Genomic DNA, 72,089 nt, shown 5'->3' with positions numbered 1-72,089 from the left:
GGCATTTGGATTGTAAGGGAGTCTGCTCTCCTGATAAACGTATTGGAACTTTGGGCCATTCACCTGTCATTTTAGCACTTCACATCTCAGCTAACAGGCCTCTCAGTTCGAGCTCAGACGAACAAGGTAATAGATATCATGTACATAAATCATCAAGGAGGGACCCGCAGCACAGCAGTCATGGCAAAATCGACGAAGATCACCTTCCAGGTATAGACCACTAGATAGCTGATTTTCTGCACAGGGAGACATTTGATCATGAAGAATAAAAACTACACCCTAACATGTTTCAAGCACCTTGCCAAAAATGGGGTCGCCGGGACTCTGATCTGATGGCGTTTAGAATCAACTGCAAGCTCCAAGCCTTTGTGTCCCGATTTCAGGATCCCCAGGCTCGAGGAGTGGATGCGCTCGTGATTCCCTGGACTGACTTCTTGTTCCCTTGCATCTTCTTTCTTTTCCCACTCATTCCACGGCTCTTCAAGAAGATCAAAGTAGAAGACTTCCCAGTGATCCTCATTGCTTTAGACTGGCCTCGACGAGTGTGGTACGTGGATTTCGTTGATCTGCTCATCCACACTTCATGGCACCTTCCTCTTCAGGAAGATCTTCTCTTACAGGGATCTCTCTTCCACTTCAGTTTGTCCATGCTTCATTTAACAGCATGGTGATTGAAGCCGCAGTCCTGAAAGCCTGTGGATTTGTGGAACCCATCATTCAGACTATGCTGAAGGCTAGGAAAACACCCTCCTATTGAATTTATGGTTCGAAAATACTTTATTAGCTGCATCGGATGTAACAGTACAGTTGCAGAAATAATCAGGACCAAGCCACATTCCCTCATTCTTGCATATTCCGCAACTATCCAACATCCCATACAGATTTTTAGGAAAACATAACATAAGAAAACATAGCCATAATCCCCCTTACATCTATCGCCGAACATTACATTGTTTGGGGGCTTGAGAAAGAAAATAAAAATATCAAGAATCATTATTTGGGGGCTTGAGAAAGAAAAAAAATATCAAGACCTAAGTTAGAAATATAAAAAGATGCAAAAGACCCTGAAAAGAAAGATAGAAAGGGAAGGGTAAGGAAATTAGGGGAGTCTGTCCAGTCTGGGAACACCCCGGAGGCAATCTCATCAGGTTAGAGTACATTGTCCATAGTAAAAGGTGTGTCAGAGCTGTATAGGGTGTGACAGCGCCACCACACAACCATGCACCTGTTAAGGACTGCTCCCGGTCACATAACCTTTCAGGTCTTGAGTTCCAAATTCTATAGTACCTGGGTGCACCTTAGAAACCAAGAACTAGACACTGAGACAGTTATTAGTTTCCTCAGATACGTAGAGAGGAGCCACGGCAGGTAAAAGGTGACTCTCTCTGTAAGGAAGCGCGCCGTACTCTGAGCTTTATTCACCTTTGTATAGTTTTTTTTTTATACAGGAAAGGAATGGGTCATTAGTCACAGCGTTAATCTCATTGGGTTAGACAAACATTATGAATCATGCATTGTTCAGCAATCGCATAGCGTGAGAATCTATGCAAATGTCCTTCAAATATCTGTGGTCTGGTTTTTCCCTTGTGATTTAGACGGGTCGTAGTATCTTGTCAGCACAGTCAGTTCTTTGTCCAAGCCTCCGAATGGAGGCGTGGGAGAGCTTCTTCTGATAACAGTTGCGTCCAGACTTGGTTCTCAAAAAGAACAGAAACAGATCATTAGACACTGTACCAAATCATCCTACCATAAGCTTAACAGCTGCTTTGAATTATTGTTCTACTACACACAAGCCTATTCACATCTTATAATGCTCCCTTTTGTATCTAGCGGCCATTTTGAGACAGATTCTTTCATGTTATGAGCCTGTACTTTCTCAATCCCCCCTAGAAACTGTCTCAAAATAAACAATACCTTTATAACTTCTACAAGACGGGGTAAGGTTTGCTTTCCCTATTTCTAGCTTATGATCTATGCCCTACCTATCATTGTTGGTCAGCTGTTCAAGGGCTAATCCCTTCCCCGACAACTAATCCTAACTGACTAAACGCGAAGACCTAATGGACACAGAAGGGATCTACAACACACATGCTATTCTTATTCTAATGGCTGGAAAACTAGAGTGGTCACCCCTGTTTCTGCTGAGACAATTCCATAAGGGGGTAAATCACCCTGTTGTATTATTATAGGCATATAGCCATTGCCTGGGGTCTGGCCTTGAACTCATCTGGCACCCCTCTTGGCACTCCTAATGCATCTATATTTACATGTGGATCAAACCTGCCACCTGGATCATCAATTTCTCTCTCAGTAAGGTGTGGTGTTGGATTCTCACCCTCAGTGTAGTCTTATTGCACATTTGATTGTATTAATTTGTTCTGATCCCTGAAACAGGGGGCTAGTGTACAGTAGTCAAAGGTGTGTGTTAGAGGAATTGTACCACAATATAGCATGTAAAGGATATGCAGGATCATGAGTTCTGTGCTCCGGGACCCAGGGCCTTTTTGCAGTGCGAAGTGTGGATCCAAGTGGGCTTTCCTTCGAGCTTGACTGCAGTTGGGGTGGTGAGCAACACCTGGTAAGGATCTTCAAACCGGGTTTCTCTCTCAAACTTTTTCACATAGACCTATTCACCTGGTTTCAGATTGTGACACTCGTCTGTAGGACCTGGGAGAGAAGCAGAGCCTGCAGAATGCATTATTGACAATTCCTTGGAGAGGCCTATGACAAAATTAACAAGAGAATCATTCCCCAAACTCAGCTACTGTGGTATGTACCCTCCTGAGTAAAACTAATGGAAGGCACTGAATTCAAGATTTGCCCGTTTCCTTCATTGCATTTTGTATCTACTTTCCCACTACTCCATGGATGGTAGAGTGTGAAAGGCCTGGGATACACCCAAAGCAGACATGATGTGTTGCATTATTTCACTTGTGAAGTGTGTACCTTTGTCAGACTCAATCACTTCCGGTGCCCCATACCTGCAGATTACCTCATTCATGAGCTTCTGTGCGGTTACCTGCTTATTTACTTTGATAACAGGGTAGGCCTCCAACCTGAAAAGACATCAACAACAACAACAAGCACATATTCATACTTCCCAACAATGGGAGCTGAATGTAGTCAATTTGCAATCCCTGAAATGGGTAGAGTGGCCCCGGCAAGTGTTATGTGGCAAATTTTACTTCTGCCCTGTGTTGCCTACGGCATAGATCATACAAAATTGGACAAATGATGCAACAGCTACAGAGAACCCAGGAGCCACCCGTCCTCGTTCAAGCACCGACATCATTGCTGCTTCGAGAGGTGTGTCTTTCCGTGCATCAGCTGAGCCATCATGGGGCACAGGGACCGTGTTAGGCAAGTTCTGTTGACTGTCCCCCATACGCCGCCCTGTACTGTTGCTCCCATATTTAGTCCATTTGTCTTTTTTCTTCCTTGCTGGCTTGTAACTGTAAAGTCCTTAGCATTTCAAAGTCCAAAGTTTTTATCAAAGTCCAAAGTTTTTATCAAAAGTCCAAAGTTTTGTCAATGTCCAAAATGTAGTCAAATTCTTCTTTTCTTCTTTTCTTCCACGGCTTGAGGGCCACTGCCTTTGCTGTGTGGTCTGTGATGGCATTGCCTCTTGCTTCTCCAGTGTAGGAATTGGTGTGAGCTTTCCACTTTGTCAGGTAGAAGTAGGGCCTCCATGAGACTCTGCACCGCTGCACCATTCTTAATTGGCTGTCCTGTTGAGGTAAAAAAACTGTCTGGCCTTCCATATTGGGCCGAAATCATGAGCTATGACAAATGCATACCGGGAATCAGTGTAATTATTGAAAGAATGACCAAATATGGGATTGACAAGGCAACTGTTAGGTGGATTCACAACTGGCTGAGTGATTGTACCCAAAGAGTGGTCATAAATGGCTGCACATCAAGTGGGGTACCACAAGGCTCTGTCCTAGGCCCAACATTTTTATAAATTATCTAGATAAGGGAATTAAGAATGAAACTGACCGCATTTGCCAATGACACAAAGCTAACATTACAGAACAGAGAGAGAGAGAGAGAGAGAATTCAAAAAGATCTAGACAAGCTTGAACAGTGGGCAGCGACTAACAGAATGGTATTTAACAAGGAGAAATGCAAAGTCCTACATCCTGGCAAGAAAAATGAAAAAAGCACATACAGAATGGGAAGAATTGGGCTATGCAGCAGTTGAGCACTGCACCTCATCGGCTGTCTTCACAGTGTTTGACTCCTGGCAGCTGAAAACTGACCACACAGAAGCCTGTAGAACCTCAATTGCTTCTCCTTGTTGGTAACATATTTAGACGTTTTAGCAGCCCTGTTCCAAACGAATCCCCATGAATTATCTGGCAGAGTTTTTCCCTGAAACGCCACTCAGTAGGCCGAGTGTCCACGGGCGATTTGTCATAGCGTGATCTGCAGCGATAAATTGCACACGGAGCACGCATGACACACTTTCCATAGGATAACTGGAAAGCGCAGCCCAATGTACACAAGTGGAAAATTGCTCACATCTAAAACTCATGGCATGCTGTGTTTCTTCGCGATGAACCTATCATTAAGATAGATTCACCGCGCAAAATCATGGTGACTTTAGTGCTCCCCTGCAGCGGAATATCGTTCGCGATATTCCGTCCCACCCGTGGACACTCAGCCTTAAATCATATAAGAGTACTGGGTTAGCTGGCCTGATGGAGGATGAGGGGCTGGGATATCTGACCCCCGATCATGCAATCGGTGCTATCCAATGTATAGTGCCGATCACATGAAAGTAAATAAAAAGTGAAAAATGTTCGAGTTTCAGCTCCCCTCACGGATCGCATCCATAAGGGGGGCTGAAGCTACTCCCCCGATCCTCCACGATGTCCCGAAAAGGACCTTCAGCCATCTTCTGCGCATTAGGAAGAATGGCGGCGATGCGCAGAAGACTAGATCGGCGCAGGGTATTTTGAGTTTCTTGGCTCCCAGGCTCTCAGCATGGAAGCAGTTAAATGGTTGTGAGCAGAGGTTTCTCCACTCCAGGCTGCTACAGTAGGAGCTCAGTTGTCAGTAGACAGTCTAGCGGCCAATCTGATCCTGCTAGATTGCAGGAGCTTTAGGCCTCGTTCACACGGGCTACAAAATCATCGCTATGTTTTGTAGCCTGAAAGAACCTATTGGAAACCATGGGCTTCACATACATACGTTTTTAGCGAGATTTTATAGCCCGTGTGAATGAGGTCTACGACCCATAAATTTACTATAGCATGGGTTTCAGGCTGCTTTCACGCAGGCTACAAAATCACACGATTTTGTAGCGAGGCAGCAGCACTACAAAATGCATGTATGTGAAGTCCATGCTTTCCAATGGGTTCCTTCACATTAGCGATATTTTGTAGGCTGCTACATTGCGAGAATACAAAATCGCAGCATGCTGTATTCAGATGTGATTTGCGATTTTTTTCTGTAGCCCATGTTTTCCTATGGAGCCTCCTTGTTTATCGCATCACTTAGCACAAACTTGCGATTATCGCACGATGTATGCGATTTTAACCTTAGAAACTCCTATGAACTTTCTCCTGACAAAATTGCGGGTAGCAAAGAAACAATGCTACATTTTTCGCAAGAAAAAAGCATCACTGACGCTACAAAATCACGTGGAAAAAGCAGCGATTTTGTAGCAGTGATATCGCTGTCGCCCGTGGGAAAGAGGCCTCAAGCCAGTACCAAGCACTATATATATTTATATGCTCCATATCACTATATACAGGAGATGTATAACCTTTTCAAGCTGTGCATATATAATTATGAACAGAAGATATCCAGGTTATACCAGCATGGTCCATATAACTATATATAGGCGATGTACATCCCTTTGTATCCCTGATATAGTGATATGGAGCATGCTGGTGTAACCTGGGTGTCTCCTGTATATAATTATATATGTACAGCTGGTATAAGTTATCAATCGATCCATCCATTTAGTGGTGTCCAACTCTTAGTGACTTTTTAGGTGAACATTCTCTGCTTCCCCGTCAAGCACAGCTTCTTTTAACTGCTTGATGCACATATTGGTATCCCTTTTGATGGTGTGGAGACAGCGTGGTGCTTGTCATCCCTTTCTTCTGGTTCCACTGGTCATTCCCAACATTATTGACTTCTCTAGCTAGTTTGCATGCATGACGTGGTCAAAGTAAGTCAGTCGCAGTCTAGTGACTTTAGCTTTGAGCGATGTTCCTTGTTTTATGCAATCCAACACTTCTGTGTTTGTTACTCTGGCTGTCCATGGTATTCTTAACCCTTTCCAATCCAATGTCGGGCCTGCCCCGACATCATAATTTCCTTCCACAGCTCCGATATCGGGGCAGGCCCGACACTGCAGTGCAGGAGTGCATCTGCACCCGATCGTCAGACATATGGGGTGCAGATACACTCCTGCACTGGTTCTCATTGAGGACCCCTGAGGAGAAGGCAGAAAGGGTTTTTAGCCCTTTCAGCCATCTCCTTTACACATTACATAGCGCTCAATTAGCGCTATGTAATGCACGGAGATTCCGGCCGGCGATCATGTGACCCCCAGTGATCACATGAACGCCGAGCCGGGAGCGTGCACCGTGGAGGGGCCTGCTTACCTGTCCGGCGTCTTCCACATTCTTTCTTCTGCTTCCTGGCCCGGCGATCATGTGACTGCTGGGTGCCACCTGACCCCAGCGGTCGCATGATCGCCGGATCGGGAGGCAGAAGGGAGAATGCTGAAGATGCCGGACAGGTAAGCAGATCCCTCCACGGTGCAGTGAGCACCTGCACCCTCCTGAACTCTGTCAGTTCAGGAGGGTGCAGGGAAAATGTATTTTTTTCTCATCCATTCTCACCAGCTCCAATTTATTTGGAGCTGGGGAGAATGGCTGAGAAAAAATAATTGGATTGGAAAGGGTTAATACTTTCCACCAGCAACACGCTTTGAATGCATCGGTTTTCCTTCTGTCTGCCTTTCTTAGTGTCCAAGTCTTTGACCCATAGATCATTATAGGAAAGATAATGGCTCTAACTAGTCTGCTTTTGGTAGTTAGAGTGATGTCTCTTCCAGATCCTATTCATGTCAACCGTTGCAGAGCAGCCCAATGCGATCCTACATTTGATTTCTTGGGGGTAGGAACCATTGCGGTCAATTTTTGATCCAAGGAAGATTAATTCCTGATCTGATTCAGTTTTTTCGTTGTTAATTTTAAGCTACAATTTTCCATTAGCTGCTATTGTCATGATCTTTGTTTTCAGATGTTAAGGTGCAGCCCCATTTTTTCTCTTTCTTCCTTAAGTTTCAAAATCATGTTTATCAGGTCCTCTTCTCTTTCAGTACTGCACATGTCTCTTAGCAATTTCAATGATTGCAACTCAGATTTCTTTCTGGGACAAGTAGGTCAAACCTGTTCTTAACTTTCACAGCATACATTACTAACAGGTCACTAACAGTTGATGTCTGTGCTGCAGTCGGCACAAGGGAACATCATCGTGGTGGCAATTCAGCTTTTGAACATTTCCAGTGTTGTTGGCACAGAATGAAGTCAATCTGGTTCTAATGTCTGGTTGCTTACTTCAAAAAGAAAATTGACAACATCCGGCAGGAAATAACCTCTTAATCCGAGAGTAGCCCTGACCCTAGTCTCATCAGTAATGCATCTAGCTTCTGCTCACTCTCTGTACTCAGACCAACAACAGAGGAAGAAGTCTCCAGACTGCTTTCCTCTGCTCGCCCGACCACCGGCACTAGTGACCCTCTTCCCTCACACCTCCTTCAGTCCCTCTCCCTGGTGGTCATCTCCTACCTCACCACTATATTCAATCTTTCTTTGACCTTTGGCATCTTTCACTCCTCATTCAAACACGCTATCATATCCACAATGCTAAAGAAATCGACTCTTGACTCGACCAACTGTGCCAACTACTGACCCATCTCCAACCTTCCCTTCTTCTCCAAACTACTAGAACACCGGGTTTACTCCCGCCTTATAAGCTATATCTCAGAAAACTCTCTTCTTGACCCCCTACAGTCCGACTTCTGCCCCCTACATTCGACAGAAACCGCCCAGACTAAAGTGTCAAACGATCTCCTGATGGCCCAATCGAGGGGCGATTACTCCCTACTGATGCTCCTTGATCTCACTGCAGCATGTGACACTGTTGACCACAAACTCCTCCTCAGTATGCTTCGCTCCATTGGACTAAAGTACACTGCCCTCTCCTGGTTCTCCTTCTACCTATCCAACTGCTCCTTCAGTGTCTCCTTCTCCGGCTCCACCTCCCCTCCTCTTCCCATTGCTGTTACGGTCCCCCAGGACTCAGTTCTTGGTCCCCTCCTCTTCTCCATCTACACAGCCCCCATTGGACAGACTATCAGGAGATTTCGCTTTCAGTACCATCTCTATGCTGATGATACCCAGTTATACACCTCTTCCTGTGACATCGCAGGAACATTCCTCCAGAATGCCACCAACTGTCTGTCCGCTGTCTCTAATACTATGTCCTCTCTCTACCTAAAACCTCTCAAAAACTGACCTTCTCCTGTTTCCACCCTCTACTAACCGACCTCATTCTGACATCTCCATCCCAGTGTGTTGCACCACCATATCTTCCAGACAGCACGCCCGCTGTCTTGGGGTTATATTCGACTCTGATCTCTCCTTCACCCCCTACATCCAATCTCTTGCCTGAACATGTCAGCTGCACCTCAAGAACATCGCAAAAATAAGCCCTTTTCTCACCGTGGACATGCTAAAAATGCTCACTGTTGCCCTTATCCACTCTCGGCTGGATTATTGAAACTCACTGCTGACCCTCTCCAATCCATCCTGAATGTGGCAGCCAGGCTTATCTTCCTGTCCAGCAGCTACTCGGATGCCTCTGCCCTATGCTAGTCACTGCACTGGCTGCCCGTCAAATGCAGAATACAATTTAAACTCACTACCCTCATCCACAGCACTGTGCCACCCTACATTGCTTCCCTCATCTCAATTAACCACCCAGCCCATGCCCTCTGCTCTGCTAACAAAATCAGACTGTGTCCCTTTAATTCCAACTTCTCATTCTCGCCTCCAGGACTTCTCCAGAGCAGCACCAGTCCTCTGGACCGCACTACCAAAAGCTATCTGGGCAAACACAGTAAACTTTAGGCGTGCTCTAAAAGCGCACCTCTTCAGGGAGGCATACCATATCCCCTAAACCAAACCCCTCTGTACTCCGCCTGATAACATGCTCCATGTCCTACCGACTGCAGTTCCTCCTAGCCGTAATCAAACAGCACCTGCAGTCATACCGATTCAGCCACTATACAGCCTGACCATTGTCTGTGTGTATAGCATCCCTCACTCTCCATCTCGCCATACCGTATATATCTCCAGCCTCTTTACCTTCTGTATCACCCCATTATTTGTAATATGTAAGTTCGTTGGAGCAGGACCCACACCCTTACTCATTCCATCAATTGATTACTTCATGTAACTGTGGTCTGGTTTTTATATTTATTTCCCCTTTCTTGTAAGCGCTGCAGAATATGTTGGCGCTATATAAATAAAGATTATTATTATTAATGTTGTCCATTTGGCAAGGTCTATGTGTACAAGCGTCTCTTGGGCTGAATGAACCAAGTGTTGGCAATCCTGAAGCGATTCTCCTGAGAAAATTGCACCAAATAATCCCCAGTTTCATTTCTTTCACCCAACCCAAACTTGCCTACAATACCTACATTTTTACCTTCACCTACTTTTGCATTGAAATCGCCCATAATGTACAGAAGGTCCTTCTTTGGTATTTGGTTCAGCACATCTTATAAGTTATACATCTTCTGTATATAGTGATACTAGGAATTATTAGGAAATTATAGTACCACTGTTTCTGGTGGCGCATCACATACAGTAGCTTGATTACCACACAAGACAAACACAGTTTGGCTCCTCCCACAGCAGTGACATCACCACAGGTCCTTTAACCCTCCAGATCTCTGTGGTGGTAGGTCAGTGTGTTCTGCCAGGGCTACTGAGTTGTGTAGGAAATTATAGCACCATTGTTTCTGGTGGCGCAATGCGCCACACAGCTCTGCTACATGGTACATGCATTATGATCCCGAACACATCACACACAGCTCTACAACACCCCACACATCACACACACAGCAGCTTGGTTACCACACAAGACTAGCATAGCTTGGCTCTTCCCACAGCAGTGGCATCACCACAAGTCCTTTAGACCCCTGGATCTCTGTGGTGGAGGTAGGTCAGTGTTTTCTGTCAGGACTGCTGAGTTGTGTCTGACATAATAGCAGTTTAGTTGTATTCTCATTTTGTTATTTTTGTCCTCCCTTCCAAGAGTCCTAACTGTGTTGTTCTTCTGTCCATCAGACTCGGTGTTTTATATATGTTGTAGCAGCTTCCATGATGTCACCAGGGGCGGAGCGATGACATCACCAGGGGTGGAGCAAAATAATCACACATGCATACATACTCACAGACAAGTGGTCGTTAGTAGTTTGATGGAGCATGCTGGTATAACCTGGGTATCTCCTGTATATAATTATATTTGTACAGCTGGTATAAGTTATACATCTCCTGTATATAGTGTTTAGAGCATTCTGGTATAACCTGGGTATCTCCAGGAAATGAGTCATGTTTGGAAAACCTATGCCAAGGTGCTAGATCATGTATGTAAATTTGATTAGCAGCTGTATACAGCACAGTTTAGGTTTGGGTATTGGTACAGGTGGGGGGGGGGCGAGATGAACTTCCGCACTCGGGCTCCTGAGCCTTTAGTTATGCCCCTGCCCCATAGATGTTCAGTGCGGCCAGACCCAGTGAAACTGCAAGCATGTGGGAGGAGAGGGAGTCAAGCTTCCCACTTGAACTAAGTGAGTGGTGTAGATAATAACACCTGACCACATGACAATGGAAGACAAACACCTACAGCAAAAGAGTGGTGAAAGTGAAAGACAAGTAAAGAACAGAGTATTTGCTTAGTGGCTTCCCATAAGTGGAACGAGGAACTGAGATTTGGGTACAGTTTGCTGCCATGCAAAGTAGGCAAGAGCCTGTCTGCAATCACGCAGTAAGGGCTTATTGCCACAAGCGTGGGCACAACTATGCTCGGCGGCATGGAGTATAGTTGCGCCTGTACGAGGGGAATTCCTTTGCCGGAGTTTGAAAAAAAGTGCGGGAAGATAGTGTCGGCCAGTCTTCCCGGAACGTGGTATTCACTACATGTGGGAAAGATAGTACAGGTCTTATCTTTTCCTGGCCATACAAATCATGACTGGGAAAATAGGTGGTGAAAACGAAACCAACTCCTATTGAGATCAGTTGTTTTCTTGTGTCCCATTATACGGCCGTGATTATGACAGCTTTGTAAGGGGAGAAAAGCACACTCATCTGTGTTGTTTAGCATATTTATAAACTGAAGAACCTGGAGGTTCACTCGGGACTATATTGCACCTTGTAGAATGTTCAGTGTTTCAGTCAGTATATAAAATCATCCTATGTGGCTGTAAGGCCTATTCAGGACTGTCTGCAATAATACAAGTAGAGTGTCATCATATGGAGTGATAAAGTATGCATGGTGTACATAGTAAAAAATTTTACTTTGCTGCGCCTTATTGCCTCCGCCAGCTTACTGCTGCATCCTCACATAACACCCCACCAGTATTGAAGGCCTCATGCTATAGCTCTTCAGTTTTTCTAGTTGGCCAGTCCAACCCCATTGTCAGCCTGTTATATATTGACCAGTGAGGTGTAAGGTTTAGATCCAAAGTGTATATATTATCATGATTTTATTTTATGGATGTAATTCTCTGGAGTCCTAGTAGTCCTGGTCCTTTAGTCAGTGGTGTACACAATGGAGAGGGGGGTCTATAGCAATGCTCAAATGGACTAGGACAGACAGGCCTGCTCTTTTTTTCTCCTTCCTTTCTTTCTCCCTTTCTATATAGGTTCACACCCAATAACACAGATATATGTATAAAAGATTACGATTACTTGATGGTCAGAGAAAACAGAGGACAATGTAGTAGAAATCATTTATTGCATGAAGTTATGTATTAGACATGAGGTTACAAGTGTGCCATATAAGAGATCATTACATGAATTGTGTTACATCCTAAAGACAGACAAGACCCCTTTACCTCATAAACACTTCTGTAATTGTGATGCCCTTTGTTAATATACAGCCTATTTCTGGTAACATTCATGGACATCACCAAAAAATGGACTCGGTGGTGGTCCGAGATCAAAGACTTCACTGATATGATCTGTGTCTATGATAAATGGAAAAAAATTACACTGTCACTGACTTGATTCCAGAGGGTTATATCAACATGAGCAATAAAAATAGGATATATCTTAAACTGGCCGGAACTTCATTTCCGTTATTTTATAGGAATAATTGTGTCCTTTTCCAGTTTTCCAATTAACTCCATCTGCATAGCTGCTGTGTGTTCCTCCCAGATACTGTCCATTCAGATTGGAGTGATGGCAGTTTCCATACCACCAAGCCGCTTTAAAAATTATTGCGCAATTGTTTGCATCAACATCATTGTCTCTGTCTTTGGTTGAGAAAGGGCGATTGTTGTGATACTCAAGAGAGTCACCTATAATAAAAGAAGGAACAATTATCAAAATTTCCCTCTAAGGGTGGCTTCACACGAGCATGTTTTTGTGCGTGCATACACGCGCACAAAAATATGCGTCTATTAGCCCTAATGCATTCTCTATGGTGTGTGCAGATGTCCGTTCTTTACAGGCTTGTGCGTGCAAAGATAGGACATGCGTGCACCATAGTGAATGCACGCATTGTTTTCAATGGAGCCGTGGCTGCTGCCGGCGGCTCCATTGAAGACAGTGGTCTGCCGCACCCCTGCATTGTTTTTTATGGAATGGCTTTACATATAAACCCTTTGCTGAAAAACAAGAATTTTAGTGTAAAAAATAAATAAAAAACTTACCTGTCCGCTGCTGCCGTGTCCTCCGTGGCTATGAAGAACACATCTGCCGCATGCAGCAAAGGTTTCCTTCGTTATCACTAGTAAAAAAAAATTCCCTGCTGCTACATCTGCCACATCTGTGACAGATGCAGCAAAGGAACTCTTCAATTCCCTACCGCAGCTGTCGCACATGTCAGCTGTGGTAGAGGATTCCGCTGCCGACACCCCGTCATTGGATTTCAGGGAAGGGCTTTAAATATAAGCCCTTCCCTGAAAAACAAGTAAAAGTAGTGTAAAAAAATTAAAAAATAGATACTCACCTTCCTTCAGCTGCCGGGGCTCAGCCACGTCTTCTCTGCGCTGTCCCCGGCTCTGTAGTGCTGTTCTTTAAGCAGGCGGTGATTTAAAATCCCCGCCTGCTGAAAGAGCTGATTGTGATTGGCTGAGGTGCTCAGCCAATCACAGGCAGCTCTCACCAAATGAATGACAGCAAAACATAAAATATATTTTTAAATATGATATATATATATATATATTTTTTTTTTTTTTTTTTAAATTAAGCAATGACAGAACTGTGTTTTGTAAGTGACCTTCCCAAAAAAGTGACAAGAAGTGGTCAAAAAGTCTTATGCACCCTATAATGGTAGATATAATCTCCAGCTTGCTCTGCAAAAAACAAAATCATCACACGGTGCATCAAATAAAAGTAAGTATGTTAAAATATGACAACAGAAAGCAATATATATTTTTTTTCTTAAGAAAAAAGTTTTTTGCTTTTTAAAGGATAAAAACTATATAGATTTGGTATTGCCATAATTGTACTTATTTGCAGAATAAAATCAACATGCCATTTTTACTATACCATAAATTACATAAACAAAAGCCAAAAATTGGGACAATTGTGTTTTGTTCTATTTCACCCCCCTTAAAATTTTGTAAAAGTGTTTAAATATATAATATGGTACATTAACCCCTTCAGTGGCGGGTTTCTTACCACCCCGTCAGACCCACCAGGGCAGGTTTTTTAAATGGGCCAATTATTTAATTTCAACTAATTTTCCAGTCGCGTTCCAAGAGCCATAACTTTTTCATAGCCCATATGAGGGCTTGTTTTTTGCTTGTTTTTTGATGGCATCATTTTTGGGTATATATAATGTATTGTATAACTTTTGTAAAACAATTTGTAGAGAGATTGGGGAAAAAATAGAAATTCTGCCATTTGTTTTTTGTATTTCATTTTTACGGCGTTCAGTGTGCAGAATAATGAATGTGATAACATTATTCTCTGAGTCAGAATGATTCCGGCGATACCAAGTTTATACAGTTTTTTTATGTTTTGCTGTTTTTGTACATTTAAAACGTTATTTTTTCTTAAAGGTTTGCTTTTGTGTCGCCACATTCCAAGAGCCGAATTCATTTTATTTCTCCATTGCCAGAACTCTATAAGGGCTTGTTTTTTGTGGGATTAACTCTAGTCTTTATTTATCTATTTTTTAGGAACATGTAAAATTTGATTGCTTTTGATTGCTTTTTTTTCTACGGCAAGATTAACAAAATCTGTAATTCTGGCATGTTTTTTATTTTTATTTTTCACTGCATTCTCTGAGCAGTATAAATTAATATATTAAAGTAATTCTACAGGCTGGTAGGATTATGCCAATACCAAATTGTAATAGCTTTTTTCTTTTTCGCTACTTTTTCACAGTTGAAAAAACAATAGTACTAAAAGTTTAAATCACCCTCCTTTTGCCTTATCTGTAATAAAAAAATCTAAATCAGAAAAGAAAAATACATATTTGGTATCACCTCGTCCGTAAAAGTCCAATCTATCAAAGTAGTGCATTATTTACCCCGCACGGTAACCATAGTCCGAAAAAAAAATAAAGAACTCCACAAATGCACTTTTTTAGTCACTCTGTCTCTAAGAAAAATGCATTAAAAAACAATCAAAAAGATATATGTATTCCGAATTGGTACTAACATAAACTACAGGACATCCCGCAAAAAATGAGCCTCCGCTCAACTACGTCGACGGAAAAATAAAAAAGTTATTGCGCGCAGAAGATGCATCAGAAAATAATTTTAAAAAATTAAATGTCTTTGAAAAAACATACAAGTACTACAGCAAAAAAAAACCTATACAAGTTTGGTATCATAGTAATTGTGACCCATAGAATAAAGCCATCATGTCATTTTTGTTGCCGTTTGTGTGCCGTAGAAACAAAGCACACTGAAAGATGGTGGAATGTCCTTTTTTTTCATTTTATTCCACTTGGAATTTTGTAAAAGCTTTTCAGTACATTATATGGTACTTTAAATAGCACCATTGAAAAATACAACTCGTCCCGCAAAAAACAAGCCCTCATACTGCGACATCGATGAATAAATAAAGGAGTTATGATTTTTTAAATGGGGAAGGAAAAAACGAAAAGGGGCAAAAAAGGGGGCCGTGTCATTAAAGGGTTAAATAATGTACTAACTTTCTTCTCTGGGTCATTACGCACACAGGAATACCACATGTTTAATTTTATTTTTAATTTTTTACAAAGTAAAGGGAGAAAGGTGTTTTTTTTCATAATTTTTTTGTATATATTCTTTATTTTTGATTGTTTGATTGAAGAAGAAATGGGGAGGATTTACAGAAAGAAAAATCAGGGGAAAACAATGAATGATCACAAATAAAATAATCAATCAGATACAAACATGAAACAGTGACAGCTCTGTTGAAAGTACAGCGAGTAATAGCCTATGAGAAGCGGGAGCCGGGTGGGGCCTCAGCAATAGTGTATAATGGACTAAAGCGTAGTTAAATAGGGACCTCGTTGGTCAAGGGGTAGCAGAGGGTTGCGGGGATGGGCTATGTATAAAGGAGAGCCAGATCTTCCAGAGGTTATCAAATCTCACTGGGTCCCCAACTCGTTTGGCCTTGACTCTCTCAAAGGAACAGATCGTGTTCACCTCTTTGTACCATTCCGATATGGAGGGGGTGGTGCTGTCTCTCCAATATCTAGGGATTAGGATCTTAGCCTCATTTATGAAGAATGGGAGAATGGGTTTGTATTCAGATGTGAGGCCTGACGTATCTAGGTTTAGGAGAACAGACTCAGGGGTAAGAGAAATGTTGGATTTGAAGATAGCGCTTAGCAGCTTCTGAATCTCTGCCCAGAAGGGTTGTAGAAGTGGGCATGAGAACCATATGTGGGAGTATGATCCGATGCCATCCAAGCATCTCCAGCATAGCGGAGAATAATCAGGCTCTATTTTGTTTAGTAGAGCTGGGTTTTGTACCATCTGGATACTATTTTATAATTAAGTTCTTGGAACCTAGTAGAGGAAGAAACCGAATGAGACCTGGAAATGATATTGCTAATCTCGTCTGTGGTGAAGATCGTATTTAATTCAGATTCCCAGCGAGCTATATAACAGGGCTTATGTTTGTCTTGTGTTAAGGTCCTATAAATTTTAGAGATTGAACTCTTGATGGGCTGGAGGCTCCAAAATAATTTATGGAAAAGTAAGTTTTTACCAGTATCTATGATATCTGGGGGGCACAGCACCACTGAATCTCTAATGATATGTAGGTCTTCGGATCTTAGTGAAGCATCCCCCAGGTGGTTTAAGAACTGTATATCTTGGGGTACAGATTTGTCCCTGATAAGGCCACTACATTGCAGCGTCTTAACGTGGGGGTCGCTCATAATTTTTTGTTTGAGTGCTCTGAATTTGTTGGGTATTATTGCGGGCAGCGGGGTATAGCCGCTAATCTGAGGTATTAGTTTATGTTTCTTGTTTGATTTTTCATAATTGTTTTACTATTTATTTATTTTTTACTTTTTTAAAATTTTTGTCCCTTTAGAGGACTTCCACAGAGACCCATCAGGGTTCGATGGTGCAAACCCTTCACATGCCGCGGTCTATCTGACCGCAGCATGTAAAGGGTTAGCACAGCAGTGATCAGAGGTTTTCTCCATTCTCTACTGTGTAGGAGCTGGTGCTATCCTCTGACAGAGGGAGCTCCCTCCCTCTGTCAGCCTTTTACATGCTGCGGTTGCATAGACCGCGGCATGTAAAGGGTTGTCTGCTATATCCTCTGACAGCCAAGCACCAGCTCTCCGTGCCACAGAGACCATCGGCCGGCTTCTGACAAGCCGATGGTCTCTGTGGCAACCTGTAAACAAAGCAGTGCAGGAGTTTAAAAAAAGAAGCGGGAGATTGCTGGCAGATCGGTAATATCTTCCTGCTTCTTTTTTTAAAGTCCTCCACTGTTCTATGAGGGACTGTGCAGGCAGATAACAACGCCACAGCTTATGGCATTGCGCTCTGTAGGTCCCATAGTGAAACATAGCCCAGAAATCTTCCGGGCTATATCGCTATGGGCGGTGGAGCTCCTCCCGGAAAATTTCCGGGCGTGCCACTCAAAGGCTTAATGGATGGAGTGCAATGCCTCATGTCTCCTGTCACTAGCTGGCACTGGCAATAGCAGCTAATTATGAGGGCTTCTTGTGCTGGGGAACAGTCCTATTTTCTAGAACATTGATCTGCACACTGTGGTTCTCCAGATATAGCAAAACTACAGGTCCCAGCATGCCCTGGCAGCCTCACTGCTCTAGAAACCATTAAATATTAGGCCCCATGATAGAATATTACATGAAAAGCTCTATTACCAGAGTAGACATTACCTGCACTGCCTCCAGTGAATTCGCCAATGTGCAGCTTATAATTGTCAGCTTCTCCTGATAGGGAAAATGAAGCATAAGCAGCAAAACTGTGTTGATTGTCAAAATCCATCAGATCGACTCGAAGCTTATGGGTTCCTAGAAGGTTAAACATGTACAAAGTCAGCACATGAAGGAAGATGCCATAATCCAGGCTGTAGAGTTCTACAAGCTCATACATAGTCTGGTAGTAGGGTTGCCACCTTTGTCACCAAACAAAAATGTCCAATGTAAAAGGGGATGTGAATAGGGGTGTGGCTTATAACTATATAATTTTACCTCCCTGTGGTCCAAGTAGTAATAACACGGTGGCTCAGTAGCCCCAGTAGTCATAGCACCCCCCTTCACTGGACCTTATGGTCAATCCCCAATTTCAAAACGTTGTGATGCTGTGTAAAATTTAAATTAAAGAAAAAAAATACAATGATTTGGGAATCTCATGGAACCATATTTTATTCACAGTAGGACACAGAACATATTAGAAGGTGAAAGTGAGACATTTTTCCATTTCATTTTTAAAAATGTACTCATTTAGAAGTTCATGGCAGCAACACATCTCAAAAAAGTTGGGACTGGCCCATGTCTACCGTAGTGTAGCATCCCCTCTTCTTTTTACAACAGTCTGTAAATATCTGGGAAGTGAGGAGACCAGTTGCTGGAGTTCTGGAAGAGGAATGCTGTCCCATTCCTGTATAATGTAGGATTCCAGCTGCTCAACAGTCCTGGGTCGTCTTTGCTGGATTTTTTGTTTCATAATGTGCCAAATATTTTCTATTGGTGAAAGGTCTGGACTGCAGGTGGCCTGTTCAGCAGCCAGACTCTTCTTCTGGAAAGCCATGCTGTTGAGATGGATGCAGTATGTGGTTTAGCATTGTCTTGCTGAAATATACAAGGACTTTCCTGAAAGAGACCTTGTCTGGATGGGAGCATATGATGTTCTAAAACCTCAATATATTGCTCAGCACTGATAGTTCCTTTCAAAATGATTAAGCTGTTCATGCCATAAGTTTTCATACCATCAGAGATGCAGGCTTTTGAACTATGTGCTGATAACAGTCATGTCTGGAAGTATTCCTGAGCTTGTACAGTGATTTGGATTACAGAATCATGCAGCAGCCGAGCTGTGGACCGGCCTTTGTGGGTAAGACCATGGGGTTCTTAAGGTTGTTGTCCCGGGTGACTCTGTGATCTCTCTCCAGCAATGGCAGAAACATGGCCAGCTCAGTCGCATGCAATGGAAAATAGAACAGTCAAATGGTAATCGATGACAATAAGTCCCAAACGGTGTTGTCACGCGACGCCAGTACCTTTGTTCCAGCAACTGAATACTTGTCATTAAATATGAGAGTCCACAAACCAAAAAGATAATTTTCAAACCGGAGGTAGATGATTTCACTTTACTCACTGAATCCAACTTTGATTTTTCCAGAAACAGCACAAGTTAACAGTCTTAGACATGGCACTCCTGACAGCCTTCTTCTCTACTTCCATTCAGTTACTCACACACATGTTCTCCTAGGAGACACTTTTCCTTCCTGTACGATCCCAGGGGGGTATTCTCCTGACACGGTGGAGCAACACACAACTCTTGCCTCTTTTCCTTGCGTCTAGTTTCTACTCGTGACTTGTCATAGCAGGGGTTGCTACCCTTTGCTTTGGTTCCCGGCCGGAAGACTATCTCACGGAAAATGAGGCAGAATCAAAAGTGAGCTTCAGCCTCCCACTGACACGTCCTCCTCCACTGACTACATCTCTGCATATTCCTCAACTCACACTACTCTAACAGTGAGGGGAGTCAGAGGTTCCTGATCGGCAGACTGTTACTACCCGCCAACAACTTCCATTTGTTCCCAACCCCCGTTAAGCCTCTTTTTTTTTTTTTAAAGACTTCAAAGTCAGCCCATTTTCATAGTTCAACACATGCTTTTGCTTTTTACATTGAAAAGTTTTGTAAAGTTATGCAACGTTATAATGTTTAAGTAATGTGCAGGAGGATGTTTAATATAGCACTTATTGTTTGCTTCACTTGCTCATGCCTAATTTGAAATAATATTCTCCCATAAATGTAATATGCTAATTTAGAAATGTGTAGCTTACATATGCTACCGTGTGTGCAAAACTGTGTGCATGGTATGTATGATTTATGTGTATGACTGGAGGTTTCTTGTGACCCCATGTCGCGTCTCAGTGTTTGCAACCCGTCCAGTCTGTCCAAGTGGGCGGGGCCTTTGTTTCACCTAGTCCTACTTTTTCAGAGAAAGTCATGGTCATTCCACTCGTCTCTTGTTTATCCTGCCAGTCGCCCTTTCTAATTTTTGTGGTGGTCACAGTGCGTTTCATCCTCAATAGAGAAAGTGATGGTCATTCCACTTATCTCAGTTGTTTAGTCTTTGGAGAGGAAAGTTAGTAATTTCTAAATGTACTTGCAAGTCCTATTCTTTACACGCTGTCATAAACAAAAAGTCATACACAGAAAAGACATTTCTTGTAGTCTCAGTACACCTGGAGTAGGTTAATCCTTCAAATAGGTAACCAGGGATAGGAGATGCGTTTATAAGTTTCTCCTTGCACACTCTGTGACTGCGCAGAGGCCTCTTAGGTGAATTGGAAGTCATACCCTGAAAATGACTCTATTCCGGATTCATACACTCTGCTTTGGAGGTGCCGGGGTCGGCTTATTTTTAACTAGGGGGGAACTGTAGTGGCCCAGTACATGCTTTCCTGGCCCCCTCCATAATATCACACATGTACGTCTTATATACCGTAGATGCTTTGTGCAAAACTGTCTTGTCATTCTGTTAGGTGTATTGCGCAGCTGCAGCAAATGAGAGCTTAATGTCTGCAAAGTGTGAGTTGACTGTCTGTAAATGTATCAATTTATGTCCTGTCACGTGGTATGAGTGAGGATATAAATGTGAGTGATTAAAAGCGGGAGGAGAGAAAGTATAGAGCTGAATGGGGATACATTCAACCTTCATGTAGTGAAGATGGAAGAGGAGGAGAGGTTCCACCGATTGTGTGTTCCCATGATGAAGAGAAAGTGAAGCCCCGAAGAGAGAGGGAGTGAGCAGTAAGTGAGCGCATTCTTCCAAGGCCTAGTGCAGAGGTACTCATTCATAATTGTTTGTCACCCAGGCGTCCTGTAGTCTGGGACTGCCAGGTGGAGGTACTCTTCTTTTATTGTTTACACTCCAGCGTCCTGAAGTCTGGGTCCTGCTACATGGAGGTACGCGTCTTTATTTAGTCCCACACCGGCATCCTGAAGTCTGGGTCTGCCGTGTGGAGGTACACTAGCTTATCTAATTCCTGCACTTCTCAAATCTGTAATCTGTGCCTTGTGTACTGCTGAAGTTACGTTAAGTAAAGTTGCTCCAGGCCCTGACCATTCCTGGGTCCTGAAGTACTCTATCATTGTCTGTGGCCTAATTATTTTCCCACCAATGTTCATCCCGGTGGGTACCAGAACGATGGCATCACCCGTGACAACCCTTAGCACCTGTTCTCCCATTTATTGGGCATCCCCATGCCGGGAGCGTCCAGAAGAAGCCCAGTGCTGCACTGGCCTTGGCTGGTGCGTCCCTCTGGGAGGGAGCGTGGCAAGTGCCGCCGTAACAAGCCAGCATCTTGCCCTCCCAGCTTCTCAGCGTATGCCATGTGTCCGGGGTCCCTCTACAGGACGCTGCACATGGGGCCATCCTTTTCAGGATGCTAACTGTGTGTTTAGGCAGGGGTTACCCTCTTCCTGGCTGGTAAGGTATAAGTTGCTTCCATCTTGTATAGTCTGGTGTTGTGTAGTATTAATCAGCATTATTCTATGTGTGCTTCTACAGTTCTGTATAAACACTGCCTTGCGTTCATGCTGAGCATGGTGTTCTAGCACCATGCAAACACAACACCTCTAGTTCCTAAATGAGTTAATTTTTAAAAAAATCAAATGGAAAAAAATCTCACTTTAAACTTCGGATATGTGTTCTGTGTAGCATTGTCAATAAAATATTGTTATATGAGATTTCCAAATCATTGCATACTTTTTCTCTTACAATTATTTACATTTTACTCAAAGCGTTTTAAATGCGACAATAATGTACAAACTCAACACAAAATGTAGGAATAGTCAAATGAACTCCTACCACCCTTTGCCTTGGAGAGCCCACCTGGGTCAAAGAGCCAGCCTCAGCCTTCTCCTCTCTGCTTTAGTTGCCTTTTCATCCATCTGCCTCCCTGTTCCTGCAGTAGCCTCTGAGCGCAGAGAGGCAGTTTTCTATTTAGGCAGTAGCACACCTACTTCAAGCCTCTCATCCAAAATTGATGACCGGGCTGCAGGCTTCAGAACCAGGAGTCGGAGGCGGAAGTTGAGCCGCCATCATTACCACCACCTTCACCGACATCTATCCCATATTTCAGTATGTCCCAGGTCAAAGGCCAGCCCTCCACCCCCCCGCTATGGGAACATAAAAAACAAAAAAATATCACCCTAACCTTGCATGAGCACAAAGCCTGAACGCAAGCATTTCACATCTGCTTTCAATGCAAGTCCTGCCCTTCAGGCTAGTGGACACAGATGCCTTCCACAATATGATGCTCCACGCTAACCCACAGTACCAGCTGCCCAGCTGCCATTCCATTGTCCAAAAAGCCATCCCTGCCCAGCACTGCCATGTGAGTGATAACGTGTCCCTGGTGTCATAGAAGGCTGTCAGTGGCAGAGTGCACTTGACCATTGACATGTCGTCCGGCAAGCATGGCCAGGGGCATTATATATTCTTAACATCACATTGGGTCAATGTCCTGCAGGTGGGGCTTGAGTCCGATAGGGGTGGCTCACATTTCATTGTATCCCCAAGAGTTATGTCCTTCTATGACATAATCACTGACTGAGTTGATCAGGGAAATGTGGTAGATATAGTATATCTTGACTTTAGCAAAGCATTTGACAAAGTATCTCATATTGAAAAAATGACCAAATATGGGATCGACAAGGCAACTGTTAGGTGGATTCAAAACTGGCTGAGTGATCGTACTCAAAGAATGGTCATAAATGGCTGCACATCCAAGTGGAAGAATGTATCAAGTGGGGTACCACAAGGCTCTGTCCTAGGCCCAGTGTTGTTCAACATTTTTATAATTCATCTGGAGGAGAGAATTGATGGGAAATTGATCATATTTGCCGACAACACAAAGCTAGGAGGGATAGCTAACACTAGGGAAAAGAGGGAGAGTATTCAAAAAGATCTAGAAATGCTTGAACAGTGGGCAGCGACTAACAGAATGGTATTTAACAAGGAGAAATGCAAAGTCCTACATCTGGGCAAGAAAAATGAAAAAAGCACATACAGAATGGGAGGAATTGGGCTAAGCAGCCACACATGTGAAAAAAGACTTGGGTATACTAATAGATCATAGACTGAACATGAGTCAACAAAGTGATACAGCAGCCAAAAAGCAAACACAATTCTGGGATGTATTAAGAGAGACGTATAGAGTCTAGATCACGTGAGGTAATTATTCCCCTCTACTCTTCCTTAGTCAGACTTCATCTGAAATACTGTGTCCAGTTCCCGGCACCCCACTTTAAGAAGAGACATCGACAAACTGGAGCAAGTTCAGAGAATAGTTACCAAGATGGTGAGCAGTCTGCAAATCATGTCTTATGAGGAACAGAGCTGCTGCTGCTCTCCTTCTCCTGCTTCCACAATGTTTCCTCTTCTTCCTTCTTCCAAAACAAAACTTTTCTAAAGCACAAGAAACAGCTGTAGCTCTAAAGCTTTTCCTTACTTGGCTGTTTTGTTTACCTGGTAGAATTTGCCGTTTGCAAACTTCATGACATTACTTGTAACACAAGCACCACATCTGCTGTCTCCCTTAGCATAATTTTTGGTAATTCTACTGCTTTTCCTTGGAGCTGGTGGTGGAGTAGAGGACCTGTGCTTGAGTGTTGTGTTCACCCCACAGAAATTCTCCTTGTAAAATGTATAACATTGCTTTGAAAGCAAGCAACACACCTACTGTCTTCCTTGGTGCAGTTGTTGATCTAGGAGACCCTATGTGGGCCTTTATTTGTTTTCAGTGACACCTGTGTGCTACGATTGACCCCCTACAACACTGTACACTATTTTGACCAATTTTTTGAAGGAGCATTATGTTCCCCAGATGTGTGGCTGTATTCCTCCGCAATTTGGGTGGCTGCATTGGGGACCTTCTGGAAGGCAAATCAGTAAACACGATTTTTACTTCTATTAACTTTAATGGGAGTCAGAATTGACCGTTCTGATTCACAATGATTTTTATAAAATCGGCCTGATACCAACACAAGCCAATTATTCCACTAATCACTCATCACAAACTGTAGTAGTGCGATCCACAATAGTGCCAATAGTAATAGTTCTCCTGATAGTGACCCCAAAGGTAATAGTGCCCCTGATAGTGCACCCTCAATAGTGGCCCCAATAGTAATGGTGTGATAAGAGTGCACCCCCTTAGTGCTCTCCTTGCCCCTGAGCAACAACCATGATCACAAATAGTTTACTTACTGAAGCATCTCTGGTCTAGCTACCATGGCTGCTGTATGCAGTGACTCTGATTCCTCCCCTGGGTTCTGTACTGTGTCCTGTATATACACGACCACAAACACTGGGAGGAGAAGCAGGGTCTATGCAGATAGCAGAGGAGAAAGCAGGCTCTCTGCATACAGCAGCGGTGACAGAATGCAGATGCCAGCGGGGCAAAGCAGGGTCTCTGCAGCTATGGGACTGGAGGTGCTTCCTTAAGGGCTCCTGTCCACTGGCAATAGTGCATCGCGTTACTCGTGGCGATAATCCAGCTGCGGGTTACGCAGTGTACACTTTCTATAGCATTGTTTTGGAAAGTGCAGTGTCGGCGTCCACGAGCATAGAATCATAGTGATTCTCCGCTCACAGGATTCAAATCGCAGCATGGTGCGATTGGCCATGATTCTCCGTGGTGAGCCTATCTGTCACATAGGCCCACCTCAGAGAACTGACAGTTCTCTCCCCTGTTCCACAGCGGCGGAATATCGCTAGCGATATTCCGCCTCGCCTGTGGACAGGGGGCTTAAGTAAACTATTTGCAGTCATGGTGGCTGTTTGGGAGCAAATATTTTTTTATTGGCCATTAATATGGCTGGTACAAATTAAATAGCAGCACCATCCTTGAAACTTAATTTCTGTCTGGGTTTGATGGTTCAGCAGCTGGCTGGCAACCCTACTTGATAGGTATCTATTAAGAGAGGGGAATGCAGTGATCTACTGTTCCACAGTAACAACTTGTAGTACATCACAATATGAGCAGATGTGTCCACAGTAATTCTGGTGGATGCAATAGTTACCTGAAGATGTGAGATGGTGAATATTATCATTTCCCAGCCAGAACTCACTCAGTTGGTTACCAAACCCTCGCTTGTAATCATTCCACTCTCTAAAAAAGTTGATATTTCCATCATACCGCCTTTGAAAAACCTGTTGACAGGGACAAAGTAAATATTATATTGGAGGTAGAGCGGGAGCTTTTTTTTAGAGGGTCACTTTAAGGAAAAGCTAAATCTATTTTATTACATACAATCCATCCTCCTCCATCTGTATCCATGTCACACAAGACTGTAAGTGGATTTTCTCCGGCTGGATATATTTTGTACAAGCCACTGAGAACTGTGCCTTGGTCCAGCAGTTCCTTGCAGTTTCGAGGTGCTGGAAGAAATAGAAGGTTTGTTGGTGTGTACCAGTGGAAATATAATGAATAAAATAATATTAGTAGATTTTTACGGTCAAGAAGTGGGTTCTATGTCAACTTTAGAGCAAACCAGTAGTTACATGTTATAAACTGCTACTTTCTGTAGGTAATGTAACCACCAAATTACAATCACAGAACAGAAGTTAAGCAATGACCATGAAACAGAAAATAAAAATCCAAAAACATTAGTTGTCATCATTTTACAAAAGAAGGAACAAACAAGGGTCGGAAGCGGTGTTGTTATAGGCCTCTCACTAGCTAAGAAAGAAACCTACTTCACACTGATAAGGAGCTAAAACCCCGAAACAGCTGTCTGTGTATGGTTTTCTGGCTTAGTTTCCTATTCCCAATCAGTATTTTAAAGATATAATTACTAGAGATGAGCGAACGTACTCGTCCGAGCTTGATACTCGTTCGAGTATTAGCGTGTTCGAGATGCTCGTTACTCGTAACGAGTACCACACGATGTTCGGGTTACTCTCACTTTCATCTCTGAGACGTTAGTGCGCTTTTCTGGCCAATTGAAAGACAGGGAAGGCATTACAACTTTCCCCTGCGACGTTCAAGCCCTATACCACCCCCCTGCAGTGAGTGGCTGGCGAGATCAGGTGTCACCCGAGTATAAAAATCGGCCCCTCCCGCGGCTCGCCTCAGATGCGTTGTGTGACATAGCTGAGGGACAGTGCTATCGTGTTGGAGCTGCTGTAGGGAGAGTGTTAGGAGTTAGTGTAGGCTTCAAGAATCCCAACGGTCCTTCTTAGGGCCACATCTAACCGTGTGCAGTACTGTGGAGGCTGCTTTTTGCAGTGTTGCACTTTTTTTTTTTTTTGGTATATCGGCCATGCAGAGCATTGCGCCCTGCAGTAATACTACAGGGACAGAATTGTGTAGGCAGGGCCAGAAGACATATATTATTGACTGAATATACGCAGTGGTCCTTTTCAAAAAAATATTGGGCAAAAAATGTATTTGGCCTGCCTGTCACTGTGCTCAGTGTTCTGGGTCCGTGTGTGCTGGGGGTAGTAGTTCTACAAATAAATACGCAGGCAGCTAAGTGTTATAGCAGGCGTGCGCCAAATTATTTCCTGGCTCAGAAATCACCGCTCTGTTGCAGTTAATAACAGTGCGACACTCTTTAGTTCTGTCACACACTCCAGGGCCAGAAGACATATATTATATTGACTGAATATACGCAGTTGGCCTTTTCAAAAAAATATTGGGCAAAAAATCTATTTGGCCTGCCTGTCACTGTGCTCAGTGTTCTGGGTCCGTGTGTGCTGGGGGTAGTAGTTCTACAAATAAATATACAGGCAGCTAAGTGTTATACCAGGCGTGCGCCAAATTATTTCCTGGCGTTCCGTAAGCGAAGTCAGCCTCCAACCACAGGCCAATAAGCGGCACATTTAATTACAGCGTTCTGTTTCTGCATTACTGGTAATACAGCATGCAGAGGGGTAGGGGTAGGCCTAGAGGACGTGGGCGCGGCCGAGGACGCAGAGGCCCTAGTCCGGATGTGGGCACAGGCCGAGCTCCTGATCCAGGTGTATCGCAGCCGACTGCTGCGGGATTAGGAGAGAGGCACGTTTCTGGCGTCCCCACATTCATAGCACATTTAATGGGTCCACGCGGTAGACCTTTATTAGAAAATGAGCAGTGTGAGCAGGTCCTGTCGTGGATGGCAGAAAGTGCTTCCAGCAACCTATCGTCCACCCACAGTTCTGCGCCGTCCACTGCTGCAACTCAGAATCCTCTGGCTGCTGCTCCTCCTTCCTCCCAGCCTCCTCACTCCATGAAAAAGAGACATTCTGAGGAGCGGGCAGACTCCCAGGAACTGTTCTCGGGCCCCTGCTCAGATTGGGCAGCAGTGGTTCCTCTCCCACCAGAGGAGTTTATCGTGACTGATGCCCAACCATTGGAAAGTTCCCGGGGTCCGGGGGATGAGGCTGGGGACTTCCGGCAACTGTCTCAAGACCTTTCAGTGGGTGAGGAGGCCGATGACGATGAGACACAGTTGTCTATCAGTGAGGTAGTAGTAAGGGCATTAAGTCCAAGGGAGGAGCGCACTGAGGATTCTGAGGAAGAGCAGCAGGACAATGAGGTAACTGACCCCACCTGGTTTGCTACGCCTACTGAGGACAGGTCTTCAGAGGGGGAGGCAAGGGCAGCAGCAGGGCAGGTTGCAAGAGGCAGTGCGGTGGCCAGGGGTAGAGGCAGGGCCAGACCGAATAATCCACCAACTGTTTCCCAAAGCGCCCCCTCTCGCCATGCCACCCTGCAGAGGCCGAGGTGCTCAAAGGTCTGGCAGTTTTTCACTGAGAGTGCAGACGACCGACGAACAGTAGTGTGCAACCTTTGTCGTGCCAAGATCAGCCGGGGAGCCACCACCACCAGCCTCACCACCACCAGCATGCGCAGACATATGATGGCCAAGCACCCCACAAGGTGGGACGAAGGCTGTTCACCGCCTCCGGTTTGCACCGCTGCCTCTCCCCCTGTGCCCCAACCTGCACAGGTGGGCAGGGCCACTATATCTCCCTGACGGCACATTGGGTGAATTTAGTGGAGGCTGGGACAGAGTCAGAGCCTGGGACCGCTCACGTCCTACCCACCCCCAGAATTGCGGGCCCCAGCTCGGTGGTGGTATCTGCGGCGGTGTATGCTTCCTCCAGTAAACCACCCTCCTCCTCCTCCTCCTCCAACGCAACCTCTGTCTCGCAATCAAGATGTGTCAGCAGCAGCAGCACGACGCCAGCAGTCGGTGTCGCGCGTCGTGGCAGCACAGCGGTGAGCAAGTGTCAGCAGGCCATGCTGAAACTACTCAGCTTAGGAGATAAGAGGCACACGGCCCACGAACTGCTGCAGGGTCTGACAGAGCAGACCGACCGCTGGCTTTCGCCGCTGAGCCTCCAACCGGGCATGGTCGTGTGTGACAACGGCCGTAACCTGGTGGCGGCTCTGCAGCTCGGCAGCCTCACGCACGTGCCATGCCTGGCCCACGTCTTTAATTTGGTGGTTCAGCGCTTTCTGAAAAGCTACCCACGCTTGTCAGATCTGCTCGGAAAGGTGCGCCGGCTCTGCGCACATTTCCGCAAGTCCCACACGGACGCTGCCACCCTGCGCACCCTGCAACATCGGTTTAATCTGCCAGTGCACCGACTGCTGTGCGACGTGCCCACACGGTGGAACTCTATGCTCCACATGTTGGCCAGGCTCTATGAGCAGCGTAGAGCTATAGTGGAATACCAACTCCAACATGGGCGGCGCAGTGGGAGTCAGCCTCCTCAATTATTTTCCGAAGAGTGGGCCTGGTTGGCAGACATCTGCCAGGTCCTTGGAAAGTTTGAGGAGTCTACGCAGGTGGTGAGCGGCAATGCTGCAATCATTAGCGTCACCATTCCTCTGCTATGCCTCTTGAGAAGTTCCCTGCAAAGCATAAAGGCAGACGCTTTACGCTCGGAAACAGAGCCGGGGGAAGACAGTATGTCGCTGGATAGTCAGAGCACCCTCCTGTCTATATCTCAGCGCGGTGAGGAGGAAGAGGAGGAGGAAGATGAGGAGGAGGGGGAAGAGACAGCTTGGCCCACTGGTGAGGGTACACATGCTGCTGGTCTGTCATCCTTTCAGCGTGTATGGCCTGAGGAGGAGGAGGAGGAGGAGGAGGAGGAGGAGCAGGAGGATCCCGAAAGTGATCTTCCTAGTGAGGACAGTCATGTGTTGCGTACAGGTACCCTGGCACACATGGCTGACTTCATGTTAGGATGCCTTTCTCGTGACCCTCGCGTTACACGCATTCTGGCTACTACGGATTACTGGGTGTACACACTGCTCGACCCACAGTATAAGGAGAACCTTTCCACTCTCATACCCGAAGAGGAAAGGGGTTCGAGAGTGTTGCTATACCACAGGACCCTGGCGGACAAACTGATGGTAAAATTCCCATACGACAGCGCTAGTGGCCGAAGGCGCAGTTCCGAGGGCCAGGTAGCAGGGGAGGCGCGGAGATCAGGCAGCATGTACAGCACAGGCAGGGCAACACTCTTTAAGGCCCTTGACTGCTTTATGGCTCCCCAGCAAGACTGTGTCACCGCTCCCCAGTCACGGCTGAGTCGGCGGGAGCACTGTAAAAGGATGGTGAGGGAGTACGTAGCCGATCGCACGACCGTCCTCCGTGACGCCTCTGCCCCCTACAACTACTGGGTGTCGAAGCTGGACACGTGGCCTGAACTCGCGCTGTATGCCCTGGAGGTGCTTGCTTGTCCTGCGGCTAGCGTCTTGTCAGAGAGGGTGTTTAGTGCGGCTGGGGGAATCATCACAGATAAGCGTACCCGCCTGTCAACCGACAGTGCCGACAGGCTAACACTCATCAAGATGAACAAAGCCTGGATTTCCCCAGACTTCTCTTCTCTACCAGCGGACAGCAGCGATACCTAAGCAATACGTAGGCTGCACCCGCGGATGGAAGCATCGTTCTGTATCCCCATCAAAAACGGGGACCTTTTCGCTTCATCAATCTGTGTATAATATTCATCCTCCTCCTCCTGCTCCTCCTCCTGAAACCTCACATAATGACGCCGAACGGGCAATTTTTCTTAGGCCCACAAGGCTCAGTCATATAATTTTTCTAAACAATTTTTATACGTTTCAATGCTTATTAAAGCGTTGAAACTTTCACCTCAACGAATTTTTATTTTAACTGGGCTGCCTCCAGGCCTAGTTACCAATTAAGCCACATTAACCAAAGCGATTAATGGGTTTCACCTGCCCTCTTTGTTGGGCATGGGCAATTTTTCTGATGTACATTAGTACTGTTGATACAGCAATTTTTGTGGGCCCTCGCCTACAGTGTAATCAAATTAATTTTTAGCCCACCTGCATTACAGCTGACGTTACATCAGCTGTGTTGGGCACTGCAATGGGATGTATTTATGTACCGCCGGTGGGTTCCAGGGAGCCACCCATGCTGTGGGTCCACAGGGAGTTGTAAATGCATCTGTTTCCACTTCTAAAGAACCCCAGTCTGACTGGGGTATGCAGTGTGGGCCGAAGCCCACCTGCATTAAGCACGACATTACATCAGCTGTGATGGGCACTGCAATGGGATATATTTATGTACCGCCGGTGGCTTCCTGGCACCCACCCATGCTGTGGGTCCACAGGGAGTTGTAAATGCATCTGTTTCCACTTCTAAAGAACCCCAGTCTGACTGGGGCATGCAGTGTGGGCCGAAGCCCACCTGCATTAAGCACGACATTACATCAGCTGTGATGGGCACTGCAATGGGATATATTTATGTACTGCCGGTGGGTTCCAGGGAGCCACCCATGCTGTGGGTGCACACGGTATTCCCATTGCGGAGTTGTACCTGCCTGTGACTATATATAAAAAAACGCGGTCTGACTGGGGCATGCAGACACCTTGACAGAATGAATAGTGTGTGGCACATAGGTTCCCCATTGCTATGCCCACGTGTGCAGCTCCAGATGGAGGTGGCACAGGATTGGATTTCTCATTGCTTCTGTACAGCATTGTGGGCTATCGCCCAGCCCCTTTTAAAGAGGGTCGCTGCCTAGCCGTGCCAACCCTCTGCAGTGTGTGCCTGCTTTTCCTGTGGCAGACGCACTTATAAATAGACATGAGGGTGGTGTGGCATGAGGGCAGCTGAAGGCTGGGCAGGGACAGTTTGGTGTGCGCTGTGGACACTGGGTCGTGGGGGGGGGATTTGGCAGCATGTAACCCAGGAGAAGTGGCAGCGGAGTGTCATGCAGGCAGTGATTGTGCTTTGTTGGAGGTAGTGTGGTGCTTAGCTAAGGTATGCATTGCTAATGAGGGCTTTTCAGATGTAAAAGTTGTTGGGGGGGGCCCACTCTTGCTGCTATTGTGGCTTAATAGTGGGACCTGGGAACTTCATATGCAGCCCAACATGTAGCCCCTCGCCTGCCCTATCCGAGGCTGTGTCGTTTCCATCACTTTCTTGGGTTTTGCAGATTTTCACAAATGAAAACCTTAGCGAGCATCGGCGATATACAAAAATGCTCGAGTCGCCCATTGACTTCAATGGGGTTCGTTACTCGAAACGAACCCTCGAGCATCGCGAAAATTTCGTCTCGAGTAACGAGCACCCGAGCATTTTGGTGCTCGCTCATCTCTAATAATTACCAAACATGAACCAGGTGTTTTTGATAGTCCTAACACCATTGTTTGATTATGTAAACTTGGACGTTCTTCCTACAAACTCAGTCCCCATTGTCTTCCAATTCTATACTTGTCCCCTTGTTATTGGCTGGTTTGTAGGTATAAAAAGATGGGAACAAGGTAGAGGTTAGAGGGAGCTCAGATTGAACTCCTAGGTCCTTTGTGCAAGCACGCAGTACACTTTCTCTGTTGAACTCGTGCTTTCCCGTGGATCTGCGGCATGTCTGCAGTGTCAACTGCGTGTGTGCCGTGGATCGGACGGCGTCCATTGACTACAATAGCAGTTATCAGTGCGGGAACGCATAGAAATGGGGCATGCTGTGATTTGTTTTCCAGACCCGAAGCTCCACAAATCAAATCCATATGCTTTAATTAATTTGCGGACGCCCATGCATCCCTATGGGCGGCTTGATTTGCGGATTTCCTGTGTGGATGCCCCTTATGGATTTCGCAGATCAAATCCGCCTGTGGACATGAGGCCTTAGTTATTGTGTTTACATTTTTTATTTATTACAATCTCTGAATCCACTTTATACAATACAGTAAATTTACTGTATATTATCCAAGTGTAATACTTTGGAGACTCACCATATGCTGGAGCAGAGATGCCAGAGTCGCCTTTCTCTCCTAGATAAAAATGTAATGATAAATGAATGGAACAATGAATGAATGTGACAAATAAATAAGCACTTTCTTTGGTTTCATTAAAAAGGAGGAAAAACAATAGAACAGAAGACAGTGGAGGAGATGTATCGAAACTGGGGAAAAAGAGAAGTGATGCAGTTATAACAACCAATCAGATTCCAGCTCTCATTTTTTTCACCAATAGCTACAACTGGACTGGTTTCTTCCCTTATTTCTACACTATGTTCCAAATTATTATGCACACACCATTTTTGTTAGTTTTTCCAGAACGGACATTATGTGCACAGGTATTTATATCCTTAACAGTTATATTATAATGTGGATGTTATTACAAGTGGAAGGACTGATAATGGTAATGGATTTATTTCTATTATGAAATAAACACAAAATCTGTTGTCTCAAAATATTATGCAGAATTCATGTCATGGTCTGTTGTCCGTGACAGGGTCGTGGCACGTTCGTCTCAACGCATAGACGGACTGGTTGCACTGTTCAAGTCTATCTAACAGGTTGATGTTTTTGTGGCTTATTTCTTTAGGTGTTACTTTGGTCATATCTGTATTCTCTCAGTGTTTCCCCTGTCGTTGATTAGATAATTCCTCTATAGGAACCCCACAAAGGAAAATGAAAGGCTGATTATTCTTTCCTGTTTGCCATGCCCAGGATGAACATAAGGTTGTGTTCACAGAGGGAGCAGACTGCAAAACGGAGTGAAATATCATATAATCTAAACAAAAAGAAGTTCACCTTGACAAGTAGGACAAGATCCACCCTGCCTAAAAGTGAGGCTATTGCCTTGATAAAGGCGACCCCATGTCTCATGCCTTGACCACTAACTTAAGCAACTAAAAGAAGGATGTCATTTTGACACCCTCAGGGCACCTGAAGGGACCTACCATCTCACTTCTCAATTTTCCATTCCAAAACATCACTCCGCCAGCTCCTTACTGACGTCTCAGTCTTGTAGGAACAGGTTGGTCATTCACTGACCAACCAGAACTAAATCCATCAGGACCATTCAATGTAGCTCAACATTCATCAATGAATAAAACTTGAAAATTAGTCTTCATGTGTTTCTGAACCCACAGCAAATGCTTCTCTTTGTGAGCTTTGGTTAGGGATGGCCAAACTACAGCTTTAGGCCTCATGTCCACGGGGAAAATCAGGCCCGCTACGGATTCTCCATGGAGAATCCGTAGCGGGTCCCTCCTGCCCTGCGAACATGAACCCTGTAAATAAGAATAAACTTACCCGCATGGGTCCGTGCAGATCTTCTTCTCTTCATGGCCGGATCTTCTTTCTTCGGCCAGCGGATGTGCTCGGCACGTTGGCGGTGTGCCGCGCGCATGCGCCGGGCACATCAGCCGGGCCGAAGAAAGAAGATCCGGCCGCGATGAAGGGAAGATCTGCACGGTCCGCTGCGGGTAAGTTTATTCTTATTTTAGGTCTCTCGCGGATCAGGATGGCTTCCATAGGCTTCAACAGAAGCCTGCGGGAGCCGTCCCCGCGGGAGACCCGCACCTAAATGGAGCATGTCCATTTTTTTTCATGCTCCATGTTTTTTTAATTCACTTTTATTGACCATCCGCGGGTATTTATCTACCCACGGTTGGTCAATGCATCCCTATGGGGTACGGATCCGCGTGCGGGAAAAGAGTTAAAATCCGCTGCGGATTTTAATTCTTCTTTTCCCCGTGGACATGAGGCCTTATGCATAACTGCCAGCTTCTGAAGGATCCGGCATCTAGAGGTTTGTGACACTACAGAGACTCTAGCACCTTCAAATATCTGTATGCTGCTAATCAGGGGAATTTTCATAGCTGCCCTTTTAATAAGATTAATTTGTCTGGCAGAAAGCTTTCACACAGGACAGAATATTCTGCAGCAGTGTTGTAGAATATGCCGTCCATGAATTCCGAAGATTTTCATGCAGAATTGCTGGCAAATTTAATAGTACTTATTTGGTGCCGAATATTCCCTGGGAGGTCATATTCCGCTCGCTGTTGCAGAACATTATGTTCTATGTGAAAGGTCCCTTGGATTGCATTTACAGGTTTTATTCAGTTTTTTAAAATTAATTCATTTGGGTTTTTTTACGTGTCACAAACAAAGCTTGATTTCCAAAAGGTAAATCCAAGGGTGATATAACCCAAATATCTCAAAAATAAACAAAAATGGGTTAGCATTAGAGATGAGCGAATATACTCGTTTCGAGTAATTACTCGATCGAGCACCGCGATTTTCGAGTACTTCCGTACTCGGGTGAAAAGATTCGGGGGCGCCGGGGGGCGGGGGGAGGCGTGGCGGAGCGGGGGTAGCAGCGGGGAACAGGGGGGAGCCCTCTCTCTCTCCCTCTCCCCCCCCCCCCACTCCCCGCTGCAACCCCCCACTCACCCACGGCGCCCCCCAAATCTTTTTGCCCGAGTACGGAAGTACTCGAAAATTGCGTCGCTGGGGCGAAAAAGGGGCGTGGCCGAGTAGGTTCGCTCATCTCTAGTTAGCATTATAACAAAGTGATAAATCATTATAAACAACCAAACTAGGAGCAGATCCAAAATAGACAATTATCTGCCCTTTATTCTTTCTCGTCTTTTAAGACCCTCACCTGGTTTTGATTTTAAAAAACTGCATCAAAAACCCTGAACAGAACTTACATGTGTGAACACACACTTATTAAGATTAGATTTGTCTCTGCTGTGAATCACTCACACGTTTTCATATTTTAATAATTCCTCTTCAGTTTTTTTTATGAAATATCAATTGTTTTCATGCCTTCTGCAAGAAATTGGACTATTTCACACTTTTCATCTTCAGAAAGGGTTTTCTCCCTCTGGATCAACATGGTGGGGGGAGGGGGGGGGGCGGAAATAGGCTGAACTGGATAGACATTTGCCTTTTTCAGCTTAACATACTATGTTATTATGTATGTGTGTTTTTCTCCCCATACTGCATGAGAGCTGTGACCTGCTTAATAATATGGAACATTCTCTTAAGTAACTTTCCCTCTAAAAAAGATCACCTTGCAACCTAATTACCAAACCTGCCTGAGATTAATACCACACATGTAAAAAGGATATGAGAAATAAAACCACACTTTATTTTAAAAACGTAAAACAAGGACCTTTCACACAGGAGGGAATTGTTCCACGCGGGCATTTCTACAGCACACTGTTATTCCTATGACGCTTGAATTCAGCACCTGATAAAATCTATGTGTTTTTACTTCAAAACCACAAGATTAAATTCTGCTGCAGAATTAGGGACGTCTTCCAGAATTGTTGTTGTGGATTTCTAACATACAGAAGATGTAATTTCACAATTCTAGTATGTGGAAAAAAACAAATTCCACAAAATGTTATGCAGAACACATTCAGCAGTGGAAAAAGGCTACAAAATTGCACTAATTGACAAACTCCGCATCTGTGCTGCATCCTGCGGACAATTTTGTGATTAAATGCTCATTTTACTGAATTCCTATTAATATTGCACTTGCATAATAGTTGGAACACAGTGTAGTGAAAATACTTTTACTTTAAATGATGTCAAATCTATCAGCCTTCATGTCTTAATTAGATTTCTTGACCCACTGAGTCCATATGAAGATGTTCTGTAGAATTCAGTGTATTCTGAGCCTCTCACCTTTTTGTCCTGTTAGTCCAGGAGAACCTGCAGATCCTGTAGTAATGAATATAAAGCAATGAATACAAGTAAGTAGTCAAATGTACACTTTGGATTGTTCAAGTGTTATGTTTCACACTGGCCTAAACCTTTTGCACAGTAGTATATGGAGTATAGAGAGGAATTCTCCAGTTTTGGATAATGCATTGAAAAATACTCCTGCTAACAATTATGTGCTGAAGGGCAATTTAATAGCTGAGCAAGCAATGCCTTAGAATATTATACAACCTGCTGTAAATAGTGCCAGTATTCTACCAATGGCAGCTGCGGGACAAAAGCAAACATTATGGAGTTCTCTGGTAGCCGTAGAAGATTATCATGTGCAGTAATTCTTGGAATAGGCACATTATATTACAGGACTTTCAATTATGTAATATCCTAATATAATCTTTAAAAAACAAATCACAAACTTACAGCTACTTAAGATCATGTAAAGTCTATAAAGTCAAGGTAGTGTGAGTGCGGTCAGTGTACGGAAGTGTCTTTGTGGATATACATAATTTATTGGTACAGAATCCATCATATAGTTTCTCATTTACTACAGAAACCCCTGTTATCTGAAAGCAAACCTGGCTGCCCTGGGGGTCCGGCCTTCCCGGGGGGTCCTGTAGATCCTGAAACAAAAAGAGCAATTGATCCATCATCTCAATAATAACCCCACATACAAGGTTAGCGAAATTAAACTTCCCCAACTCAGAGGTCTAAGGAGGGCATTCTGCTTCTCCAAATGAGATGAAATTCAGACAGTGCCTACTTCAGATGATGCACTCGCCATTTATTAAAAAAGGAATTTGTAAAAAGTCACGGATAGGTGGTGCTGTAGCAGACCAGGTCTACCTTGATAGACTTGCATCAGTGTCCAGTCTAAAGGACAGCATTTGTTGGCATGTTGCAGCGATTATAGCTGACTCGCTACATTCAGCGGTGGAAAACATGGTTTTGTGATTGGAGAGTTTGGTTGAAAACTAAAGGGGACGTGTTGAACTTTTGTAGTGTGATTTGCATAGCTACAGTGCCGTGCCACCTATTGGCGACTGTTTTAAAAAAATGTTTTCAGAAATTGCAAGGGCATCGTCTGAAGAGCCCGTTTTCTGAATTTCATCTGAGCTGGAGAAGCATAATGCCCTCCAGAGACCTCTGAGTTGGAAAAGTTCAATTTTGCTAACTGCAAGATTAAATTCCGCAGCAGAAAATCTTTTTGCTGCAAAATTAAGGACTTCTTCCAGTATTGTTGTGGATTTCTAACATACAGAAGATGTAATTCCACAATTATAGTCTGCAGAAAAAAAACAAATTCCACAAGAATTCTACAAAATATATTCAGCAGTGAAAAACCCAACAAAATCTGCACTAACAAAATTCCGCAAATCCTGCAAATGCTGATTTTACTGAAATCCTATTAATATTGAACTGGCATAATTGGAACACGGTGTAGTGCGAATATTTTGACTTTAAATAATATCACATTTTCTTGAACCACTGAGTCCACATGAAGATGTTTTATAGAATTTAGTGTATTCTCATCCCCTTACCTTTTTGTCCTGTGGATCCAAGAGCAGGATTTCCTGTAGTAATAAATATTAAAGCAATGAATACAGGTGAGTAGTCAAATGTACAATGTGGATTTTTCACGTGTTAGGTAGATGTTGTTATAAGAAACATCATATTTCTTTTGGATTGTACAATACTGTTTTAAAGGCAAAGGGCCGTCACACCAAATACTGACGTGACTTAAATTTCTCTCTTGTTCATTTACTTTGTGTATTGTTAATTGACAAAAATAAACTATGAACCCTCCTACTTTTTTTTAAGACATTCACATCTGCGTCAGAGCCTTCAATTGGATGTTCCATTGCAGATCCAGCTTAAAATACAAGAAGTAAAAGTGCAGCATGCAGTACTATTTCTATCCGTCCAAAAGCCAGGCAGCTGGGCAGAAAGTGGACAGACCCCTTTATAGTCAATAGGGTCCGCTCGGCGCTGTTTGATTCCATCCAGAGACAAAGCCATTTGGCCAGGGTTGCAGTTGTGAAACCATCCTTACTTTGCAGCATTTTTCCACACCAACCTAAACTTTTTCACAGTGTTGTATATAGCAGTGCTGGTGAAACTATGGCACACATGCCAGAGAAAGCAAGCAGCGCCCTCTCTGTTGGCACACGCGCTGACGGCTGCTCACCACAATAGAAATTAACGGCCAGGTTGCCGCGGCTCCACATATTGTCGGCAGTGTCTTCCTCCCCTGACCATTCCTCCTTGGTTCCGCAGGAGGTGAACAGAAGAGAGAAGTTCAGGCACACACATTTCCGCCCGCAGCAGCACCAAGAAAAGTAGCAGTAGCACTCCGACGACAAGGAGAAAGTAAGTATATAATTCTCATGGGGACACTATTACTATTGGAGTCAATATAGGGGTCACTATTACTACTGGGGCTACTGTGGGGGAGGAGTGTCACTATTACTACAGGGGCTACTGTGAGGGTCACTACTACTACTGGGGCTACTGTGAGGGTCACTACTACTACTGGGGCAACTCTGGGGGTCACTACTACTGAGCCTACTGTGGGGGTCACTATTACTACTGAAGCCAATATAGCGGAAACTATTACTTTTGGGGCCAATATAGGGGACACTATTACTACTAGGGCTACTGTGTGGGTCACTATTACTACTGGGGCCAATATAGGGGACACTATTACTACTGGGGCTAATATATCTTGCTGGAAAATATTCCTGCTAACAGTTATGTGCTGATGGACACTTTAATAGCTGAGCAAGCAATGCATTAGCACATAATATAACCTGCTGTAAATAGTGCCAGTATTCTACCAACTGTGGGGCAATAGCAAACATTATGGAGTTCTCTGGTTGCCAAGGAAGATTATCATGGGCTCTTGTGCAGTAATTTTGGGAATACGCACATTATATTATAAGGCTGTCAATTATGTAACACTTTAATATATTTATCAAAAAACAAATCACAAATTTACAGCTACTTAAAGCTAATTTTCAGCGTCTAATCGCCGGATTAGACGCGCTTGCGCAGTCCGGTCTTCTTCTTTTCTGAATGGGGCCGCTCGTGCCGGAGAGCGGCTCCGTGTAGCTCCGCCCCGTCACGTGCCAATTCCAGCCAATCAGGAGGCTGGAATCGGCAATGGACCGCACAGAAGCCCTGCGGTCCACCGAGGGAGAAGATCCCGGCGGCCATCTTCACCAGGTAAGTAAGAAGTCACCGGAGCGCGGGGATTCAGGTAAGCGCTGTGCGGTTTGTTTTTTTTAAGTCCCTGCATCGGGTTTGTCTCGCGCCAAACGGGGGGGGGGGGGGGGCTGTTGAAAAAAAATAAAAAACCCGTTTCTGCGCGGGACAACCCCTTTAAGATCAAATAAAGTTTATAAAGCCCTCGTAGTGTTAGCAATACAGAATCCACCATATAGTTTCTCGTTTACTACAGAAAATCCTGTTATCTGAATGCAAACCTGGCTGCCCTGCAGGTCCGGCCTTCCCGGGGGGTCCTGTAGATCCTGAAACAAAAAGAGCAATTTAGCCATCATCTCAATAATAACCCTACATATAGGACTAGTGAAATTAAACTTCCTCAACTCGGAGGTCTCTGCAGGGCGTTCTGATTCTTCAAATAAGATGAAATTAAGACAATGGCCACTTCAGATGATGCACTTGCCATTTATGAAAATCTATCTTGACATGTTGTAGCAATTATAGCTGACTCACTCACTGCATTCAGCAATGGAAAACATAGTTTTGTGAATGGAGAGAATCGTAGAAAACTAAGAGGGCATTGTTGAACATTTGTAGCGTGATTCATATAACTACAGTGTCATTATCAGTGACTTTTTTACTAATGTTTTTTTTCTTTTCATCAATAGAATGGGCATCATCTGACGTGGCAGTTGTCTAAATTTCGTCTCATTTGGAGACTTAGAACGCCCTCCAAATACATCTGAGTTGGGAAGTTTCATTTTGCTAACCTTGTATGTCCTGACTGCAGTTGTTTCAACCCAATAGATCATTCTTTCCCAAACCCCAGTCCTCCTGACCCCCAAAGGGGATGATTTGACAACATCCTATATAAAGAACACCTGTGGAAATGTCTGAAGTGCCGACAATAATTACATCACCCCTGCAATGAGGAAATCCTGAAAACATGAACTGTTAGGGACCTTTCACAAGGGACGAAATATACTGCAAGAGAGTTGCGGATTATGCCCTCCTGCAGAATATTCAGCACCACGTTCAGATTTTGATGCAGAAGTGAAAATAGCAGAATTCAACTGGCAATTCTGCATCAAAATCCGCAGTTGGCCGTGCGGTATTTGGTGCAGAATTCTCAGACAGACAGCGCATTTTGTAACACTGTTGCAGAATATTCTGTCCTGTGGGAGGGGAGTTCCCAGGGGAGTTTGGGAAACACTGCAATAGGTTAATAAGTTACATGTAGAAGTGCACGTTAAGCTGCCATAAATATTTACCTTTCTCTCCTACGAGACCGGATTCACCTTTTTGTCCAGGAGGGCCAGTCAGACTCGGACATCCTCGGAGGATAGTCAACTTGTCAGTTTCTCCAATTGCCACATATTTTATTTCTGTAAGCAAGATGATGAAGGATGAGATGATGTACGGTGCATCTCGGATAAAACATAGAATATTACCACTAAGGGCTCCTTCACACAAGTGTAAGCGTATTTGTGCGCATTTTTATCCTGCGTTTTTGCAGAATGAAGGTTGGGTATTTACGATGTGTACCCCCCTGTATACTGTATAGATTGATGTGTGCCCCTCCTATACACTGTATATAGTGATTTGTGTTCCCCCTATACACTGTATGGAGTGATGTGTCCCCCCCTGTAGACTGTATAGTGTGATGTGTGCCCCCCTGTACACTGTAGAGTGGTGTGCCCCCTAAACACTGTATATGATTTGTGTCCCCCTATACACTGTATATAGTGATGTGTGTGTCCTCGATACACTAAATATAGTGATGTGTGTCCACCCTATACACTGTAGATAGTGATGTGTGTCCACCCTATACACTGTAGATAGTGATGTGTGTCTTCCCTGTACACTGTATATGGTGATGTGTCCCCCCCCCCTGTATACTGTATAGAGTGATGTGTCCCCCCTGTACACTGTATAGAGTGATGTGCATCCCCCCTGTACATTTTATAGTGATGTGTTTTCCCCCTATATACGGTATATAGTGATGTGCCCCCCCCCTTACACTGTATAGAGTGATGTGCGTCCCCCCTGTACACTTTATAAAGTGATGTCTTTTCCACCTATACACTGTATATAGTGATGTGTGTCTTCCCTGTACGCTATACATTGTGATGTGTGCCCCCCCCTATACACTGTATATAGTGATGTTTGTCCCCCTTGTACACTGTGTAGAGTGATATGTGTGTCCCCTGTATACAGTATAGAGTGATGCGTGTCTCCCTGTACGCTGTATATATTGATGTGGGTCCCCACTATACACTGTAGTGATGTGTGCCCCCCTATACACTGTATATAATGATGTGTGTCTCCCCTATACACTGTATATAGTGATGTGTGTGGGGCCGCTGTGGTGGGCAATGTCACTGCTGGGGGGCCGCTGTGGGGGGCACGGTCACTGCTGGGGGGCCGCTGTGGGGGGCACAGTCACTGCTGGGCGGCTGCTGTGAGGGGCGCTGTCACTGCTGGGGGGGTTGCTGTGGGGTGCACTGTCGCTGCTGGGGGGCGCTATCACTGCTGGGGGCTGCTTTGGAGGGCACTGTCACTGCTGTGGGGCCGCTGTTGCTGCTGGGGGGTCCGCTGTGGGGTACACTGTCACTGCTGGAGGGCCGCTGTGGGGGGCACGGTCACTGCTGGGGGGGCCGCTGGGGGGGGCACTATCACTACTGGGGGGCCGCTGTCGCTGCTGGGCGGCCGCTGTGGGGGGGACGCTGACGCTGCTAGGGGCCGCTGTCACTGCTGCGGGGGTTGCTTAGGGCGGCGCTGTCGCTGCTGGGGGGCGCTGTCACTGCTGGGGGCTGCTGTGGGGGGCGCTGTCACTGATGTGTATAGTGATGTGTGTGTGTCCTGTGCACTGTGTATGGTGATGTGCGTCCCCCCTGTATACTGTGTATAGTGATGTGTGTCCCACCTGTACACTGTGTATAGTGATGTGTGTGTCCCCTGTACACTGTGTATGGTGATGTGCGTCCCCCCTGTATACTGTGTATAGTGATGTGCGTCCCCCCTATATACTGTGTATAGTGATGTGTGTGTCCCCTGTACACTGTGTATGGTGATGTGCGTCCCCCCTGTATACTGTGTATAGTGATGTGTGTCCCACCTGTACACTGTGTATAGTGATGTGTGTGTCCCCTGTACACTGTGTATGGTGATGTGCGTCCCCCCTGTATACTGTGTATAGTGATGTGCGTCCCCCCTATATACTGTGTATAGTGATGTGTGTGTCCCCTGTACACTGTGTATGGTGATGTGCGTCCCCCCTGTATACTGTGTATAGTGATGTGCGTCCCCCCTATATACTGTGTATAGTGATGTGTGTGTCCCCTGTACACTGTGTATGGTGATGTGTGTGTGTCCTGTACACTGTGTATAGTGATGTGTGTGTCCCCTGTACACTGTGTATAGTGATGTGCGTCCCCCCTATACACTGTGTATAATGATGGTAAAGACAAAGACACTTAATTCCCTAAAATCTCCGGAAAGAGGAAAAATGTGCCAGATACGACGCAATATGTGTTTCACAGGAATACTGATAATAGGGGCGGTATCTCCAGTCACCAAACCTCCTGATTCTGGATATAAAGGAGAACTGGACTGTATCTGGGCATTACTTTGTTTTGCTCTGAATAAATGAGTTATACAGTTTCACTGTTCCCCTCATTTCCTGGAGCTCCTTGCCACTAGGAACATCTGGACTACCCTATACTACACTGCCCTCCAGGAGCAGGGACTACTACCACCATCATCTTTATTTGTAGCATAATAGAAAAAAAATGGAGGAGCAACCTCGATGGAAAAGAAACGGGATGATAATGGAAGTAGGGAGTTTAGTTGCTGCAGTGAGGTGGAAGAGTCTTCTGTTGATGAAAGGTGCAGCCCACCCTAAATGATGTTATACCCGATGAGTTAACATACAGAACAACAAGTGAGGGGTGAATTTGGCGCAACCTTCAGACGTGGTATAAACACTTAAGATTGAGAGTTTTGACAAATATCTCCGTTTATTATTAAAACCAGCTTGTATACATGTTTCGATCTTTGAGAACCTCTTCCTCAGTACTCTTGGGGTTATACATTTAAAGGAGCTGACGTGTATCTGACAGAGTGTTCTTTTGGCAAAAATACTTATCACTGGATTGCTGGCTTCTCGCTCAGCACTTCACCTTCTAAGTGAAGAGCTGAGCGGGCAGCATTTGTACATGGAATGAGAAGCCAGCGATAGTTTTTATGCTGACTGAAAGTCAGTGATAACGACAAGTAAATGAAGAGTGAGCAATTTTTTTGCATTTACACGTAACGATCATCGCTCAAATTCATTAGTTTGAACACATTTTGAGTGATAATTGTTTTGTGTAAACGGCCCATTTGTAATGAAGCCTGATTGTGCCTTAATGATCAACTAATTTTTCAGTTTTTTGTAGCTGCCACAATGGAGAGCTCCATGTATACAGATCTATAGAGTTAATTAATTCATTATAGAGTTAAGTAGATATGTTGCCATCTCCTCCTAGTGATGGCTGTCGGTGGACTTGGTGGGTTCTTGACTTCTCTATCGAGAGTCCATGAGTTCGCTCTGTATTGGGCGAGTACACAAGTACAGTGGGATATATACTGACATTCTGCTAACTTATACAAACTAAATATAACTGAAAATTGGGGACAATTTAAAATGCTATTAATGAATCTACTTGTCATTTTAAAGGAACCGAGGCTGTGTTCACATCTACGTTGGAACCTCCGGTTTGAGATTCCATCGCAGATACGGCTGCATGTAGCGTTTTTTTCTACTGTTAAAATGCCAGACAGCTGAGCAGAAACCGAACAGACCCCATTATAGACAATGGGGTTTGTACAGCACTGTTCGGTTCTGTCATAAGACGGACCAATTCAGCAGTGGATTCCCCTATCCTGCTCTCCGAATGGAGCAGGAAAATGTGAAGGCAGTCATAGTTCGTCTTTCTTAGATTTTTGTGAGCCATCCTTACTAGGAAGTTGTAATCAATATTAGTTGAATGATATGCTGCTACCAGTAACAATATAATAGTGTTATTGGCTTTTGAACTTTTGACCAGCAAAACTCCTCTTCAGTACAATGTCTGTATAGATATTTTAGATCTTCCTAGTATCTACTGATGAGACATTACTCACCTGGACATGACTGTTCAGCACTATCAATGCAGGTTACCAGACACAGCACAGTGGCCACCGAAGTCCACATTGTGACTGCACTCACCATCTGACCTTCAGCTGCTGGAGTGTAATGAGTCTTAAGTCTTCTAAAAAAAAACAACTGTATATTTCCTCTTAAATATAAACTCCTCCTAAAGATCTTTCTTCCGTAATTCAAAAATAAGCTCCTGTTTGTTGATCTTATTCATTTCCTTTTATAGCTGTGTAGATATTTTAATAAGAATTCTTTTTTCATAGTCCAATAAATACTGGATCATGCATAAGAAGTGCCATGTGTTACTCATTGGATCCACTGATAAAATTCCTTTATTAAGCTAAAAGAAATGGGCATGTTACACTAATATATTGTACCAACAATGCTGCAGGGGGCACAGACCCTAATATAGTAATTTCTAGGGGTATTCCACAGTACTGCGCATCCTCTAATCTTAACTGTTTCTCATGTAGAACAGCTCAATGTAGATTAAGCCTGCGGAGTAATTCTGATGTTTCAGACAGACACCTAGATGGGTCTCCATAATTAGTACAATATAATATATCATTTTGAATACCTTTTAGTCCAAGCGTACATTTCATTACTAGTTAGTAGGCTATGCATCTATTTATATTGAGCGACTCCTACGGCATACTAGTATGTACTATGCCCTTCTGTCACAGGGCCTCAGTACACTAGACTGGCCACAAAAGACGCTTTTAAGTGATTATGGCGGTACTGTATAAGAAGGAAAAGTCTTATCAATAGCTCTACAATTCATAGAAGTGACTGAATTGCGTTTCCAACAACTGGTTTACAATGAATGCTGAATAAGAAAATCCCTCATTCAGGCCCAGAGGGCTCTTACTCCTAAAGGTGAAAAACCCAGCACGCCTCCTCATGTGGCAATTTTTTGTCCAGATTCCCCTGACAGGGACCAAGTTCTATCTGACAAATGCCCTAGAATATTAGTTGAGTATGATTGCTTCCACGACATCCATTAACATGCCTTGCAATGGCATTGTTTTATGTGCATGTAGACCTCAGTTGTTTGGAAATGCTCTTCCTATACTCCTGAACCGCCTTACCAATATATATCATAGGGCAGGGGCATCTTACTCCATATATAACGCCTGTGCTGCGACATGTTATTTCATGCTTTATTTGATAGATTTTGCTGTCCACTGGAGCGTCGGGGCATTTACGTCCTGGAGCATCGGGGTATGTATGCATAGAGGTCGCCGATCGTGGCTATTAACCCTTTAAATTTCGCTAAAGCCCCCGAACGCTGTTCAGGGTCCCGTACCGCCCCCCCCCCCCCCCCGCAGTGAGATCGGGGGAGCCGTGCAGGTGTCATGGCTGCCGGGGGGCCTTCTGAAAGGCCCCAGGGCTGCCTTGAGGGACTGCCTATCAAGCCATCCCCGTGGGGTGGCTTGATAGGCTGCCTGTCAGAATATAGTATGATGTAATGCCATAGCATTATGTCATACTGCAGGAGCGATCAAAGCATTGCTGGTTGTAGTCCCCCAGGGGGACTTAAAAGTAAAGTTAAAAAAAGAGCAATAAAGTTTTTTTAATTGTAATTTTAAAAAAAAGTAATAAAAATTTAAATCACCCCCCTTTCACTATATCTATAATTAAAAGTCTAAATGATAAAATAAAAATACATATTTGGTATCGCTGCATCCGTAAAAGTCCGATCTATCAAAGTAGCACATTATTTACCCCACACAGTGAACGTTGTCCGAAAAAAAAAAATAGAGAACACCAGAAATGCACTTTTTCAGTCACCCTGTATCCCAGAGAAAATGCAATAAAAAGTGATCAAAAAGTCGTATGTATTCCGAATCAGTACTAACGGAAACTACAAGACATTCCACAAAAAATGAGCCCTCGCTTAACTACGTCGACGGAAAAATAAAAAAGTTATTGCGCGCACAAGATGACGGCAGAAAATAATTGAACAAAATCAAATGTCTTTGAAAAAAAAGAGTAGTATATTTAAAAAAAAAACAAACTATACAAGTTTGGTATCGTAGTAATCGTACTGACACATAGAATAAAGTTATCATGTCATTTTTGTTGCAGTTTGTGCACCGTAGAAGCAGGACGCACTGAAAGATGGTGGAATGTCGTTTTTTTTCATTTTACTCCACTTAGAATTAAACATTAAATAACATCATTAAAAAATATAACTCGTCCCGCAAAAAAACAAGCCCTCATACAGCGACGTCAACTGATAAATAAAGGAGTTATGATGGGGGAGGAAAAAACGAAAATGGGAAAAAAAGGGGCGTGTCATGAAGGGGTTAAAATTTTGCTGGGTTACTCCTGGTCATAAGTAACTCATTGAATGATCCTAAGTTTTAGTTCTTTTATATGTTTCCCTTAAACATGTAACTGGAGAGCCCCTCTTGCAAAACCGCATGAACAATTGATCGCATTCTCTTTGGAAGGATATTTCTTATACACAGTTTTTGCTTGCTCTTTAATATTGCCCCACTGGAAAGCCCCTCTGGAGTGATAGGGATGCCAACTATTCCTGTGAAGCAGATTGTATGTTGCTGTGGGCTTTCTATAGCATCCATTCTCATCCAGTGAGATATCCAAATCTAAAAAGTGAATATGCTTTTCATGGACATCACAGGTAAACAGCATATTAATGTTATTGTTATTCACAGTCATGCTAAGTTAATGAAGATGGAGCGGACTGGAGATCGCTCCGGCCACCCGCCTCCATTCACAGTAAACGGGCTCTTTCATAGATTAACGACTGTGTGTTTACATGTGCCGACCGTGGTTTGATTTTTATGTCTGCTGAAAATGAATGAAAAACAGTTTGTTTTTCAGTCACTGACAGCATTAACATTGAACAATTGACAGCATTTACATTGATAAACTGAATGATCATTCATACCATGTAAAAGGGCCCTAAAGGATGGTGCTGCATCCATTGCTGCCAGCGGCCCCATTTAAAGCAACGGGCTGCCAGCAACCCCTACAGTAAATTTCGGGGAAGAGCTTTAAATATAAAAAATTGAATTATGAATGGCTGAGTGTTGCCTGTGATTGGCTGAGCGCTGTGACCAATCACAGGCAGTGCTCAGCTGTCATTCAATGAATGGCTGAGCGCTGTGACCAATCACAGGCAGCGCTCAGCTCATTCAAAGCCAATCACAGGAAGCTCATTCAATGAATTGCTGAGTGCTGCCTGTGATTGGCTGAGTGCTCAGCCAATCAGACACAGCACTTTCAGGAGGCGGGGATTTTAAATCTCTGCCTGCTGAAAGAGCTTCAGAGCAGTGCAGGGGGACCAAGCGGCTAGACACTCTGAGCCCCGACAGTGGCGGAGAGGTGAGTATATATATATTTTTTATTTTTTTACACCAACTAGGGATGATTTTCAGGGAAGGGCCTATATTTAAAGCCCTTCACTGAAAATCACTGCAGTGCTTACTTGCATCGCATTGCTTTCAATGTGGCAGCTGGCAGCAGCGGCGGCCCTGAAAACAATTGGCACGGAGCTTCGTTCACACGTTTTTCTGTACATCCGTACTGCGTTGCGTTTTGCACAGCACGGATGCGTGAAAAACAATGCTCATGTGAACGAGGCCTCAGAGTGCAGTGTGATATCACATATAATGTATTATGATCACAAATCACATTATACTGAATTAATATTGGTTATCTCTAGCCATTTTTCCTGTAGGGATGTGTGAATGTTATGCAATGTTGAAAGCAAAAATGTATGTAGTTTTATGATACTATTTTTGCGAGTTGCTATTGCATAAAATTGCAAAGCACTTATTCTATGTGTTTTTGTTCTGCAATTTCATATGAATACGCTGAACTAGCAAAAGGCATTTTACATCCGCTAAAGATCTGTCCAGCTGACCACAGGACAAGAACATCTGTTGCCACATATATACCCTTACTTGGCCTGGACTGGGATTTAAAATTACACCATGTATCTTAACTGTATATGACTGGGGTACCTTGAGTCCTCTTGATGGTTCACTGCTACCGTTTGTCAGATCTCATCCTCAGACTGCAAGCACAGATTATTGGAGTCAAAAACGCTATCTTTTCTCCTTAGGGAGAGCAACTATAAACTAAGTAAGGAGACTCAAATGGCCATGCACACTCCTCTGGGTAATATGCAAATAAGGGAGATGGAATAAATCCTTCACAGTGCCACCTAGTGAAAGGCAGCATTCCTTCAAGCCAAAGTCAGACTTTTTATACAAGCCTTGTTACAATGACCGGGAATTACAAGCAAAGCCAGACTCCATGTACATACAGCTGTTTCAGGGTTTTTGCCCTTCATCAGTGTACAGTAGGAGTCTGGCTTTGCTAGTGAGAGGCCTGGGATGGGGGTCAAAAACGCTATCTTTTCTCCTTAGGGAGAGCAACTATAAAACTATGTAAAGAGACTCAAATGGCCATGCACACTCCTCTGGGTAATATGCAAATAAGGGAGATGGAATAAATCCTCCACAGTGCCATCTAGTGAAGGTCAGACTTTTTATACAAGCCTTGTTACAATGACCCGGAATTACAAGCAAAGCCAGACTCCATGTACATACAGCCGGGATGGAGGGCAAAAACCCTGAAACAGCTGTATGTACATGGAGTCTGGCTTTGCTTGTAATTCCCGGTCATTGTAACAAGGCTTGTATAAAAAGTCTGACTTTAGCTTGAAGGAATGCTGCGTTTCACTAGGTGGCACTGTGGAGGATTTATTCAGATTATTGGAAACATCCTTAAGGCCTTATTCACACAAGCATATATACACAGATATTGTAGCTCCATGCAAAAATCGCGATCCTCTGAAGCATTGGATTTCAATGTATTCACTCACATAAACGCATTTTGGGAGTGTAAAAAAAATTAATTACGTGCCCTTATAAAAGTATTTTCTACGCGCTGAGGATTTTTTTACATGGCATCAAAAATAGAACATACGGTGCGTGACAAGATAGCTCTTCTCTTGCTGGGAACAATCACATTTTGCTCTACTGACTAACATGGTACCAAACTTTTTTCATTATTAGTAAATGTGTCCCACTGCTTTCTGTAGATTTCCTGCTTCATTTAGATGTTCTCAGGGAAATGAAGCATTCAAATAATTTTGCATGAAAGAATAAGCACACTTCTTTTTACAAATTCATATCTGCTCTTAAAGGTGCAATAATATTTCAGACAACGTTTGCTCATCAACTGGCTTATGTTAGTCTCATCATTTTTGCAATGTAGAGAGATGAGCGAGCATCCAAATGCTCGGGTCCGCGTTATTCGAGTCGAGCTTTTCGTAAATTCGAGAGCTCTACTCGAGTAATGAACCGCATTGACTACAATGGGAGACTCGAGCATTTTTGTATGTGGGACGCGGGGTCCCAAGCTTTTTTTTTTTTCTTGGTTCGTGTTCTCTCTCTCTCTCGTGGGCTGAAGGACCTGTGGTGATGTCACTGCTGTGGGAGGATCCAAGCTGTGTGTGTCATGTGTGAGAATCAAGCTGCTGTGTGTGGGGACCATAATGCATGTACCATGTAGCAGAGCTGTGCGGCGCATTGCACTACCAGAAACACTGGTACTATAATTTCCTATAACTCAACAGTCCTGACACAACACACTGACCTACCTCCACCACAGAGATCTGGTGAACTAAAGGACTTGTGGTGATGTCACTGCTGTGGGAGGAGCCAAGGTGTGTGTGTCATGTGTGGGAATCAAGTTGCTGTGTGTGTGATGTGCCACCAGAAACACTGCTACTATAATGTCCTAATAATTACATGATCATCTTGGGAAAGCAGAGGGGTGGACATTCAGATACTGCCTCCATGCTGAATGGAGAAACAGTGCAATACAGCATGGAAAGCAAGGGCAAAGAAGTCAGGACAGTGAAGTACTGGCCGAATGTTAAGCTTAAAGCCACGTGGGCTATGGATGTGACAGCTCCATTTTGTCGGTGCCCGCAGGTAGCCGACAACATGGAGCTGTCATCCAGGGCTGCAGGGGGTCCTCCCGGCAATGTGATCGGCGCTATTCAATGGATAGCGCCGATCGCATTAAAGTGAAAAAAAGTTTTTAAAAAGTTAGAGATTCAGCTGCCCTCATGGATTGGATCCATAGGGGCAGCTGAGAATTCTCACCCCAGTCCTCCACGTTGTCCCCCGCTGATCTGGTCCTCTGGGACCAGACGCTGGCCTTCTGCACATGCGCGCCGGTCGGCATTACGTCACTCGTATGAGCAGAAGGCTCGGAGCCGTGGCAATTTTTTTAAAATCTCCTGGCTCCTGAAGGTAGCCAGGAGATGTCACCAGGGACCACGGTGACATCTCCTGCCGATGGATAACTGCGATCACGCAAAAGTTTTAAAAAAGTACAAAAAGTTAAAGTTTCACCTCCCCTCATGGATCGGATCCATGAGGGGAGGTGAAAATACTCACCCCCGTCCCCCATTATCTCCGGCGGCGATGTGCAGCTGCCTCGGGCTTCTGGGCATGCACCGATGTGGCGCGCATGCGCAGAAGTCCAGTGTGCCTGGAAAATTTAAAATTCCCCTGCACCCGGCTGTCAATGTTAGCCAAATGCAGGGAGATCTGACTGGGAACTGCTGTATGCGGTTCCCAGTCACATGATCCGATGAATAACAGTAATCATATAAAGTTAGGAAGTGTAAATAAATTTTTTTAAATTAAAATTTCATCTCCGCTTACGGATCGTATCCGTGAGGGGAGATGAAATTACATAACTAAGGTACCCGGATTTGCCCCCCGATAGGAACTTTATTCGCGGCCCTTACCCCGGCTTTGGCACATGCGCCCATCAGCATAATGGCGAACGCATGTGCAAAAGTCAAGGATTGCCCGGGAAATTTAAAATCTCCCTGCTTCCGGCGACCAAAGGTAGCCCAGAGTCTGGAGATGTCACGGGGGGCCGCGATATGCGGTTCGTGGTCACGTGATTGCCGTTATCTAATGGATAGTGGCGATCACGTAAAAGTTTTTAAAAAGTTGAAGTTTCATCTCCCCTCACCGATGCGATCTACCTTAGACCGGTCTCACATGACCGAATAGAAATTGCAGATTCCGCATGCGTTTAATCCACGGTAATATGCAGATCAATCAAATACACTGGATTACACAATTCTGCTCACATTAGCGAGTTGGAATTATGTAGTCCACTCGCAGAAAACAGAACTCAGCAGGTTATATTTTACCGTGGACATCCGCGACATAGAGTCCATTGTGCATATGTCCATACGTAACTACATTGTGTACAGCTGCGGGTACCTGCGTCATCGCTAAGCGACAGCAGGGGAATATAAACAAGAAAAGGTGTACTGTGTATGGGCAGTACATTACGCGGCCATATGCAGCGCCAGTGCCGGGCTCACAACTGGGATCCGCTGCGGACCTCCGCAAGCGGATTCCACATATGGCCGTGTGAACCCGGCGTTATTCAGACCGCTATCTCTAATACATAATGTACAAGAAGCCACGGGAACGCTCTCCTTCCTGCAGTTCCAGGAGCAGCTTGTTGAGCGCCTTCTGTGTGAGACTGCTGCACCTCAGCAAGCTTACGAAGCCTCACAGAGCATCACTTTTTACACCCCATCCCTGTCACTGAGGGCAAAAAAGCATGGGCGTAGGAGGGATACCCTGGTTTTATTGCCCCATGTGCCCATCCCAACCAGTCTCCGTAATTACCCGTCTTTGGACATACCACACAGTTTACATTATTACTGTTATCTAAGATTTGGGGAACGCCAAAAAAGGCGTGGAGAGGAGAGGGATTATTTTTAGGGAGTAATTTTTTTTTTTGCACAAGTGAGTAATGGGGCCTGAAATTTATTCAATTGTGCCCTGAAATCCAACGGGTGTTTCCTCTATTATAGGCCTAGCCATGTGTCCTGTAAGTAGATTGGGGCCACAACGGGAATGTTTCTAAACACGAGACAAACAGGGGTATTCATTTTGGGGTGAAAGTCTTCATTTATATGTGTGCTGTACAAAAAAAAATATTTTTAAAATGACACAATTGACCAAAAAAATGAAAATCGTATTTATTTCCTTCTGTTTTGCTTAGATTCTGGGGTCAAAATATGCAATACACCCCTAGATGAATTCATTAAGGGGTCTAGTTTTCAAAATGGGGTCATTTGTGGGGGTTCTCCATTGTTTTGGTGGCTCAAGGGCTCTACAAGTGGGCAATGGGGACTAAAACACCTTCAAGCAAAATTTCTGTTCTGAAAGCCACCAAGGGAATCCAATTTGGAGTGCAAGTCTTCATTCAGATATGTGCTGTACAAACAAAACTGTTTATAAAATGACACAATAGCCAAAAAATGAAAAACGTAATTTTTTTTCTTTCTGCTTTGCTTAGATTCATTCAAAAACTGTGGGGTAAAAATATGCAGTAGACCCCTAGATGAATTCGTTAACGGTTCTAGTTTTCAAAATGGGGTCATTTGTGGGGTTTCTATATCATTTTGGCCTCTCAAGGGCTCTACAAGTGGACAATAGGGCCTAAATCACCTTCAAGCAAAATCTCTGTTCTGAAAGCTACTGGCTGTTCCTTTCATTTTGGGCCCCATTGTGCATCCAGACATAATATTAGGGCCACAATAGGCATGTTTCTGAACATGGGACAAACAGGGGTATCCATTTTGGGGTGTAAATTCTCATTTTCAAATTTTATTTTTTCTCCTCTAAATTGCATTAACTCCTGAGATAAAACTGCGGAGTCAAAATACTCATGACCCCCCTCAGTAAATACAGTAATGGGTGTCATTTTTTAAAAGGGGTCATTTGTGGGGGTATCTATCATTCTGACACCTATGAGCCTTTGCAATTTTAGCTTGGTGCAGGAAAACAAAGTGTTCCTTAAAATGTTGATAATCAATATGAAATTTGTACATCTACTAAATGGTTAAAAAAAATGAAACCTTTTCAAATGTGCAGATGAAAATATATATCTTATCGCAAATTTGTACAGTATGTTTGCACATATTTGATTTATTATAGAGATGAGCGAACGTACTCGTCCGAGCTTGATACTCGTTCGAGTATTAGCGTGTTCGAGATGCTCGTTACTAGAGGCAAGCACCACGCGATGTTCGAGTTACTTTCACTTTCATTTCTGAGACGTTAGCGCGCTTTTCTGGCCAATAGAAAGACAGGAAAGGCATTACAACTTCCCCCTGCGACGTTCAAGCCCTATACCACCCCCCTGCAGTGAGTGGCTGGCGAGATCAGGTGTCACCCAAGTATATAAATCGGCCCCTCCCGCGGCTCGCCACAGATGCATTCTGACAGAGATCAGGGAAAGTGCTGCTGATGCCGGAGCTGCTATAGGGAGAGCGTTAGGAGTTATTTTAGGCTTCAAGAACTCCAACGGTCCTTCTTAGGGCCACATCTGACCGTGTGCAGTACTGTTGAGGCTGCTTTTAGCAGTGTTGCACAATTTTTTTTTTTTGTATATCGGCCGTGCAGAGCATTGCGTCCGCAGTCTGCAGTCATTGTACAGAGTATAGGGCCAGTACTGGTGAGGCAGGGAAAGAGATATTCAGGCTATATAGGCAGTGGGCTTTTTCCAAAAAATTGATCGCCGTCATCCCGCCAGAGGGAAACAGTATACATAATATTATACGCTGCCTACAGTATCTATCTGCTGGGGGTAGTAGTCGTAATTAATACGCAGCTAAGCGTTACAGCAGGCTTGCGCAAAATTGTTTCCTGGATCTGCTGTCTCTGTTACATGATCGCCGTCATCCCGCCAGAGGGAAAGAGTATACATAATAGTATAAGCTGCCTACAGTATCTATCTGCTGGGGGTAGTAGTCCTAATTAATACGCAGCTAAGCGTTACAGCAGGCTTGCGCAAAATTGTTTCCTGGATCTGCTGTCTCTGTTACATGATCGCCGTCATCCCGCCAGAGGGAAAGAGTATACATAATATTATACGCTGCCTACAGTATCTATCTGCTGGGGGTAGTAGTCGTAATTAATACGCAGCTAAGCGTTACAGCAGGCTTGCGCAAAATTGTTTCCTGGATCTGCTGTCTCTGTTACATGATCGCCGTCATCCCGCCAGAGGGAAAGAGTATACATAATATTATACGCTGCCTACAGTATCTATCTGCTGGGGGTAGTAGTCCTAATTAATACGCAGCTAAGCGTTACAGCAGGCTTGCGCAAAATTGTTTCCTGGATCTGCTGTCTCTGTTACATCAGCGCTGTCATCCCGCCAGAGGGAAACAGTATACATAATATTATACGCTGCCTACAGTATCTGTCTGCTGTATCAGCTCAGCATTTTAAAAAAAATAGAAGCAAAATACTTAAGGCCTACTACTGGCCTTTGGCCACTTGACTGCTTCTGCGCTGTGAATTCCACTAGCTCAGTCATACGCACCTATGTCTCACTACAGGCGTGCGCAAAATTGTTTCCTGGCTCTGCTGTGCGTTCCGTAAGGGAAGTCAGACTCCAACCACAGGCCAATAAGCGGCACATTTAATTACAGCGTTCTGTTTCTGCACTACTGGTAATACAGCATGCTGAGGGGTAGGGGTAGGCCTAGAGGACGTGGACGCGGGCGAGGACGCGGAGGCCCAAGTCAGGGTGTGGGCACAGGCCGAGCTCCTGATCCAGGTGTATCGCAGCCGACTGCTGCGGGATTGGGAGAGAGGCACGTTTCTGGCATCCCCACATTCATCTCACAATTAATGGGTCCACGCGGTAGACCTTTATTAGAAAATGAGCAGTGTGAGCAGGTCCTGTCGTGGATGGCAGAAAGTGCATCCAGCAATCTATCAACCACCCAGAATTCTGCGCCGTCCACTGCTGCAACTCTGAATCCTCTGGCTGCTGCTCCTCCTTCCTCCCAGCCTCCTCACTCCATTACAATGACACATTCTGAGGAGCAGGCAGACTCCCAGGAACTGTTCCTGGGCCCCTGCCCAGAATGGCCAGCAATGGTTCCTCTTCCACCAGAGGAGTTTGTCGTGATTGATGCCCAACCTTTGGAAAGTTCCCGGGGTCCGGGGGATGAGGCTGGGGACTTCCGGCAACTGTCTCAAGAGCTTTCAGTGGGTGAGGAGGGCGATGACGATGAGACACAGTTGTCTATCACTCAGGTAGTAGTAATTGGAGTAAGTCCGAGGGAGGAGCGCACAGAGGATTCGGAGGAAGAGCAGCAGGACGATGAGGTGACTGACCCCACCTGGTTTGCTACGCCTACTGAGGACAGGTCTTCAAAGGGGGAGGCAAGTGCAGCAGCAGGGCAGGTTGGAAGAGGCAGTGCGGTGGCCAGGGGTAGAGGCAGGGCCAGACCGAATAATCCACCAACTGTTTCCCAAAGCGCCCCCTCGTGCCATGCCACCCTGCAGAGGCCGAGGTGCTCAAAGGTCTGGCAGTTTTTCACTGAGAGTGCAGACGACCGACGAACAGTGGTGTGCAACCTTTGTCGCGCCAAGATCAGCCGGGGAGTCACCACCACCAGCCTCACCACCACCAGCATGCGCAGACATATGATGGCCAAGCACCCCACAAGGTGGGACGAAGGCCGTTCACTGCCTCCGGTTTGCACCGCTGCCTCTCCCCCTGTGCCCCAACCTGCCACTGAGATCCAACCCCCCTCTCAGGACACAGACACTACCGTCTCCTGGCCTGCACCCACACCCTCACCTCCGCTGTGCTCGGCCCCATCCACCAATGTCTCTCAGCGCACCGTCCAGCCGTCGCTAGCGCAAGTGTTGGAGCGCAAGCGCAAGTACGCCGCCACGCGCCCGCACGCTCAAGCGTTAAACGTGCGCACAGCCAAATTTATCAGCCTGGAGATGCTGCCGTATAGGGTTGTGGAAACGGAGGCTTTCAAAGGTATGATGGCGGTGGCGGCGGCCCCGCGCTACTCAGTTCCCAGTCGCCACTACTTTTCCCGATGTGCCGTCCCAGCCCTGCACGACCACGTCTCCCGCAACATTGTACGCGCCCTCACCAACGCGGTTACTGCCAAGGTCCACTTAACAACGGACACATGGACAAGCACAGGCGGGCAGGGCCACTACATCTCCCTGACGGCACATTGGGTGAATTTAGTGGAGGCTGGGACAGAGTCAGAGCCTGGGACTGCTCATATCCTACCCACCCCCAGAATTGCCTGCCCCAGCTCGGTGGTGGTATCTGCGGCGGTGTATGCTTCCTCCACTAAACCACCCTCCTCCTCCTCCTCCACCTCCTACGCAACCTCTGTCTCGCAATCAAGATGTGTCAGCAGCAGCACGTCGCCAGCAGTCGGTGTTGTGCGTCGTGGCAGCACAGCGGTGGGCAAGCGTCAGCAGGCCGTGCTGAAACTACTCAGCTTAGGAGAGAAGAGGCACACGGCCCACGAACTGCTGCAGGGTCTGACAGAGCAGACCGACCACTGGCTTGCGCCGCTGAGCCTCCAACCGGGCATGGTCGTGTGTGACAACGGGCGTAACCTGGTGGCGGCTCGGCAGCTCGGCAGCCTCACGCACGTGCCATGCCTGGCCAACGTCTTTAATTTGGTGGTTCAGCGCTTTCTGAAAAGCTACCCACGCTTGTCAGACCTGCTCGGAAAGGTGCGCCGGCTCTGCGCACATTTCCGCAAGTCCCACACGGACGCTGCCACCCTGTGCACCCTGCAACATCGGTTTCATCTGCCAGTGCACCGACTGCTGTGCGACGTGCCCACACGGTGGAACTCTACGCTCCACATGTTGGCCAGGCTCTATGAGCAGCGTAGAGCTATAGTGGAATACCAACTCCAACATGGGCAGCGCAGTGGGAGTCAGCCTCCTCAATTCTTTACAGAAGAGTGGGCCTGGTTGGCAGACATCTGCCAGGTCCTTGGAAACTTTGAGGAGTCTACCCAGATGGTGAGCGGCGATGCTGCAATCATTAGCATCACCATTCCTCTGCTATGCCTCTTGAGAAGTTCCCTGCAAAGCATAAAGGCAGATGCTTTGCGCTCGGAAACAGAGGCGGGGGAAGACAGTATGTCACTGGATAGTCAGAGCACCCTCCTGTCTAGATCTCAGCGCGTTGAGGAGGAGGAGGAGGAGGGGGAGGAGGATGAGGAGGAGGGGGAAGAGACAGCTTGGCATAATGCTGAGGGTACCCATGCTGCATGCCTGTCATCCTTTCAGCGTGTATGGCCTGAGGAGGAGGAGGAGGATCCTGAAAGTGATCTTCCTAGTGAGGACAGCCATGTGTTGCGTACAGGTACCCTGGCACACATCGCTGACTTCATGTTAGGATGCCTTTCTCGTGACCCTCGCGTTACATGCATTCTGGCCACTACGGATTACTGGGTGTACAGACTGCTCGACCCACGGTATAAGGAGAACCTTTCCACTCTCATACCCGAAGAGGAAAGGGGTTCTAGAGTGACCCTGGTGGACAAACTGATGGTAAAATTCCCATCCGACAGCGCTAGTGGCCGAAGGCGCAGTTCCGAGGGCCAGGTAGCAGGGGAGGCGCAGAGATCAGGCAGCATGTACAGCACAGGCAGGGGAACACTCTCTAAGGCCTTTGACAGCTTTCTGGCTCCCCAGCAAGACTGTGTCACCGCTCCCCAGTCAAGGCTGAGTCAGCGGGAGCACTGTAAAAGGATGGTGAGGGAGTATGTAGCTGATCGCACGACCGTCCTCCGTGACGCCTCTGCCCCCTACAACTACTGGGTGTCGAAGCTGGACATGTGGCCTGAACTCGCGCTGTATGCCCTGGAGGTGCTTGCTTGTCCTGCGGCTAGCGTCTTGTCAGAGAGGGTGTTTAGTGCGGCTGGGGGAATCATCACAGATAAGCGTACCCGCCTGTCAACCGACAGGCTTATACTCATCAAGATGAACAAAGCCTGGATTTCCCCAGACTTCTCTTCTCCACCAGCGGACAGCAGCGATACCTAAACAATAGGTAGGCTGCACCCGCGGATGGAAGCATTGTTCTCTATCACCATCAAAAACGTGGACCTTTTAGCTTCATCAATCTGTGTATAATATTCATCCTCCTCCTCCTGCTCCTCCTCTTGAAACCTGACGTAATCACGCCGAACGGGCAATTTTTCTTAGGCCCACAAGGCTCAGTCATATAATTTTTGTCAACAATTTTTATACGTTTCAATGCTCATTAAAGCGTTGAAACTTTCACTTGAACCAATTTTTATTTTAACTGGGCTGCCTCCAGGCCTAGTTACAAATTAAGCCACATTAACCAAAGCGATTAATGGGTTTCACCTGCCCTCTTGGTTGGGCATGGGCAATTTTTCTGACGTACATTAGTACTGTTGGTACACCAATTTTTTGAGGCCCTCACCTACAGTGTAATCCAATTAATTTTTTGCCCACCTGCATTAAAGCTGACGTTACATCAGCTGTGCTGGGCACTGCAATGGGATATATTTATGTACCGCCGGTGGGTTCCAGGGAGCCACCCATGCTGTGGGTCCACAGGGAGTTGTAACTGCATGTGTCCACTTCTAAAGAACCCCAGTCTGACTGGGGCATGCAGTGTGGGCCGAAGCCCACCTGCATTTAATCGGACGTTACCTCAGCTGTGATGGGCACTGCAATGGGATATATTTATGTACCGCCGGTGGCTTCCTGGCACCCACCCATGCTGTCGGTCCACACGGAGTTGTTGTCGGTCCACACGGAGTTGTAACTGCATGTGTCCACTTCTAAAGAACGCCAGTCTGACTGGGGCATGCAGTGTGGGCCAAAGCCCACCTGCATTTAACATGACATTACCTCAGCTGTGATGGGCAATGCAATGGGATATATTTATGTTCCGCCGGTGGGTTCCAGGGAGCCACCCATGCTGTGGGTGCACACGGAATTCCCATTGCGGAGTTGTACCTGCCTGTGACTATTTATAAAAAAACGCAGTCTGACTGGGGCATGCAGACACCTTGACAGAATGAATAGTGTGTGGCACATAGGTTCCCCATTGCTATGCCCACGTGTGCAGCTCCTGATGGCGGTGGCACAGGATTATATTTCTCATTGCTTCTGTACAGCATTGTGGGCTATCGCCCCGGCCCTTTTAAAGAGGGTCGCTGCCTAGCCGTGCCAACCCTCTGCAGTGTGTGCCTGCGGTTCCTCCTCATGGCAGACGCACTTATAAATAGACATGAGGGTGGTGTGGCATGAGGGCAGCTGAAGGCTGCGCAGGGACACTTTGGTGTGCGCTGTGGACACTGCGTAGTGCGGGGGTGGGGGGGGGGGGGGTTGGCAGCATGTAACCCAGGAGAAGTGGCAGCGGAGTGTCATGCAGGCAGTGATTGTGCTTTGTTGGAGGTAGTGTGGTGCTTAGCTAAGGTATGCATTGCTAATGAGGGCTTTTCAGAAGTAGAAGTTGTTGGGAGGGGGGGGCACTCTTGCCGCTATTGTGGCTTAATAGTGGGACCTGGGAACTTGAGATGCAGCCCAACATGTAGCCCCTCGCCTGCCCTATCCGTTGCTGTGTCGTTCCCATCACTTTCTTGAATTGCCCAGATTTTCACAAATGGAAACCTTAGCGAGCATCGGCGATATACAAAAATGCTCGAGTCGCCCATTGACTTCAATGAGGTTCGTTACTCGAAACGAACCCTCGAACATCGCGATAATTTCGTCCCGAGTAACGAGCACCCGAGCATTTTGGTGCTCGCTCATCTCTAATTTATTACAATTAAAAATGTGAAAAAATGACAATTTTTAAAAAATGTTCCCAATTTTGGTGCTTTTAATAAATATACACAAATTCTATCGGTCTATCTTTACCAGATAAATGAAGTACAACATGTGTGAAAAAAGAATGTCAGAATCAGTTGGATATGCAAAACCTTTACAGAGTTATTCTATGTTAAAGTGGCACATGTCAGATTTCCAAAATTTGGTCTGGTCATTAAGGCGCAAACAGGCTTGGTCACTAAGGGCTTAAAGTGGATTGCAAACAGCAAAACAGCTGAAAATGGACTTCATTTTGGAAAATATAAATGAAGAAGCTGTTCCATAAAATAGATGATTAGTTATTTTATTGATATGTATCTCTCGCTCTCTCTCAATCATTCTGCAAGCAGCTGATATCTTAACCCTTTGAATTCAGAATTGCTTTAACACCACCATGTAATACTACATTTTCACTGTAGGTCAGCTGTCTGGCCAAGTATGGCTTCCTGAAAAAATCAACTAGAACCCTTGTAATCACTATAATGGGAGCCCCACGGTTTTTCTCACCACAGTTGTTCAGTCAGGAGTACCATATCATGGAGGTCCCTTATGATTAGACATTCTTCACCTCTCCTGTAAAATACATACAGATTTTGCAGTGGGTTCCTTGTGGATTTTGTCACATCTTTCTGGCAAAATCCACAGCAGGGTTTCCCCTGCGAAAAATATATCCCTTAAAATTTTAGACTATATGAATTTAGTGTATAGTCATAAGAAGGAGACATGTCACCCTTTCCACTGCATATAATCCACACTGATAAGGATTCATCACTTCCTTACCATCTCCTTTAATTGACTGTGTTTATATCTCCTCCTCAGATGTAATTCTTTCTACATCTCTAAATTAGTTTCGTGCTTTGGTGTCTCTGTGGCACCCTGAGTGGATGAGTCTTTTTTTCTTGTCACTGTTATTTTCTGTTTATATCTGGGCTACGGTTGATTCTCTAGAACTTCTTCTTGCATCCGTTCTCCTTGGATGTCCTTTGGGACAGGGTGTCACTCACCACAAGCACTTTGTCTACGTTTACACTTTAGACACTATGAAAACAATTCCTGCATGCTTTCCCAGTAAAAGAACTGGCTGCAACCAATCTGGCTCTATCTACAGGGGCGCTGTCCTAACCACCTTCTGGTTTTACCTGGGCCAGTAAGGTGGTGGAGGAGCTCAATACTCTCCATTAAAGAAATTGCGACTTATTTGGGTGTTTCATATGCTGAACTAAAGCTTTCCCCCAGTATTATATTGGCGACAGAATCCTCGTCCCCTCAGTGACGCAGGCAGTAATACAGCTAGCACATCACTAGAAGATCCAGTCCCGTTAGGGAAGGAGCTGGCCTCCCTGGTTACACATCTCTTACATCACCATTGACTTGAACTTTGAGGAGGGGCCTGATAAAAGGGAGGATGAGTGCATTTTGCAGAGAATAGTGGTTGTGCAGTCAGGTCCCAGTGTGACTCAAGCTTCTTCAACATGCTAAACAGGGGGACCTATATAAAGAGGGGCCAGTGACCAAAGGACAACAGGAAAGATCTTCTGCAGTGGCCACAGCTGGTAAAATATTAGGGTGAGTGACTAATGGCCATAGGAGTCTCTGAGTAAAGGCCTGAAGTATCAGCCACTGTAGCAGGTGAGGTACCTGAGCTGACCACCAGGGCCTAAGTGTGTCGAGTTAGCAGAGAGGCTCATCAGTGACCAAAAAGAGCAGAGTGTGAAGGTTTGTGCACAGGTGAAGGTAGGAAGTAGGACCCCGCAGATGATCAGTGCTGCCAGACCCAGTGAAAATGCAAGCACTTTCTTGGATAGGGAGGGATTCTCTACTCCTAACCTAAGTGAGGGGTGCAGACAATGACATCTGACCAGATGACAACGGAAGACAGATACACACAGTGACAGAATGGTGAGAGTGAAAGCCAAGTAAAGAACAGAGTCTGCTGGATGCATTGGGTCAAGTTTCTTTGGTGCTTCCCTATAAGTGGAATGAGGAACTGAGACTGGAGTGCATTTCGCTACCATGCAGAGTAGGCAAGAACCCCTCTGCAACTGCACAATAAGACATGTATTGGGGCTTGCAAGATAGTGAATAGCCAAGAAGGTATATTAAACGTTGTATAACATGCTGTTGAACTAGAGAGCCTTGCCTGAATCCGTGAGGTTTCCTCTAGACTATTTTGGACCTTGGAGAATGATCAGTGTTTCAGCCGGTATATATATTTATCCCATGTGGCCATAAGGCCTATTCAGTACTGTCTGTAATATTACAAGTAAAGTGACATCATAAGGAGTGATAAAGTATACAGTGTACATGATTAAAAGTTTTGCGCTGATGCCCCTTATTGCCTCCACCTGCTTAATGCTGCTACATTGCATAAGACGCCATCTGTGCCTCATGAGCCTTGCTATACAGCACTTTGGTTTCTCTAATTGGCCAGTCCAACCCCCCATTGTCAGCTCGTTATATATTGACCAGAGAGGTGTAAGATTGAGATTCAAAGTGTGTATATTATCATGGTTTTATTTTATGGATGTAATTCTCTGGAGTGCTAGTTGTCCTTATTCTATAGTCAGTGGTGTACACAGAGAAGAGGGGGGTCTAAAGGATTTCCTATCATTTAGGTTATAGAGTTCAACACGGAGATAATCTGTTTTATGTATTAAAGATTAAGATTACTGGATGGGCAGAGAGAATAGAGGAAAATGCGGTAGAAATCATTTATTGTTTGAGGCTATACATTAGACATGAGATTATATATATAAATGTGCTGTATAAAAGATCATTCCATGAATTGTGGCACATCATAAAGACAGACAAGACCCTTTTTCCTTATAAACACTTCTGTAATTGCGATGGCCTATGTTAATATACAGCCAATTGCTGGTAACATTCATGGACATCACCCAAAAAATGGACTCGGTGGGGGTCCGAGATCAAAGACTTCTCCGATATGATCTATGTCTATTATATATAGGATAAATTGCACTGTCAATGATTTGATTCCAGAGGATTATGTCAATATGAGCTTAAAAATACCATACATATTAAACTGGCTTGAACTTCATTTCTGTTATCTTATAGGAATAATTTAGCCCTTTTCCAGATTTCCAATTAATTCCATATCCGTAGCTGCTGTGTGCTCCTCCCAGATACTGTCCATTCAGATTGGAGTGGAGGCAGTTTCCATACCACCAGGCACCCTTATATGTTATTGCACAATTATCTTTATAAGTATCCTTGTCTCTGTCTTTGGTTGTAAAAGGACGATTGTTGTGATAACCGAGAGAGTCTCCTGTAATAAAAGAAGAAAGAATTATCAGAATTTCCCTTCTAAGCGTGCATTCACACAGGGGAGTGTGACTCGCTCCTGACAGTCACAGGCGCAACTTGCATCGCACAGGACACTGACACTCAGTCCATGTGCAGGAGACTGCACATCTGCATATTCTATTCTTGTGTGAGTCTGCTCCACACATGGCAGCTGCCTGCTGTGCTGCACAACTAACATCTACCCACAACACAATTAAAATCAATCAAAATGTCCTATGTACCTCAAATTGATAATACTGAAAATGACACTTATCCTAGAAAACAAATTCTCATATGGCTACACAGACAGAAAAACAACAAAACAAATGATGGCTCTCTGAATTTAGCAATACAACTAGATTTTTTTCATGAAAAATGTTTATTTTGTGTAAAAGTAGTAATACATAAAAAACTATATAAATTTGATTCCTCCAAAATCGTATAATTGCTTTGTTTAATTAAAAAATATACAGAAATGACAGAACTGTGTTTTCTTAGTGACCCTGCCTCTGAAAGAAAAATAACAAGAAGTGGTTAAAAAGTCTGCATCCTATAATGGTAGATATAAACTCCAGCTTTATGTATGATGTATGGAGAAAGTAATACATTTTTTTAAAAGTTTTGTTTTTTTAAATAGATAAAAACTATATAGATTTGGTATTTCCGTAATTGGACTTATTTGCAGAATAAAGTTAAGAATAGGAAGCCATTTTTACCATACCATAAATGTCATAAACAACAAAAGTAATTATTTTTTTTTCCATTTCACGCGACGTAAAAAAATGTTGTAAAAGTGTTTCAATACATTATAGTGTACATTAAATGGCAACATTAAAAACTTTACCTGGTCCTGCAAAAAATATACTCTAAGGCCTCGGTCAGACGGGCGTTTTTTGCCGCGATTTGCAGATCGCATGACGGATCGCCAGAAAAATCTGCTCCTAGCTGCGTTTCCTTTGAAACGGGCCCGATCACAGGAGCGCTGTCCAGCCCATTGAAATCAATGGAGCCGGCAATACAGCCGGCTCCATTGGAGGCAATGGGCTGCCGGCGAGCGCAGGATGAATTTTCGGGAAGGGCTTAAAAATATAAGCCCTTTCCTAAAAATCATCCAAAAATGTGTAAAAAAAAAAAATATATATATATATATACTCACCTTGTCCGTGCAGCCGGAGTTCAGCCGCGGCCGGCCAGCAGTTCTCCTGAACTGCTCTGAGTAGTATTCAGCAGGCGGGGATTTAAAATCCCCGCCTGCTGAATGGGCTGCCTCTGATTGGTCACAGCTCTCACCAATCAGAGGCAGCTCTAATTCACCCATTCAGGAATTCATGAATGGGTGAGTGAGTGCTGCCTCTGATTGGCTCAGCGCAGGGACCAATCAGGGGCAGCTCTCAGCTATTGAATGACAGCTGAGAGCTGCCCCTGATTGGTCCCTGCGCTGAGCCAATCAGAGGCAGCACTCACTCACCGATTCATGAATTCAGAGCTGCCTCTGATTGGTGAGGGCTGTGACCAATCAGAGGCAGCCCATTCAGCAGGCGGGGATTTTAAATCCCCGCCTGCTGAATACTACTCAGAGCAGTTCAGGAGAACTGCCGGCTGGCCGCGGCTGAACTCCGGCTGCACGGACAAGGTGAGTATATATATATTTTTTTTATTTTCACACATTTTTGGATGATTTTCAGGGAAGGGCTTATATTTTTAAGCCCTTCCCGAAAATTCATGCCGCGCTCGCCGGCAGCCCATTGCTTTCAATGGAGCCGGCTGTATTGCCGACTCCATTGAATTCAATGGACAAACATCATTCTTCTCTGCACAGCTGTTACAGCTGTGGCAGAGGAGAATGATTTGTGTAGTATATGTTCTTAATGGGGTCGGTGCTGCTGCCGCCGGCCCCATTGAGCGCATATAGAGAACACAAGGAATCGCAGATAGGCGCGATCTGCGGTTTCTTGTGTCCTATAATTTATCGGACAGGCACATAAAAAGCGCCCATTGCACAGCAATGGTTCTATAAAATCGCAGATCGCATGTGCATGCGCAAATCATGCGAAAAATCGCCCGTGTGACCGAGGCCTAATACAGCTATTACTGCTCTAGATCCCATTAGATATTGGGCCCCATGATAGAACATTAGATGAAAAGCTCTATTACCAGAGTAGACATTACCTGCACTGCCTCCAGTGAATGTGCCAATGTGCAGCTTATAATTGTCAGCTTCTCCTGATAGGTAAAATGAAGTATAAGCAGCAAAACTGTGTTGATTGTCAAAATCTATCAGATCAACTCGAAGTTTATGGGATCCTAGAAGGTTAAACATGTGCAAAGTCAGTGCATGAAGGAAGATGCCATAATCCAGGCTGTAGAATTCTACAAGCTCATATATAGGGCTCAGTCAGACGAGCGAAGGTCTGCGTGTTTTTCTGCGCTGAAAAAAAACACATCGCTTGCAGGAAAAAATTTGCATGACCACGTCCATTGCCACCCATATTTTCTATCTTTAGGCTCGATCAGATGAGCGGAGATCCACACGTTTTTCGTCGCGGAAAAAAAACGCACCGTGTGCGAGCAAAAATCTGCACCTACCAAAGATAGAACATATGGGTGGCAATGAACTTGGTCATGCGGGGTTTTTTTGCGCGCGGTGAGTTATCTTACCGCGCAGAAAAACACGCGGATCTCCGCTTGTCTGACTGAGCCCTTGGGCCACCTGCAGACGGCCGGTTCGGATCCCGCTTGGAGAATTCTCGCAGCAGGTTGCAGACCTATGCCCCTGCAGAGGCCTGCGGCTCACCCGCTCCCAGGAATCTATCCGTTTCTGCTATGCGTCGGCTGCAATGAACATGGTCGTGCAGATTTTTTTACGCATGCGGTGCGTTTTTTTGCGCACAGAAAAACGTGCGGATCTCCGCTCGTCTGACCAAGCCCTTTGGCCGCCTGCAGATTGGCCGGGTCGGGGATGCAGACCCGTGCCCCTGCAGAGGCCTGTGGCTCACCCGCTCCTGGGAATCTTCCGTCTCTGCTATGCGCCGGCCGGCCAGCCGGTGCATGCACAGAGCGTAGCCGGACCGTCACTACTGACATTTCTGTGCGGGCCTCTGCAAGACCGGCACAGAAATAGGACATGCCGAGATTTGTTTTCCGCGTGTTTTCATGCGGACAAATTGTGGCTGTGTGCCTAGGATTGTGTTTTGCAGTGCAATCCCATGCAGGCAGGCACAGGCAAAAATTCAGCAGGAAATCCCGCTGCTGAATTTCTGCCCGAGTGCAGGGGGCCTTAGGCCGCCTGCAGACTGCCAGGTCGGATCCTGCTGCGAGAACTCTCGCAGCGGGACTCGACCTGAGCCCTTGCAGGGACCAGTGTGGCGCTCACCTCTCCAGCAGCTGCGGCTCTTCAATGTGCCGGCTGCCGGCCAGCCTGCGCATGTGCAGAGCAGAGCCGGCGGCCCGGGAGTGACATTTCTGTGCGGGTCTCGCAGAGCATGCCGCGATTTGTTTTCCGTGTGCATTTTCGAGCAGACAAATTGCGGCCGTCTGCATAGGATTGCGTATTGTAATGCAATCCTATGCAGGTGGCAGGGATGGAAATTCTGCGAGAAATCCCGATGCAGAATTTCCGCCCGTGTGTAGGGGGCCTTAGGTAGGCGCGGATTTTCGCCCACACATGCTGTGCGTTTTTTCTCCGCGTGGAAAAATGCGCGTATATCCGCTTGTCTGACTGAGCCCATAGTCTGATAGTAGGTTTGCCACCTTTGTCGCAAATACAAAGTGGCCATATGTAAAAGGAGGTGTAGTCGCTGGATGTGGCTAGAGCTGTGGTTTACACCATAACTTTACCTCTTAGTGGCCCCAGTGGTCATAGTTTGCCCCCTTATTGGTCCTAATAGAACAAACCCTAATTCCAAAAAACTTGATATGCTGTGTAAAATGTAAAGAAAAAAGAATGCCATGATTTGGAAATCTCATATAACCATATCTTATTTACAGTAGGACACAGAACAGACATCAGAAGGGGAAAGTGGCACATTGAAGCAGCAACACATCTCAAAAGAGTTGAGCCAGAGCCATGTCTACTATTGTGTAGCATCCTCTCTTCTTTTTACAACAGTCTGTTAGGGCTCCCACCCACTGGCAATATTTTCTCCACTGCGATGCGATTCTAAAGTTAAAGTCTCGCATCGCAGTGCAAGAAAAAAATCGGCATCACGACAACATATCGCCGGTCTTTTCAATGGGGCCAGCGGCAGCAGCGCCAGCCCCATTGAAAAGAGATGGAGAATGCCGGGACTTCTGCCACAGCTGTGACAGCTGTGACAGCTGTGGCAGGAGTTTCCTTCATCCCCACGGGGACTGCGGGGATGAAGGAATCCTCTGCCACAGCTGTGACAGCTGTGGCAGAAGTCCCCGGCATTCTATTTCATTGCTTTCAATGGGATCGGCACTGCTGCCGATCCCATTGAAAGCACTGCTTTCTGCAACCCATGCGGAATGATTATTGGGAAAGGGCTTGAAATATAAGCCCTTCCCCGATAATCAGCCAAAAGTGTGAAAAAATTTTTTAAAAATCATACTCACCTCTCCTGCGCTGAGCCGCGTCCTCCTGCTGGCTCCCCGGCACTGCTATGAAGCTCTTTTAGCAGTTGGGTATTTAAAAATCCCCGCCTCCTGAAAGAGCTGTGCAGATTAGCTGAGGGCTCAGCCAATAGCAGCTACTGCTTAGCTATTGGCTGAGCGCTCAGCCAATCACACATAGCCCTTAGCTATTCATTCATGAATAGCTATACCTTAGGACTATACCTTAGCACCGGGACTCTTCTGTGAAGCCATGCTGTTGTGATGGATGCAGTATGTGGTTTAGCATTGTCTTGCTGAAATATGTAAGCTTTCATTGAAAGAGACCTTGTCTGGATGGGAGCACAAGTTGTTCTAAAACCTCTATATACTGCTCAGCATTGATAGTGCCTTTCAATATGTGTAATCTGCCCATGCAGTTTCTCTAGCATGCTTTTTTATATACAATCATATGACTTAGTATAAAACTGACCCTCCAGCTGTTTTTCATTAACACCCCTTACTTTTCCAGCCTTTTGTTACCCCTGCCCCAACATTTTTGAGATGTGTTGCTGCCATCAATTTCTAAATGACTTAATGTTTTAAAATCAAATGGAAAAATGTCTTACTTTCAACTTCTGATATATGTTCTATATTTTAAACATGAATAACGTGGTTATACGAGATTTCCAAATTATTACATTATTTTCTTCTTAACAGTTATTTACATTTTACACAGCTTCCCAACTTTCTTGAATTTGGGGTTGTAAATAGTGTTGCTCATCTTGATCGGCTGGGCGATAAAACTTCCTCAATTTTGCAAAATTGAATTAGGCAAGTCCAATCCGACTTTTTGCAAAAATAGTGCGAAAATCAAATTGTCCATAATGCCTACTAGTCAGATCAGCGTGTCTTGCTGATGTCCCCAAATGTGTCCTCTATCTTGCATATGGCCAGCAGTTTCATTGGAACCCTTAATCACATGGCCTAGCCATATACGACATAAGCACAGTGTAACCAGCAGCCATTTTACAGTGAAGCACAGGACAGAGAAGATGCATCACATATATATGTCTATATAACACGAGGTATGTTGTTAGGGACAGATATTCTGCAAAGGATATATTGCTGGATGTGAAAGCTTGTATATGTTGCGCTAAACAGAGAGGGAGCACAAATATACAATCTGTACTGTGCGGCCTTCTGTTCTCACATATTGTGCTGCCCAGAGATTGCAGCTGGCATTGCTATTTTGTGTTAATATAGAACAAAAATAAAACCAAACAGGGAAACAATAAATACATACAGTACATGTCAGCTGCCTTAGATGTTATTGAATCACGAGTCAGGCCACTATTATTTGTGGGCTTTAAGCAACTAGCAGTGGTTTTCTGCAAACTACAAAGTTAGGTGATACGTTACATAAACGTACACTAAAAGTGAACAAAGAAAACCTAAAATACAAAAAAATGGATAAAAGGGAACATGAAGAAAGCAAGGGGTTGGGGACATGTTGATGAGGGTGGAGAAAGATGGACCAAGGTGGCACATCAAGCGAGTCCCACTGAAGAAACAGCTCCATTTTCTGCAGGAGGCCATGCAAGCCCATTTTTATTCTTTAGAAGTGGTTTTGCCCATGCGTTACATCCGCAGCTTGCAGAACAGGTCATACATTGGATAACATAGCATGCCTCTTCCTCCCAGTCGCAAGCACACAGCAGTCTGTCTGCACCAGTTGGCCAGGAGCATCACTCTTCTTCACCTTGTGCCAAATCCCTCATACCCTATGAAGCTGTCCACATGGATCAGTCTGAGCAGCTGTTTGATCTTTCAGTGTCATGGATGTCAACTGGGAAGTACAAACAACCAGAAGGAGAAGACCAAGACATTGAATGCACTGATGCACAACCATTTTTTTTGTCTGAAGAGGACGATGAAGGTGGGTAAGTGTGTGGTCAACACTCCATAGTCAATTTATACTCAGGGGGATGTGGAAATGGAGTTGACAGCTCCTGGTGCAGATTGTGTCGTAGAGTCCACTCAGGAGAAGTACAACAAAGAGGAACAGTGGGTGGAAGATGATGAGGTGCTTGAGCTCGCAGAAAGGAGAGGTGGACGTTGTGGGGCAACACCATACTAAGACAATGAGTAGGGTCTCGCAGACAAACAAGGGCTATATCATTACCATCAGCTACTACTACTCGCATCAGTAGCCACATTAGGCTCACAACTAGGTCTGCTAACAGGACTCGTGCAGCCTCTTTGAAAGCAAACGTGATGACAGAAGAGTGGTTATCTGTAAGATCTACGGTAAGGATTTTAAATGCGTCAAGAATAACAAACAACTTCAACACAACATGTATAAACAGTCACATGAACTCCCACCTGAGCCAAAAGGCAAAGAATCAGCTTTATTCTGCTCTCTTTTTCCACTGTTGTAGTTTCTTCTTCCTTTACCTGCTTGCCTATTCATGCAGTAGCGTTTGAGCACCAAGAGGCAGTTTTCTGTAGGGGCAGTAGCATACCTACTTTAGGCTCTCTTTCACAATTGATGATAGGGGTGCAGGATTCAGAACCAAGAGTGGGAAATGGAGAGCAGAAGTTGAGCCGCCATCATCACCACCACCTTAACTGACATTAATATCTACCCCGTATTCCAGTATGGCCAAGATCAGTAGCTAGCCCTCCATCCCCAGCTAACGTACAGTACTAGATACCCAGCTGCAATATCTTTACCAAAAATCTTCCCTGCATTGCCATGTGAGTAATAATGTGTCCCTGGTGTTATAGAATGGTGTCAGTGGCAGGGTGCACCTGACCATGGACACTGGGCTCAGCAAGCATGAACAGGAGCATTATTTATCCTTAACAGCACATTGGGTCAATGTTCTGCAGATGGAGACTAAAGCCAAAAGTGGTGGCCCTCATTTCATTGTACCACCAAAAGTTATGGCACTTTCATCCTTGTCTGTTCCCTCCTCAACTGCTTCACCTTCACTTCTTCACACCATCTTTTAAAACCTTCCTCAATCGCACAGATATCCGTATGTGGCAAAATGACACTACAGGGTCTCAGGGACAATGGCTGGTTGTTTTCACAGCAGAAGTAGGAGGAAGGGATACCAATCTTCCAACTGTCTTGCCAGTTCGCCATTACTCAACACTGCAGGGAAGGTGGCTTTGGTCAAGAAAGGGGGGCATCTTCTCCAACATATTTCTCCACCAATTGGATAAGTATAGAGGAGGTACAGCAGGAAGAGGAAGCAGAGGAGAAGGATGATTTGGGTCCAGAGGTAGGGGAGAGGGAGGCCACAAAATGTTTCTTCCACCCATTAATAATCACAGTTATTCTACGGGGATGGCAGAACCATTTGGGGGACACACTTAGGCCTGGCCCCAAAGAATATGGGACATCACTCTTAGGCACTTTGAGGCATATGAGTGCTATTATGCTGCAGTGCTTGCAGAAGGACTGTTGCATAGCCCATATCATTACTGGGTCCCCCTCCTCCTTGATCCCCATTACAAGGCCCAAAAGACAAATCAGTGGAGAGGGACCTCAAAATACAGTATTATAAGGCCCAATGTCCACAGGCGGATCTGATTTGCAGAATCCGCGCAGGTCACCCCATGGAAGTGTAGTGTCCCAGAACATCATTCTGGACCCCTCTATTATTGTCATACATGTCTGTCTTATGTAGATGCACTGTGCCAAACTGTTATGTCTATTTTTTGTATGTGTGTTGCACAGCTGCAGTGTCTGAAGGGTTAACCCCATTAAAATCATTGCCTGTGAACTTGGCTGCATGCTGAATGTATCTATCTTACAGTGTCATGTGATGTGTGAGGATGAATCTATAACTGGGGGTGTATGTGAGCGGGAAGGAGGTTGATGATCTTCCATCTCACCATGCAGTTGGAGGACCCATAGTGATGCAGGGAAGCCCCTTCAGCTTCCCTGTATCGAAAATGGTGAAGAAGCAGAGGCTCCCTAGTTGGGGCTGAGGATCTTCCCTCTTCCCCGATCAGCTGGAGAAACAGCAGGGGCACAGGGACACATCTCTGGTTTCTCTGCGCCTTATATGGAGGAGATGGAGAGACTGCCGGACCGTATTTGAAGCACATGGGAGTCAGTGAGTCTAAATGTTTTCCCCCAAAAGTCCCACACAAGAGAGAGC

At 45.2% G+C, this 72,089-nt stretch overlaps 2 protein-coding genes across 2 annotated transcripts in view; both read right to left on the bottom strand.

Moving 5' to 3' along the window:
* Positions 1–12,034: 12,034 nt before the first annotated feature.
* On the bottom strand, positions 12,035–44,425 carry LOC136621170 (ficolin-2-like). Its single transcript, XM_066596444.1, has 11 exons — positions 44,308–44,425; positions 40,413–40,526; positions 39,402–39,446; positions 37,458–37,490; positions 36,495–36,539; positions 35,887–35,922; positions 32,191–32,229; positions 25,240–25,367; positions 25,010–25,139; positions 17,629–17,763; positions 12,035–12,616 (listed from the first exon to the last, which is right to left on the bottom strand). Exons 1-11 carry the CDS (start codon positions 44,393–44,395, stop codon positions 12,369–12,371), a joined length of 1,041 nt encoding a protein of 346 aa, XP_066452541.1. The 5' UTR covers positions 44,396–44,425; the 3' UTR covers positions 12,035–12,368.
* An 18,670-nt stretch (positions 44,426–63,095) lies between these two features.
* LOC136620194 (ficolin-2-like) overlaps positions 63,096–72,089 on the bottom strand; it is a 16,174-nt gene continuing 7,180 nt past the window's right edge. Inside the window, exons 6-7 of the mRNA XM_066594900.1 lie at positions 65,530–65,664; positions 63,096–63,343 (exon numbers count right to left, since the gene is read on the bottom strand). Coding sequence (XP_066450997.1) covers positions 63,096–63,343; positions 65,530–65,664 — 383 coding nt within the window. The remainder of the gene's footprint in view (positions 63,344–65,529; positions 65,665–72,089) is intronic.

The sequence above is a fragment of the Eleutherodactylus coqui genome, chromosome 3 (assembly GCF_035609145.1).
Source record: "Eleutherodactylus coqui strain aEleCoq1 chromosome 3, aEleCoq1.hap1, whole genome shotgun sequence".
Lineage (NCBI taxonomy): Eukaryota > Metazoa > Chordata > Amphibia > Anura > Eleutherodactylidae > Eleutherodactylus > Eleutherodactylus coqui.
Note: the sequence above shows the minus strand (reverse complement) of the source record. Positions and strands in the feature narration are given on the sequence as shown.

Bases quoted from the DNA above. Each gene is read 5' to 3' on its own strand.
- LOC136621170 (XM_066596444.1), bottom strand. From the start codon at position 44,395: ATGGTGAGTGCAGTCACAATGTGGACTTCGGTGGCCACTGTGCTGTGT. The intron at 36,540-37,457 runs GTAAGGGGATGA...TTTTTGTTTCAG, and splicing joins TGGATCCACAGGACAAAAAG to GATCTACAGGACCCCCCGGG. The intron at 25,368-32,190 runs GTGAGTCTCCAA...TATTTCTTCCAG, and splicing joins CATCTCTGCTCCAGCATATG to CACCTCGAAACTGCAAGGAA.